The following is a 72089-nucleotide window of genomic DNA, read 5'->3' as shown; positions in this document are numbered from 1 at the left end:
TAGTGAGAAAGGTGGGACGTGTCGGCTCACCATTAGGTCGTTCTCTCCTTCGTCGTTGCTGTGGAAAGAGGGTAGAATGGGGTTGGGTTCAGCGTGATTTCCGGCATCCTCCTGTGTGGGGGATTTGACCTGGGCAACAGGTTCCTGCGTCATCCGGTTGGATTTCTCTCCCATTAGCCACTTTGCATGTTTCTTTCTCACTACTGGTCCTGGTCTGTTCTGCTGTTGGAGGAAGGGAACTGGGCATTTCGCTGCTCGATGACCTTGCTGTCCACATCGGAAACACTTAAATACCAGGCCTACAGGTGGCCTGGGTCTTTCAGCCATCACAGTAGCTGATTTTCATGGGGGTGAATAGCCATCCGGGTTGTTCTGACCTCGACTCGGCTTCAGGGAGGAGAGGCTTCTTATAGCGGGTGAGCTGAACATCTAATTTCACCACTACCTGGTACCATTCATGCAGCTGGTCAGGCACAGCTCGGTAGATACATGCCTTAGAAAGGTGGTCATCTAACCCTTCTCTAAAAAGATGAATTATGGATTGCTCAGGCCATGTCTCTATCCGACCTGCCACCTTTAGAAACTCCTGTACATACTCTAGGTCAGGCTGGCCAGCTTGCTTTATCTTATGGATTTGTTCTTCCACTTTGAGAGCAATGGATGGGTCCTCAAATCTTTCCCTCAGCCCCAGGATGAAAAGCTGGGGGTCCTCCAATTCAGGGGCCTGCTCGTTATATAAATTGTTCAACCATTTGGATGCTTCTCCCTCTAGGCTGGACGCAATCACATCGATGATAGCAACTTGGTCTGGATAGAGGTGAGCCCAGCGATTCAAGTGAGAGCGTACTTGGTTGAGGAAGAAAATCAGTTTCTCTGGGTCCCCATCGATGGTTGCTCTGAAGGGTGGGCTCATCATTGGTTCCTGGGGGCCCCATTGCTGCTGGCCCCACCCTGGTTGTTGGTTAAATGGTTGCTGGGGTCCCCACTGCTGTTGTTGTGTCTCCAGTTGCTGCTGGCCCCACTCTGGGTGTTGATTTAATGGTTGCCAGGGCACCCACTGCTGCTGGCCCCACTGGTCCTGCTGTATGTTCAGGGGTTGCACGTTCGGGTCCTGCTGCTGCCACCCTTGCTGTTGTCCTCCCACCACCCCCAGCTGTTGCAAGGCTTCTATTAGCTGGGGCAAGCTCAGACGTTGTTGGCCTTTCACTTGTGGTGGTTTCCCAACCTCCCATTGCTGCAGAGGCCCCAGGCTGGGGTCCTCTGTCTCTATGGGTCTGGAGGGCTTGGCAGGGGACTCCTGGGGCTGGCAGGCAGTCTGGTCTGCAGACAGTATTTTTCACTCACCCAAATTCTCACCGGTAGATGGTCTGGCAGCTCTCCACCATTCTGCTTTTTGGGGCTCCGGCAGTACAGTCTCAAGGCATGGGTAGTCTCCACTGGAATGGTTCCAGCCTGATGACCAGCTGACCTCTGCTAACTGCTCGGATTCTGCCCCCAGATGGGAGTTCTGCAAAAATTCATCTTCTCACAGCATGATATCTGTTAATTCCTGCTCTGAATTGTCAGCAGCTGCCAAGTCTCCATCTCCCAGCCAATTCTCTGTTTCCATGATAAAGATTCTCCTCTGAATCTTTGCCAACTTCTCTCAAGGCCATATAAAATGGCAGGTTGTTTGAAAGAATGTAGATTCTGGCATGATGTTGTGGTTCCGATAAATGAGACACTTCAAACAAAATGCAGGCATTGTTTATCTAAAAAGTCTTAATAATGAAACGAAAGATCGGCACTCATGGAGGGATGCCAGAATCTGAAATCTCCTCCCCCCAAACCCATTGTAACACACACAATCCCCACCCTTATCTACACATCATAAATCACATTATCCAATTAGTTTTACAAATGAAGTTTCACTTCCCATTCTGTATGTGGGCTTTTTTTTATCTTCTCAAAATATCCGGCTGACGTTTCCCCCCAAAGCGAAGCAATTAAAGTAACAGGCTGTCTCTTATAATGTCAGTGCAAAAATATGTCAATGTTTGCAGCATTGACAGTTACTATGTAATCATTGTTTTGTTATTTTGTAATCATTCTTTTTAGCCAATTGCCTGAGCAGATTCTTTATGTATATTGGAAAAGTAAAAGTCTCATGTTAAACATACAGGAGATTGCTTTCATGAAAAGAGCACAGTAAGGGGAGGGGGAAAAAGAGTTACGGATGGAGCCTGGGTTGCTGTGTATGAGTCATCATCTTGGAATTGTTTTTCTGTGCTACCTTACTCCTGATACAGAGACCTGATCTTTTTTTTCTGAAAAGGTATAAAAGGTGGAAGACATCTTTCCTGGTTGTTGCCTTCATTTTTCTACCAGCCACGAAGAGGGATGAGGTAACCCCTCTCTGTTTTGATCAAAATAAAGTTGTAATTCTTTGCTGAAACCTCAGCTCAGGAGTTTCTTTTGGCTCTTTTAAATTCCTGAGTAGCACTGGGACAATTGTGAGGCTAAGTGGAAAACCGTACAACTGCTTCTGACGTGAGATATGTACCAGGTACTTCATTGTACAGATAAACAAAACAACTGATAAGGGAATACCAAAGAGGTGAGAAATGAAGGGGCTGAGTGCTTAGCAACTTTGGATGACAATAAGGGCTTAACTAATTTTAAACATTTAGGTGTGATGACAGATTATAGGTGGACTGTTAGCATGTGACTGACCTGGGCCTATCATCTAGCCCTGGTAAGGATGGACAAGTGGCTGGTGATAGGAATGTATATAATATGCTGAGATCTGTAACCGTTGTGGTCTCTCCCTCTTGCTTGTATGCTTGGAGATCCACCAGCTTTTGCAAAAGCTCTAATAAAACACTTTGTTATTTCCAACAATTTGAGTGTGAGCCTTGTTTCTCACACTGCCACTAACCAGCACCATAAGCAAGCTCTCTGGTACAGTTAATTCACACAAAACTGCAGACGTCATGTTTAATTCTCTTCCAGACTCTGCTACAAGGGGACAAAAGTAAGCCTGTTAAATCTACATTTCCGTAAATACATCATTGAAGAAAAAAAACACCACCACCCAGCAAACCTTTGTGGGAAGTCAGCCCCCCAGAGAAGGAAATATTAGAAGGGCAGAAAAATATATTTCCTCAAAGGATCTTAAAGAGGCAGAAAACCATGCCCAGTTTTCTTAATAGCCCCAGGTCTCCCTCCCCCAAGCAGAAACCAGCTCTATAGAAACTACATATCCCACCCAAACTCGAAGAGTCATCAGCCCCAGGGAAGCAGGATATGACCTTTGGGACATAATAGGATTAACCCATCACCATCAGAATACCAGAAAGGCACACTCAAACTCAGGTCAAAGTTCATGCCACAGGAACAACTCCAAACAAAAGGCTCCAGAGGGTATAAAAACCCACTCCCTACATGTGCTCACTCTCTTTTCTGCCAGAGCCATCTTCCTGTCTGGCTCTCCTCTTCAATAAACTGCAACCTTCTTCCTAAAGCAGTCACCATGTTTATTCCCAGCTTGGACTGAACCACGATGAAGACTTTTCTTCCAACACCTTTAAACATGAACCAAGGTGGAACAATCCAACGCGACCTTTGGTCACTGGCTGGGAATTTGGGATGCAAAACAATGGGAGAGCATCGGATTAGGGCAGCTTTTCCATCCCTTAATATTTCTTATTGCAGAAATACTAACACAAACTCATATTTTTGTAGCATTTTGGCTAGCACTGTTAAAATGTATTGCCTGCATTTTTGGTTTCCTCTTTGGACCAGCATACCTTTTTTGTAAAAAGTCCAAGTTTTTTTTTGCCTTGGTTGCCAACTAATCAAACCCTGGGAAAATTGCACAGGATTTCTCGTTGCCACCACTGAATCAGTGCCCAATGCTCAGATCAATCCTTTATCACCACTGACTAGCATACATATTTACATCTATAGACCAAGATAGTGTATTGAGAAAGACTATTTTCTTTCCAGACGCGTTTCCAATAATAAAAAAAACCCTTGCACTGATTGATCAGCAGACAGCAACAAATCAAGAACCGATGCGTAAGGGCTTCCGGTTTGCGTTCACGGCACTGGCGGACGTGCACGGAGAGCTCTCCTCCCCACCGCCCAGTTTTCCTCCATTGGAAGAACCTGAAAAGGGTTGAAAGTCACCCTGGAGGGGCGATGACCATAAGGAGGCTCTCCAACTGATTGCGGAGGGGCGGTAGCCCCTCCGTTTGATCCAGAGCACCTCCTCTGGACCGACAAAGAAAAGATTGGCCATCAACATGGTCGATCATCAAGCCGTACCAGCCAAAAGCCAAAAGCACTAACAAGCATGAAGAAAGCAATGCGGAGGAACTGGGTGAGACCCTACCTTTCTTATTCCCCCAACTACTTTCCTGTGGGAACGTTTTGAAAATTTCTTCCCCTTTGGAATAGCGGCGTCTGCCTACTTGGGATTTAAAGCTTTGAAAAGAAAAGAAAAATATAACTAAATTAAACAACTAGAAAATTGGACTTGCACCTTTTGGATATTTGGGGTCCCAAAAAGTTCCTATTTCTAAGGGGACCTATTACGCTATCTAGTTGTTAAGCTGGGAAAAAAAGAGGAAAAATTACTGGATAAAAGCTTAACTGGAGCTTGGAAAAGGATTTTATATGCTACTAAGGACATCTTGTGGCAAAGCCTGGAACAGCAAGGAAATTTACCTTTTACTGTGAGACCTGGCTACAGCCTAGCTGACCTTGGCATTATGTAAAAAAAGATAAGAATTTGAAATAGCTGGTGGAGAAAACAACTCCCAGGAATAGTGGAGGTGGACATTCACTGACTTCTATTAAAATAGCCTCCACTAAAGAACTATCTGTAAACACCTTAGAAATGGAGGAATACTATCCACAACTTAACTATAAACTTATACTTGAAACAATCCTTGAAATTACTGAGCAGTTGAAATCCAGACTGAAAGACAAAGGTGCCAGCCTAAATTTACAAAATGAAGCCCTGATTTCAACTGACGAATCTACAATCTAAAAAGCAACAGAAGAGAAAGAAATTAATATCAAGACAGAGGACTTTAAAGAACAACAAGTACAATCAACTGAGAACCTTGATAGCCAAACCTTGATCTCAACTATAGAACCTGCAAACCAAAAAACAACACAAACTGAAGAAAACAACACTAAGATGGAGGGTTCTAAAGACTTACAACTACAACATACTGAAAACTTAGACAACCATACAACAACTTCAACTCTGGACATGACCTCTCACCCAAGCCAGATGAAACTGGAAGAAGAAGAAGACCAGACTGAACTGATGACAAATATACTGATCCAAACACGGAGACTTGAACTATCAGAGCAACAATTTAATGATTATAAAGGGGCCAGTTCCTTTGAAAAATTGACAACTGGATGGTCTCCCTTGATTCAAATAACATGTGTACGAATGAAGGGAGATCCATTTGAGGATTTAAAGGCACTGCTATGGAAGCCTGTTTGGCACAAAAAAAGCCAGAGTTAGACTTTAAAAAAATGTTTTTTTCTTTTTTCTTTTCTTTTTTTAATATATAATGGAAGAGCCTAAAATTGTACTTAATGGGTCAAGGGGAGACTTTAAAAGATATTATTTGATTTAATACTTAGGATTTAGACTTACAAGGGAAATTAAAATTAGCTATTAGAATATAGTTTTGACTTATAATATGGAAGTTGGATTGAGACAATAAAGGACACTATTAGTAAGTGATGAGGTACTAGGATGACAAATAGAATATATCTGTGAAATATATTTGTGAACTAAAATAAGAATGTATTTAACTAAGCAATATGTGTGAAGGGATTTTATCAGTGCTTTTTTTGTAAAAGAAAAAGGTGCTGGAACTCACACATGTCATACAACCCGCCTTGCCTACCCTACAAGGTTCCATCCAAAAAAGGTGCCGGAACTCCGTTCTGAGCGTTTTATGACAAAAAAGCCCTGGATTTTATTATGCTTAAGCTTGATGTTAGTAATATTGATATTAGTAGTGATACTTTGCAATCATATATATATCTTAGTTTATGTGCAAGCAGCTTTGTAGGTACTTTATATTGGGAAATTAGTTATATAAAAGCAAATGTTCCATGCTTTAGGTACAGGTGATTGCTTACATGAAAAGAACATGGTAAGGGGAGGGGGAAAAGGAGTTATGGTGGAGCCTGGGTTGTTGTGTATGATTCATCACCTAGGAATTATTTTTCTGTACCTTTTGGTTCCTAGTACCAAGACCAGATCTCTTTGTTCTGGAAAGGTATAAAAGGTGGAAGACATCTTTCCTGGTTGTTGCCTTTGTCTCTCTACCAGCCACGAAGAGAGATGTGGCCACCCAACTCTACTTTTGTTAGATATTTAGTGCCAGCCATGGCAGTTCCCCAAAAGGGTCATCAGATGGAGGCAAAGAGGCTTCTTTGCTTCCACTGATGAGCCAAGGGTCTCAGACCCCTACAGCCCCATTGGCGAGAGAGTTTTATGGTTAGGGAGGGGCCCAGACCCCCATAAATACCTCTGCTCAAGGGGGCTGCTCTTTGCTTCTAGTCTCTCTTCAGTTTAGTTCTTGTTCTGTTCCAGTTATGCTATGCTAGTTTGCTTTCTTTTCTTTTGTTCTCTCTCACATGCAGGCATGAATGCCTTCATGCCAAGTAATTCTTTCTCTTTAATCTATCATTGAATAAAGCTAATATGATTGCATCTCTGCGTGATGCCTTTTACTTGGAAGCACCTTAACGATCCATCGACCTCGTGAGATCATCTTACAAGTTGGTAGCAGAGGATGGTTTAAGGGAACGCTTCCAAGCCAGCCAGCGGCTATACTACAAGATGTCTGGAAGATCCAGCACAAACCCATTTAAAATGAATGGCAGGAAATCTCCGATTGTGACCAGAAGTCTTCAATCAAAGACGGCATCCCTGCCTACAGCCAAGCCTTCAGCCCCTGAAGCAAACTCCGCTGCAGGTGAGAGCACAGATGACCTCCATTCCCTCAGAGGATCCAGCAGAGCTTCGCATGTCTCCCCACCCCTGAACGCCACAAAGGAAAGCATGGAAGGCTTGCAGACTGCCCAAGACTGCTCAGATGCTGCAGAAACGGACCTGGCTGAAGCCAAACGCCGTGTGAGCAAGATGACTGCACAGGAACGTGAAGAGCTGCTTCTAAAGCTCCTTACAACGCAAAAGAGGGGGACCCCAGCCCAGGAAGCTGCGCAGGAAGCCTCTGAACACCTGGTGAGTCTTTCCCTAGCGACCACGAGGCCTTCAAATATGGCGCCCGCCACCCTTAGTGACCCCGGGACCCCAGGGCTTTTGGCGCGAAGCCCCCCGCCCAACTGTGAGCTACAGCTTCCTGGGGCAAGCGGAAACAAGATGGCTGCCCCCAGAGCGCCCACATGGTCTGGCACAGGAAACAAGATGGCAGCCCCCAGTAACCCCACATGGTCTAATAAAGACAGGCCTCAATTAAGCCTGGAGGCCCAGCAATCCCTGGCATCCAGCCGAAATAGCATGCAATCCCTGGCATCCAGCCAAAGTAGCATGCAAATTCCTGGGTCCTCCCCACCACAAAGCTTAAAGTCCTATGATAGCTTTAAGGCCTGTCCAGCCGAGGCTGATACAACAGCACTTGAGACAGCCATCCAGGTCCTGGCTGCAACCCTAGAGGCCAAAAGGACAGCAACTCTAGCATCGGGGGTGACCAGCCCCCCTCCAAGGCCTCCTACCCTCTCCCCAGGGCCTAACTGCCGGGAGGGGTCCAGCGTGGAGCCTCCCAACAATCAACCCCCGCGGCCTCCCACCTTCTCTTCAGGTCTTCAGGACCAGCGATGGGCTTCTCAAGGCAATTCAGGCAATCCATATGCCATCCAGCCTCCATCCTGCCGGGAGGCATCTTGCAATCCTCAGGAGGAATCATTGCAGCATAAAACAAAGACTCAAATGCAGGCCGGCAAATCTGGGCTCCGCCCCCCCAATGCCTCATGGGAAGAGAAGAATCCCGAGCATGCCCAGATGGATTTAACAAATAATCAAGGAAAAATTCCCTCCTCGACCACTAGAGGGATCCCTTTCCCTTTTATCTCAATGGACAGCTCTGAAATGTATGCTAACGGAACTGAAAAGGATTTTTCCCCAGCATCTAATCTTCCAAGCAACTTTAAAAAACTGCAACTTGGGGGGGAGAACTACAACAGTTGGAGTAGAGATGTACAGGTATATCTCTTAAAGAATGGAACTCTAGAAATTGTGCAGAAACCTCCTCCTCTACCATGGGGACCCCGAGAAGAGTGGAGACACAGGCAGGCCTATTCTACTCTGCTGAGTTCACTGGACAACAACTTGTTCTCCAGCATTCCAGAAGGACTCAGAGCTGGTGAAGTTTGGCAGTTATTATACAATTTATTCAACAGCGACACCATTGGTTCGATCACCAGACACACAACTGAGTTTTACACAACCAGACTGAGGTTTGGTGCCAGCATGCCTGAACATCTTGCAAAATTAAAGGCACTCAGGGCAGAACTGATGTCCAGAGACCACACAGTGACTGATGCAAACATGGTCGCAGTCATCCTGGCTTCCCTGGACAGGAGTTGGAGCAATTTCATTGTTTCACTGGAAGGGGCCAGGAGGGAAGACATAAATCTGTCCCACCTCACAGGGAGACTCATCGAGGAAGATAGAAGGAGAAGAGATGCAGGAGAATACGCCAGAGTCACCACTCAGCAAGCCAGAAGGGGGCGCCACAACTCAGAGCAAATTAATGCACTACTTAAGTGTTTCATCTGTGGCTCTGAGGAGCACCTCAAGAAAGACTGCCCCCATCAACAACAAGCCCCTAAACGTGGTCCCAATCAAGTAAGGGGCAAGGGGCAAGGAAGGGGGCGTGGCAGGGGCAAAGGAAATACCAAGGGAAATTTTCTGCATACTTGTTCCCTCACCCCCACAACAAAGGCTGATAGCTCCACTGACCTATGGTTACTGGACTCTGGAGCTTCATCTCACATTACTAATATGAGTCAAGGTTTTAAAAGGTTAAAGAAAATTAACTCATCTGTCAAAGTGGCCAATGGTGATAAAGCTTTAGTTGTTGGGGAGGGCATTGTTTCTGTACCTGGACTTGGAAAAGTTGAAGGGGTGTTACACGCTCCCTCCATTGCCAACAACCTATTAAGCATTATCAAATTATGTGACGATGACGAGGTGGAAGTTTTATTTCGCAAGGGGGGAGGTCATGTCACCCGGAACCAGAGGGTCATTGGAAATATTGCCATCATAAATGGTTTGCCATATTTCTCCCCTGAGAGCCCACCCACCTCAGAAGGGGCCCCACAGCCAGCCCCAAGGCTGTTTAAAGAGCGCAAGGCTGAAGCAGTTGCACCCAAGCCCCCACAGCCTGCCCCAAGGCTTTCCAAAGGCAGTGTGGGCAAGAAGCCTGAATCTCAGCAGGCACCTACAGCACCACTCAAAGCAACTAGAGCCAAGAGGGTCTCAGTGGGGAAGCTGCTCCACGATAAGTGTGCCCATCTCTTACACAGAAGATTAGGTCATGCGAGATTCCCTGTAGTTAAAAAGATGGGAGAATTTGCTGAGGGAGTCCAGCTCAAGGATTGTGACATGTTCCTGGACTGTGCCATTTGCAAGAAGACAAAAAGGAAGGCTGCCCCCATTGCAAAAATGTCACTGCGCAAGGCCCAGTACCCGTACCAACTAGTACATGTTGATTTGGTTGGGCCTTTTACACCATCCCTAGGAAAGAAACAGTATTTTCTCACTGCCGTTGATGATTTTTCGCGATACGGCCACGTGTATACCCTCACAGAAAAATCCGAAGCCTTTGACGCCATAAAGTCACTGTACAACTTTGTAGAGACCCAGTACAAGACCAAGATCGCACAACTGCAGAGCGATCGCGGGGCTGAGTTCATGTCCTGAAAGTTCCAGGACTGGGTAAGGCATAAGGGCATCCGCCATTTTCTTATTGCACCATTCACCCCCTCTCAGAATGGCGTAGCTGAGAAAAGAAATGGAATCCTGCAAACCATGATGCGTAGTCTGATTGCAGATGCTGGAGTCGCAGAATCATACTGGGGGGAAGCAGTGCACTACGCTAATTACACCTTAAACCGCACCTGGAGCAGTGTTGTGAACCAGACCCCATATTTCCTGGTTCACGGTAGGAAACCAAATCTGGGACATTTGCGTGTGTTTGGTTCCTATGCATGGGTGCACATCCCCAAGCAGCTGCGGAAGAAGGGGAGATCTGTCTCCCAGAGACTAAGGTTCTTGGGCTATGCTCCTGGCTCCAAGGCCTATCGTTTCCTGGGAGAAGGGGGCAGGCCTGTGACTTCCCAATCTGCCTCTTTCGAAGAGGACTCCAATTGGACCCAGATCCACTCGAATGATCTGAGCCCATATGCCAACCGACCCAGCAAGGACACACTGACCACGACATCACCTGAGACGACCACATACCCTGCCACCAACGAAAGTGAGGAACAAGACGAAGATGCGTCCAGTCCCATGGAGGAAGACACGCCGTCTTCACCCCCCAGCGACGCCTCAGAGACCCACGGAAGAAAAGGGCAGTGAGTGGCAGAAGGTAAGGAGGTCAAAGCGGTCCAACAAAGGAATCCCGCCAAAGAGAATTGACATTGGCCACATCGCGTCTGTCAACAGCGTTGTGGTCACCCCAAAATCCTTCTCTGACATCCAGGAGCTGCCCATCGAAGAACAGGAGAAATGGCAGCTCGCGATGGAGAAGGAGATGCAGAGCTTAAAGAAACTCAAGGTCTTCACCCCCCAGCAACCACCAAAGGAAAGAAAAGTCATTGGCACAAGGTGGGTTTACAAGGCCAAACCACTTGCCAATGGCCTCTACCTGTATAAGGCCCGTTTGGTAGCCCAGGGCTTCGCTCAGCGCTACATGGAGGACTACGCCGAGACCTACTCTCCAACCGTCCGGGCAGAGAGCGTCAAGGCTGCCCTCGTGACTGCAGCCGCTCTGGGAGAGGAAGTCTTCCAATTCGACATCCAGACAGCTTACCTCCACGCCAACTTGGACCGGCAGATCTACGTGAGGGCTCCTCCTGGCTACCAGCAAAAAGGGGGAAATACATGGTTGCTCCACAAAGGGTTATATGGCCTCAAGCAGTCAGGGAAATTATGGTATGACTGTCTTAGAAAGAGTTTAGAACGAGTTGGTTTCACTGCATCCCATGCAGATGAATGTGTCTTCACACGCAACTCCAAGGGTACCACAGAACGGGTGTTAGTTTATGTGGATGACCTATTATATGTAGGGCCTGACAAGGAAGGGTGTGATGAATTTGCCAAGGCCCTGGAAGAAAAGTTTACTCTGAAGTCTTTGGGGCGGGTTGACAAGTACTTGGGTGTGCATATTTTGGCCACTAAGGGGGGGTTCGCTCTATCTCAAAAAGAAAAGTTAGAGGAGTTATTGGCCAAATGCAAAATGGCAGAATCTAATCCTACGCATAGCCCAATGCAAAGCGACTTTTACAACCACACTCATAAGGACGGTCCTGAATTCACAGATAACACGCTTTACAGATCTGTGATTGGCTCCTTGCTATACATCAGCAATTGGAGCAGACCTGACATAGCTTTAGCTGTGAATCTATTGTCCAGGCACGTGGAACACCCAAAGGAATTCCACTGGACTGCTGTTAAAAGGGTACTTAGATACCTTAGGGGCACGGCTGATGCTCTCCTTATGCTAGAACCAGAGAAGGGGAAGACGGCCCAGCTCTCAGCTTACTCAGACGCAGACTGGGCTGGCGACACCAAAAGTAGACGGAGCACCTCTGGTTTCCTCATATTGCTAAATGGCTGTCCAATACATTGGCATGTTAGGCAGCAAAAATTTATTTCTTGCTCCACGGCCGAGGCTGAATATGCCAGCCTGTCAGACATGGCCAATGATTTGATTTGGTTCAATGCTCTGATAACAAGCATCTGGGCATCTCCTCCTCTGCCCATCCAAATTCTAGAGGATAACACAGCCGCAATTGCAATCTCGGGCGCTTATGCAGTAGGATCTAGGTCTCGCCACATAGACATACGCTATAAAAATGTCAGGCAGCTTGCCAAAGAGGGTTTTATACATGTTGAGCACTGTCACACAACTGACCAGATAGCTGATCTGTTCACCAAACCTGTTCCCATTGACCGGCACAACCTTCTGTGTAAGCGTTTGTGTTTGGCCTTCTGAATGTTTTTATGCATGTCTATGACACCTGCTCGCCCCCTCACACACATTCACTGGTCCCTGTCATTGGCTGGCAAGAAGGGGAATTGTTAGATGTTTAGTGCCAGCCATGGCAATTCCCCAAAAGGGTCATCAGATGGAGGCAAAGAGGCTTCTTTGCTTCCACTGATGAGCCAAGGGTCTCAGACCCCTACAGCCCCATTGGCGAGAGAGTTTTATGGTTAGGGAGGGGCCCAGACCCCCCATAAATACCTCTGCTCAAGGGGGCTGCTCTTTGCTTCTAGTCTCTCTTCAGTTTAGTTCTTGTTCTGTTCCAGTTATGCAATGCTAGCTTGCTTTCTTTTCTTTTGTTCTCTCTCACATGCAGGCATGAATGCCTTCATGCCAAGTAATTCTTTCTCTTTAATCTATCATTGAATAAAGCTAATATGATTGCATCTCTGCGTGATGCCTTTTACTTGGAAGCACCTTAACGATCCATCGACCTCATGAGATCATCTTACAACTTTGATCAAAATAAAAGTTGTTTGCTTGTTGAAACCTCAGCTCAGGAGTTTCTTTTGCTCTTTTAAATTCCTGAGTAATGCTGGGGAAATTGTGAGGCAAAGACTTAGCCTCATCTCTCTTCGTGGCTGGTAGAGAGATGAAGGCAACAACCAGGAAAGATGTCTTCCACCTTTTATACCTTTCCAGAACAAAGAGATCTGGTCTTGGTACTAGGAACCAAAAGGTACACAAAAATAATTCCTAGATGATGACTCATACACAACAACCCAGGTTCCACCATAACTCCTTTTCCCTCTCCCCTCACCATCCTCATTTCATGTAACCAATCACCTGTACCTAAAGCATGAAACATTTGCTTGTATATAAGTAATTTCCCAATATAAAGTGTTATGTATTAGGCTTTTAGGAACAACTAAAGCACTTGTATAAGAGTCACCACCAGGAGGTGTTGAACTGTAACTGTTTTGGCGAGAAGCAGTTTCGGCAGGAAACAGAGGTTCAATCCGATTGGTTGGTTGTTTACCTGGCCAGGTATATAAGGAGTGCAGGTAGCCCCTATTCCCCAGTACAGTCACTTCCACCAAATAAAGAGCTGTTATGTTGTACTCATCGGTCTGGCGTCTTTCCTGCTCTCCAGAACTCACTACACAACAGTGGCGACGAAGGTGGGATGCTGCTTCGCATTAAAGAGCTGAATTCACAAGGGGACGGCTTCGCGTGCTGGAGGAAAGAAGCATCTTTCCCCCCCCTTCTATGGCCAGCTAGTCACCACGCTAGCGGCCTCACATACTCAGAACCCACCATCTGAGTCGGCGGAGCAGGATCCGAGAACAAGAGGAAGATGCCAAAGATCAGCCAGCCCAGAGAATTCGACATCCGCCATCCCAGATGATGGCCATCACACCTGGGGCAAGTCGAGAACTATCTCCGGGTGAACCAAATCGCCGAGGACGGCCTAAAAGCAGCAACCTTGCTTTGCATAAGCGGGCCTGCCACATTCGACTTGGCCGAAAGCCTATTCGCACCGATGCCGATCGAAACCGTCTCATACAGAGACCTGATGCAAAAGCTGAATGGGCATTTCAAGCCCCGAATGTCCGAGCTGGCCTGGCGGTTCCGGTTTGACCAGAGGGTACAACAGCCGGGCGAATCTGCGTCGGAGTTTATCACGGCCTTGTGACAGGCCGCCCGGCTCTGCAAGTTCTCCAACCTGGACGAGAGACTTTGGGACAGGCTGGTGTGTGGCCTAAGAGATAAGCGACTGCAACAGAGGCTTTTCGCAAGGCCCGATATAACTCTCCAAGATGCTCAAGATGAGATCTTGGCCGACGAGGCAGCCGGAGGCATGGTGCAAGCGGTACAGACTCCTCTGCCCAGCAGCCCAGAGGAAGCAATACATTACGAAGGCGCTACGTATGGCCAGCACACAGACGAGGAAGAAACCAACATCGACCAGATCCAGCGAAAAACGGAACAACGGGATCGACGGCGCAAGCACAGGGAGAACCAGAAGGCAGCTCCATCCCTCAAATGCGGAGGCTGCGGAGGCAACCACCTGCGGGTGAACTGCAAGTTCCAGTTGGCCATGTGTCGGGCCTATGGAAAATTGAGCCACATCGCAGCGGTCTGCCGTAGCCGTTTCCGAGAGGGCCTACCCAAGCGACAGTTGGAGAACTCGTTGGGGAAAGGTACTGGGGCCCGGAGCTCGACAAGCGTGGGATTTTTCGAAAGCCGGAGGGCCATGTGCCGAACCGGGGCCCGCCGGTCGCTTAAACCCAAACTAAAATTGGAAGTCCATTTACAAGGCATTCCTTGTAAAATGGAGCTAGACTCCAGCTCTGCAGTCTCGATTATTTCCGACAAGACATTTAAACTTGTTTGCGGCCAGAGCAAGCAGTGGGTTAAATTGAGGCCCTCCAGTATCATGTTAACCGATTTACAAAATGCCCCAGTAAAAGTTAAGGGGGAGGCCACCCTTTCCGTGCAGTTTAAGAGGTTTCAGGGGCACTTGGATGTTATCGTAGTCGAAGGCCGTAGGACCAGTTTAGTCGGGTTGGACTGGTTTGAGGCATTCGGCATCGTAATATCTGGCATCCACAGATTGCAGGGAAACAACATTGAATCTGTCTGCAAAGAGTTTGCAGATGTATTCGATAGTAAGCTGGGAAGGTACACAGGGCCCCCCATTTCATTTAAATTAAACCCCAGTGTCTTACCCATTAGAATCAAACCCAGGAGAGTCCCCTTCGCACTCAAGCACAAAATTGAAAAAGAGCTAGACAAACTAGTAGAACAGGGGGTCCTGCAGCCGACAGATGGGGGAGAGTGGGAGACCCTGATAGTCACCCCCCTCAAAGCTAACGGGGAGATCCGTATCTGCGCCGATTATAAATGCACCCTAAATAAGGCCCTAAACCAGCATGCTTCCCTCCAAGGCGGTGCCATCTTTGCTGAACTAGACCTCGCGCAGGCATACCAGCAGCTGCCAGTTACCATGGAGACAGGAGCAGCACAAACAATTGTAACTCATAAGGGAGCCTTCAGAGTTAACCGCCTGCAGTTTGGGGTAAGTGTAGCGCCAGGAATTTTTCAGGAGGTAATGGAGCGAAAACTTAAGGGCATCCAAGGTGTATGCCCTTATTTTGACGATGTCCTCATTGCTGGAGAAACAGAGGAAGTGTTAGCAGACAGACTTAGGGCAGTTTTAAAGAGGCTTCACTCTGCAGGTCTCAAACTAAAAAGAGACAAATGCAGCATAGGGGTTACATCCACAGAATTTTTGGGGTTCAGGATCGATGCCAGTGGGATTCATCCCGCAGAATCCAAAGTGAAGGCAATTAAGATGGCCCTCACTCCCAAGAACAAGGCGGAACTGCAAGCCTTTCTGGGATTATTAAATTTTTACCACTCCTTCCTACCCCACAAAGCAGCCATAGCTGAACCCCTGCATAGACTCCTAGATAAAAAAGCTGCATGGAAATGGACCAATGTCCATGACAAAAGCTTCCAGGACCTAAAGGCTCTACTGTCCAACAAGTCCACAGTCACCCATTTCATTGAAACCAAGCCTATCTGCATTGCTTGCGATGCTTCACCATATGGAGTGGGAGCAGTGCTAAACCATCTGGAGGGAAATGGTACACAGGTTCCCATAGCTTACTACTCTAGAACCTTGTCAGGGGCAGAAAGGAACTATGCACAGATAGACAAGGAAGCCCTGGCAATAGTGGCTGGGGTCAAAAAATTCCACAACTATCTGTATGGTAGGGAGTTCACAGTGTTTACGGATCATAAGCCTCTATTAGGCTTATTCACCACTGACAAACAAACCCCACAAATACTCTCCCCTAAGATGCTCAGATGGTCCATATTCCTATCAGCTTACAATTTTAAACTGATTCATAAGCCAGGGAAAGAAATGGGCCATGCAGATGGGTTAAGTAGGCTACCCCTAGCAAACATAGAACCAGATCCGCCGCCCGCTGCACAGATATTGGCAATCCAAGAACTACCAGAATGCCCTCTCCATGCAAGGGATGTTGCAGCTTAGACAGCCTCAGACAAAATCCTGAGCAGAGTTCAGTCTTGGGTATTCACAGGGTGGCAGGATAAAAGTCCAGGCCCAGAATTCCAAGCGTATTTTGTAAGGAGGCATGAATTGTCTGCACATAAAGGATGCCTGTTGTGGGGTAGTAGGGTTATTATACCATCAACACTGAGAGAGAGAGTTCTGCAGTCTCTACATGAAGGGCACCCTGGCATAGTTCGCATGAAGGCTTTAGCAAGGAGCTACATTTGGTGGCCAGGGTTAGATAAGGTAGTGGAAGAGCAAGTACAGGGATGCTACACTTGCCAAAGGTCCAGACCTGAGATGCTCCAAGCGCCTTTCCACAAATGGGAGGCAACACATACACCGTGGTCCAGGGTCCATATAGACTACACTGGTCCATTTCAAGGACAGCTTTTCCTAATAGTGGTAGACAGCCACTCAAAATGGCTGGAGGTAGTGCCAGTCCCAAATATGACCATGGCAAGAACAATCCAAGTGCTCAGGAGACTTTGCCACACATGGTCTGCCTGACATTGTCGTATCAGATAATGGGGCTCAATTTACCGCTGCTGAGTTTCAGGCCTTCATGAGAGCAAACTTGATTAGACACGCCACATCCGCGCCCTTCCACCCGTTGACTAATGGACGAGCAAAAAGGATGGTGAGAACAACCAAAGACGCACTCAGGTGCATTATCGTCGTTGATTGGCACCACAGGTTGGCGGAATTCCTATTATCACAACACACCACACCATGCACAGCCACGGGGAAGAGTCCTGCGGAGCTCCGTTGGGGCAGACGCCTCATCACCAAACTGGACAGGCTTCACCCTGACAGAGTGGCTTCTGAGGCCGCGCAACCCCAAACCCCAAGAGAACTATACGCGGGTGACTTGGTCTGGGCCAGGAACTACAGTCCGGGACACTTGTGGATTTCGGTGGTGGTGGTTGACAAAACTGGGCCCTTATCTTACGTAGTAGGGGTGGAGGGGGGTCGTCAGGTCAGATGGCACATAGACCAAATAAGGAAAAGAGTTCCAGAACGGTCACCAAGCAACTACGGGGTGAATTACCCCTCATTGAGTTTTCAGGCTGGCACACAAGCTAGCTCACATCCCCCCTACCAGCACCACCAACAAACAACCGCGTCCGAGCCTGAGGAGGACCATGTTGACACAGAGCTGCATCGGGAGAACCCCGATCAACCAGGACAGCGACCCTCCCAGGACCGTGGGGCTAACCCTGCCACAGGGTCTGACTATGGGGTGGATCTACCAGGAACGGTCAGCCAGAGCTTACCTGCTGACTCGCCAGTTCAGGAGAACTTGGACTCTCAGGATACACCGAGTAAGGTGCCAGCCCACAAGGGGGAAGAAACCCTAAGACGTTCATCTCGGCCCCATAGGCCACCCGCGTACCACACTGACTATGTGCGCAAATAAGGGAAGCTGGGTGGCTAGGTCCATTGGGAAGTTTGGTTGTCATGAATGTAATAGTTGTATATGTGTATTCTTTCATCCTTAAGGGGGAAGGGGTGTTATGTATTAGGCTTTTAGGAACAACTAAAGCACTTGTATAAGAATCACCACCAGGAGGCGTTGAACTGTAACTGTTTTGGCTGGAAGCAGTTTCGGCGGGAAACAGAGGTTCTATCCGATTGGTTGGTTGTGTACCTGGCCAGGTACTGGCCAGGTATATAAGGCGTGCAGGTAGCCCCTATTCCCCAGTACAGTCACTTCCACCAAATAAAGAGCTGTTATGTTGTACTCATCGGCCTGGTGTCTTTCCTGCTCTCCAGAACCCACTACACGACATAAAGCACCTACAAAGCTGCTTGCACATAAATAAAGATGATTACAAAGTATCACTACTAACATCAATATTACTAACGTCAACCTTAAGCATAATAAAATCCCTTCATGGGAAACCTTACATGTGTATTTTAGATATAACTATTATGCAATGAAATAGGGGAAATTTGGGTTACCTGAAAGTTAAATACTATGGATCTTAAAGGCTAAATTGGAGCACTGTAATTGAAAATTGGTAAAATCTTAAAAACAGGACATGATAACTATAAGTAAAAATATATTGATAAATATTTTAACTGTGTTATAACTAGAAATGTATTAACTTGATTGTGAAAGGAATAAAATATTATTCAGAAATTTCTAATGAGTCTAAAGGACATTAGAAGAAGCCACCTGAAAATCCTAAGTAATAACGATTGTCTCTCTATCTCATCTAAAAGTTGACAAGTACAAATGTGACAAGCTGAAAACGCTAGCTAACCTAAACCGCAAGCAAAGGAAATACAGAAATAACTATAGGAGCTGAGCTTTGTTAACAGAAAATTAGATGGTGATAGATAGGATGTGTACAAAGGGGCTTCCTGGAACATGGGAGGGACAGTGGTTTTAGGCGGTCCGGATAGTTTATCGGATGATTAGGGAAGGGGTGTTGAGTGCGATAGGGAGGGGGGAATCAGCGTCGGGAGCAGGATATAAAAATGTGTCAAACAGCTGTTTAAGGTGTGACTGAACTCCTGTGATAACTCCTGTCAGCTCACCAAGCCTTTGCAAACGCTTCTTTTTAAATAAAAACTTTGTTACTGGAATTCCAAGTGAGTTTGTTTTGGGATATTGAGCCACGTCCCAAACAATTGTGACATAGTAATTATGGGAAACAGGGAATTTTTAGTTGATGTAACCTGAGATAGGTACAAATGATTTTATTACTGGACTATTGATTACCCAATCACCACGTTGCTTTCTAAACATTTTGATATTTTGATGTAAAATTGGAAAAATTAATAAAACTTGTTTTTAAAAAAAAGAACCGACGCGTAAGGATTCAAGCGTGGTGATGGGGCATCCATCCAAGCATGCGCAGAGTGCGCGCCCAATAGGCCCAGCCTGTGGCGGCGGGAGGTGCTGAAGAAGGGGCGTAGCTCACGGACGATCACGTCGGCCAGTGAGATCCAAAGTGCGTCCGTGAAGTGCGTGTGGTGCGTTGTTTCGTGAGAAGTGGGAGAAGGTCGTTTTCTGGCTCATTCGTGCGGAATAGAGAAGAGGCTCTACTTGGGAATAAAAAGGCCGGGGGTGCGTTGTTGCCGGTAGCGAGTGATCCGAGGGCAGTGATTTTGGGCAAGATCCCATGGGAAGAGGAGGAAGGCCTGCTACAGAACAGGACGTGAGGCGAGCTTGAGGTTGAGAGAAGGGGGAGAGGTCTTTGCGCGCGCAAGTTAGAGCAAGTGAGGTTCAAGGGGCTGCTGGGATAACAGCGGCAACAGGCACAACAATCAGAAGCACGCGCTGCTGAGTTCCAAACTCCTCGTGCGCATTACCTTTTTGCAACATGTCATGGGGATCCAGGTCGCGTGCGAGAAAGTGTTTAGAGAAGAGAAGTTAGCCCATGTGGTGAAACCAGGGCTTGAATGCTGAGGAGGTACAGTGGCTTGTACAAATAAAGATTGTAGGAGGGAATGCCACTTTTTAAAAGCTGTCCAATTGCACTATAGAGAACAGTCTGATTTGCAGGGGCCTCTTTCATCTCGAATAGTTTATATATGATAAAGTACTTAAAACAATTTTCCACTTGCCATTTGGAAAAATAAAACTTTAAGGTTAGTGTCTTCTGTGTGAGTAACAAGGTTCAAACTGGTGATATCCCACAAAATATGTCAACCTACTGTTTTTACCCTGTTGCAGACAGATGTTAAGTGTTTATATGTTTGGCTTAAAAAATCTGTTTTGGTTTCCATGCTAATCGCATGGATTAGCCACTGCTGTTCTTTTTTCAAACTTCCTGAATTTTTTTCTCCTTACATGACAGGTGTTTCAAGATGACACAGTTCCTGCCCCCAAATTTGTTGGCACTATTTGCACCCCGTGATCCTATACCCTATCTGCCTCCTTTGGAAAAATTACCCCATGAGAAACATCATAATCAGCCTTATAGTGGTATTGCTCCCTACATCCATGAGTTTGAGGTAGGTCTAGTAGTATTGGTCTTAACTATCTTTTGCTTGTTAGTGGGATATTGGCTAATGCTTGTAGAATCAGAACGACTGTTGTAGCAATTACTTTCTCAACAATTTTGTCTTAATATTCAGAGTTATTACAAAACAGTTTTCTCTTTCAGGACCCACGTGATGCTCCCCCACCTACTCGTGCAGAGACACGGGAGGAACGGATGGAACGGAAGGTATGTATAGCACAAAGTTAAATGTGAAGTATACCGGTATCAGCATTTGCTCTCTTCCAAGGTCCTAAAATAGAAAGAATTAAGTAGAAGGATGTTGAAGAGGTGGCCCTTGTAACATTCAAACAGTTGTTCTTCGTGGAGATATACTGAAAAACAAGATAAGCATTCCTTATGTTTTTTGGTCCCTTTCATTGCAGAGGCGAGAGAAGATTGAACGCCGACAGCAAGAGGTTGAAAGTGAATTGAAGATGTGTAAGTGAGACACAGTAGAAAGCTGTAAAGCAGGGGTGTCAAACTTGCAATGTGACGTGTTGCAACACATCACGACTTTTTTGCCATTGCCAGCAATGGGGTGGGTGCGGTTTCATTATGATGCATCCGGCCCATGGGCCGGCAGTTTGACACCCCTGCTGTAAAGGAATGGATTCTTTTTATCATTAACTTAAAATTAATAGCAACCCCATTAATTAAAAATGAGGCCTGGCACTTGTAAAAAAAAGAAGGGAAGTAGAAGTATATTTTTTCTCATTTCTTCTGTAATCTGATTCATTATCTTTTCTTTTAGGGGATCCACATAATGATCCCAATGCTCAAGGAGATGCCTTCAAGACACTTTTTGTGGCCAGAGTTGTAAGTTATTTACTTTTCCTTCTATCAGTGGTTAGATTAAAATGCATGTAAACAATTTGCTAGCCCCATGCAGCTCTTGATTGTGCTTTTGGTGACCTGTTGTGCTCCAGACATCACTATACCCAGTACCTTGCAGTCTAGTTCAGTGGTCCCCAACCCCTGGTCCGTGCACCAGTACTGGGCCACGGCATGCCAGCAACCGGTCCACACAAACAAGCAAAGCCCCATGCAGGCAGCACACAAAACCACACTCTGTCTGGTCCGCGGGAAAACCTCTCTCCACAGAACCGGTCCCTGGTGCCCAAAAGGTTGGGGACCTCTGGTCTAGTTGATCACCTGCTGGGAAATGGGGAAAGGATGGTTGTTTTTTCACTATATAAAAACCAGTGCAGCTGGGATTGCTCAAGGACAGGATAGGTGTAATTTTACTAAAGAAAAGTCCAGTTGCGATGACTCAACTTCCAGACAACTCTACCTGGATGACCGAGAATTTTCATTGACATACTTCCCCAATTCCATCCCCAGATTTTCTTTCCAAGAAAGAATTTGGTGGTGGTGATTGGGGAAGCATAATTTCTGAGAAGAGGGGCTTCCTTCATTCCACTTGGTAAAGAATGTACATGCTGAGGTTTGCTCTACATCCAGTTTATTGTTTATAAGAGCTTTTGAGGTGCCAGATGAATCAGCTAGCTTCTTTAATAGTCATAGAGAGATGTGTTATTGGTTTTCCATTAGTTTTAACTCTGTTCTTCCTACTTACGTTCCAGAATTATGATACAACAGAGTCCAAGCTGAGGAGAGAGTTTGAAGTCTATGGACCCATCAAAAGAGTGAGTGATTAGTTTAGATCAATGGTTCTCAACCTGTGGTCCCGGACCCCTGGGGGGGCTGCAGTGTCAGAGGGGGTCTGCAAAGGCTTGGAGAAATGTTATGATTTAAATCTTAAGTTAAATTTTGATCCGTGGCCACAAAAGGTATTTAAAAGGTGTCTGTGGTGAAGAAAAGGTTGAGAACCACTGGTTTAGATGATTCCTCCAGAAAACACATATTTTCACAATGGAAAGGGAGGTGCCCTGTTTTCTGAGCACCTTTTTGTATTCTTCATAGTCTAGGTTGAGATCATATTCCTGTTTACTATTTAACATTCCTGCTTTTGCTCTCTAAGGGAAGGAATTAGTGTTTTCCCATGATAGATTTTTTTTCATGTAAAAATATACTTAAGAAATTTCAGAAGGGATGTAAAATAAGATGATACAGTGTGGTTTTGGGGTCCTTATCTCAAAAATCTAAAATTTGCAAAGGCAATACCAGCTGAAGTTTCATAGTTGCAATCATAGTGACTGATTAGACAATATAAATAAAAGGGAAGAAAGACATTCATATAAGGAATCTTCCTGTGGAAATGCTTACCCAGACAATAATAGAAGAGCGTAAAAAGAGGATGCTGATATTTTTTTTTCATTTGACTGGTAATCTATTAATTGATGGGATTCTTCAAAGTGGTATTTTTTAGAACTCAAATGGAGATTGTCAGGGATGTGAAAACTGCAGGTTAGGTGGGTGGGGTTTCAATATTTGTGCATGGCTAAAAGGCAAAATGAGGCAAGGCATATATTAAACATTCCTTAAAATGTAACAAATACAACTTTCTAAAAAGACATTTAAAGTACTCAATTTGCCTCCTTAATGCCATCTTCAGACCCTTAAAAACAAAACATTTTGTAGCACTTTGCTATTACATAACCCTGCAAAATTATCGAAATGTAAATGTATAAACAAAACATACCCCTTATTTATTTATTTATTTATTTATTTTAATTCCATTTATATCCCGCCCTTCTCCGAAGACTCAGGGCGGCTTACAAGCTTAGCAGTAGCCTTCATTCTATGTATATGCCTGCTTATTAGGGCTTTCACACACACCCCCAAGCGGCATTATTACAAAGTCAGCTTATTGCCCCCAACAATCTGGGTCCTCATTTTACCTACCTCGGAAGGATGGAAGGCTGAGTCAACCTTGAGCCTGGTGGGATGCGAACCTGCACTAATTGCAGGCAGCTGGTGTTACTTAAGGAGGCATTAGCCCACTGCTAATGTTGGAGTATAATTTTTAGTGAGTTGTGTGAAGCCCAATATAACCCACAGACTGCTGTTGTATGGGCTTCCCTGAGGCTGTATGCCTGTTTAATTATTCCTTTTTAGATCTACATGGTATACAATAAGCACTCCAGCAAGCCACGTGGCTACGCCTTCATTGAATACGAACATGAACGTGACATGCACTGTAAGTCCTTTTATGTGATGACTTTAACCTTTTATGTATTTTAAAAAATAAATTTAATCTAAATTAACTTTTTATTATAAAAAGCATGTGTTTTATAAACATCCTCTAACTATTTTAAGCCCTTAAGTTGTTGAGGGCTTGGGTTTCCCCCCAACAGGTAAGTACAGAGTGGGGGAGCATAATTTGGTTTGGTGAACACCCAAGTTCCATTAATACAGCTCAGATAGTTTTTCAAGGGATCTTTATCAGATTAACAGTGTAGTCTAAAAGGAAGGAAGTTTTTATCTGTTTCTCTTAGTAGACTTTGTAATTCTTGGAAGGTACTGTATTGGGTCTCTCAGTTTATTCTAGGTAAGATGTTTCTCTTGGGAGCATCCTTTTCATTCCTTATCTAGTTTTGGAAAATCTAATTAATGTAGTTGGGGTGCCCCAAATTTAATCTGTGTGCTAAAGTAACAGGCAACAGTTCCTGTCCTTATCCCTTAAATTCCTGTGTTTGGGATGGATCCCTATAAGCTAAGGGTAGGCAGCTATTCATGCCAGCATCTTTTGGGGAAGGCTAGAGTTGCTGCTTGCATTATGGGGCCCAGGAAAAGTTTTATTTATTTATTTTATTTTAATTCCATTTATATCCCGCCCTTCTCCGAAGACTCAGGGCGGCTTACAAGCTTAGCAGTAGCCTTCATTCTATGTATATGCCTGCTTATTAGGGCTTTCACACCCCCCCCAAGCAGCATTATTACAAAGTCAGCTTAATTGCCCCCAACAATCTGGGTCCTCATTTTACCTACCTCGGAAGGATGGAAGGCTGAGTCAACCTTGAGCCTGGTGGGATGCGAACCTGCACTAATTGCAGGCAGCTGGTGTTACTTAAGGAGGCATTAGCCCACTGCTCCACCAAGGCTCAGTTGCCCCTGAACTGTTGCCCATTCTTTTATGTTAAATTTTTAAAGAGGGAGAATGAATACTATGAAGTTCTTCTGAAGCAAGTGTTACTTTGAGGGTGAAGGTTCGTTCTCCGAGCTTGTGTGTTTCAGAACATTTTGTTAACAGGCTAGGTAACATCTTCAGCGGCATTTAGGGGATGACTGTGTCAGTTCTCTTCTGTTTATAAGGGCTTCAGGTGTGGGTGTGTCAAGTGAGGGTCTTGTGATGGGTCAGGTGTGAGTCATCAGACAGGCTTGTGATGGGAATGTTACTTCAGGTCAGGGACTTGTGATGGGGAGATTATATCAGGTCAGGGTCATTGGAAGGTGAACTGGGGGGTTGGTAGTAGGTTGGTGCTGTCTTCTGTTGGCTGTGCAATTGATTTGCATTCTGAGGGGTTCATAGGCTGGTTGTAGATCAATGTATCTTGATGGAATTGCTTGTGGAGTGCCAGGCTTCGATGAACTCACAAGCGTGGCAGGTGGTAGTGTAGCCGATGATTTTAGTGTTGCTCCAATTGAACTGGTACTGTTTGGTGTCGGTGTGGGTAGCGATTTAAGGATTTGGGATCGTGTCGTTTGACTGCTAGCCGGTGTTCGTGGATCCTGGTTTTTAATTGACATGTTTGTCCCAGGTAGAATTGGTTGCAATTGTTACAGTTAATTTTGTAGGTAACATTGTTTCTTTCATCCTTCTGTGTCTTGACTTTGGTTCTGGATAATTCCTGGTGTAGTGTGGCTGTGGGTTTGTGGGCTATCGTTATTCCTAGGGGTTGGAGAATTCTGGCTGTCATTTCCGACACACCTTTTGTGTATGGTAGGGTTAGGTTTTGCATGGCGGTGTGGTGTGGTTTGGGTGCTGTGTGTTGGAATACAAAGTTTTTTTAATATAAACAGAAGAGCACTGACACAGACATCCCCTAAATGCCGCTGAAGATGTTACCTAGCTTGGTAACAAAACATTCGGAAACCAACCCACAAGCTTGGAGAATGAACCTTCACCCTCATCCTATACCCAAGCTACAGATATTTGCCACTATTGCAAAGTGTTACTTTGACCTGAAGTTGTGTTTTGAAAAGATGATGATGTTGAGAGGCTGTTATGAGCGGGGTGTATTAATTCTATGTTCTTATTGTCACTGCAGCCACCTTTCTGATGGCTATTGCCACTGCTGGCTTGCAGCTGATCCTTATGCTTCCCCTTTACAACATCTCATTGTATGGTTGGTATAATTGGTAAGAATCTCAGTACCCAACACACTTCTATACACAAGCCAGGTCAAAGGGAGATGCTAGATAATATGGCTTAGTTGGGGATGGAGGGAATGAAGGAAGGAATCTATTTCTCTTTTTATTTCTATGCAGGTAGTCCTCAACTTATGACCACAATTGAGCCCAAAATTTCTTTTGCTAAGAGAGACAGTTAAGTGAGTTTTGCCCCATTTTATAACCTTCCTTGCCACAGTTGTTAAGTGAATCACTGCAGTTGTTAGTAATGGTTGTTAAGTGAATCTGGCTTCCCCGTTGACTGTCAGAAGGTCACAAAAGGTGATCACGTGACCCTGGGACATTGCAACCATCATAAATATTAGTTGCCAAGCATCTGAATTTTGATCATGTGACCATGGGGATGCTGCAACAGTCATAAGTGTGAAAAACAGTCATAAGTCACTTTGCTGTTATAACTTTAAACAGTCACTGAATGAACTGTTGTTAAGTCAAGGACTACCTGTACAACTCTCTTGCTGTGTAGGAGAAAAAGAAATAGGTTCCTCATGCTCTAATGTTAGTTCTGCATTTTTCAGCCTAAATTAAATGGAGAGGGAGGGAACAACAGGCCAGCCATTTCTGGAATAGCTCAAATATCCTGAGCGAATCCTCCCTCCTTAAATCACACAGGTACTATTTTGTAATCTATGGACTTAAACAAGCAAACTGGAGAGAGAAATAGGCAGAATATGTTTCAAAGGAATCAAAATATTTCTGTAGCATATGAAACTGGTAGAAAACAGTTATATTTCATATTGCCTAATCCAAAATAAATGTTTCCTCTTAATCACATATTCTAATTTGTGATTTGTACATTATATACAGTAAGGGATATCTTGCTTGAGTGAACATGTTCCTGGAATCTGTTCTTGAATTTAAACGTTAAAGTTGTACTTAGATAATGGAAACTTTCTTTCCAGTTTCTAGATTATTTGAGTTAGAAATAGGATTGGAAAAGAACTGATGTGGTTCCCATCTTGAAAAAAGGGGAAAAAAACAGACCCTGGAAACTACAGACCAATCAACCTAACTTCAATTCTTGGGAAGATACTGGAAAAGATAATAAAAAATCAGTTCTGCGAACATCTAGAAACAAATAGTTATAACTAGAATCCAGCACGGGTTTGTTAAAAACAGATCTTGCCAAACCAATCTTATTTCATTCTTTGACAAAGTGACTAAATTAGTAGACCAGTGAAATGCTGTAGACCAGGGGTGTCAAACTCGCCACGTGACGTGTCGTGACATCTCGGAACTTTTTTCCCCTTGCTGGAGCTGAGGTGGGCACAGCTTCTGCGTGATGCATCCAGCCCATGGGCCGGCAGTTTGACACCCCTGCTGTAGACATAGTATACTTAGATTTCAGTACGACAAAGTAGACCACAGCCTACTTCTTGGTAAGCTAGAAAGATGTGGGATAGACCGCATCACCACCTGATGGATTTGTAACTGGCTGACAAACCATACTCAATGAGTAGTCCTTAATGGTACTACATCTACATGGAGGGAAGTAAGCAGTGGGGTACCAAAAGGTTCCAATACATTCATAAATGACTTAGATGAGGTAATAGAAGGGGAACTGATTAAATTTACAGATGACACCAAGCTGGCAGGAATAGCCAACATCCCAGAAGACGAGCTCAGGATCCAAAAAGATCTTGACAGACTTGAACAATTGGCCCTATCCAACAAAATGAAATTTAATGTGGAGAAAAGCAAGGTTTTACACCTACCATGTTTCCCTGAAAATAAGACCCAGTGTTATAATTTTTTTGCCTCCAAAAGAGGTGCCAGGTCTTATTTTGGGGGGGGATGTCTTACCCACTTACCTTAGGACCGCCGCAGCCAGGCCTCCCACGGCCCGACACCTGCCTTGCTGGCCCACTTCTGCTGCTGCTTGTTGCCGCTCACGCGTGTTGCCCCCCAGCCTCTGTTTTGCCAGCAGAGGCCTTCAGGGAAGGTCTCTGCAGCTGAGAAACGAGCTCCAGAAAGGCCTCTGACGGTGAAACGGGGGGGGGCACCGTGCACATCAGTCTGGGGCAGAGTGCATATTTTTGCATTTGTCCTGAAGTTTTGCTTGATAGGAAGCAACACTGAGGATATTTGACCTCTACTTTTAGCTAGTAAATTAATGGGCATTTGTACTAGTAGCCTAACTTGGGACACAAAGCTAAGTAGGTAGATTTTTTTCTAACTATCCCTGGTATGGCTTGCCAAGGTCATAATGAAACTTGAAGTGGGGCATGATTGGGATGTCTGTCTCAACAGAGATTCGAACTCACTGTTCCCCTGAAATAAGGGTTTCTTCATGAAAGCAGGCAACTATACCACTGTTGCTGGGTTCCTGAATACTGGTAGGGCATTTCAGACACATCACACATTTGTTTTTTTTTGTATCTTTTTTTTCTCTCTGGCTTCTTTAGTGTAGCTCTTTCAGTTCATTGAGAGCTTTCCATTCTGCCTGAAAGAGGCTATACCTAGGAATGTTAAGAAAGCTGATGGCTAACATTCAGGACTTCTTTATGGGGGTGCAATGGCTTAAAGATGCTGGAGTTGTCATCCAGAGATGGTTGGCACTCTGGTGGTTCAAGCCCATGGCACCGCATGGCAGAGTGAGTTCCTGTCATTTGCCCCAGTTCCTGCCCACCTAGCAGTTTGAAAGCATATAAAAATGCAAGTAGGGAAATAGGTACTGTTAGAATATGTTGTTAAAAAAAATGGTTTGTTTAACAGAGTATTATTAATACACAGTGGAAGTTGTACTGGGACTTTTAGGCAAACAGTAATGCACTAACACGAGTTTTATAACTTATTTTTACTCAGACAACAAAAAGAAACACAGTAAGAAATAGTCCAAGTATCAATCCAGTATCATGCACATAAAAGTCAGTCCATAAAAAACATAGTATCAAAATACAAAAGCTGCTTACCAATATCAAAAACAATATACACTGTAGCAAGCAGTTGATTCTTGAGAGAATAAATATCAAGTTAGCAAACAAGAGAACAAGAGGTATCCAAACACTAACATCAAACACATATACAAGAGCAACTACGTGTAACATCTAACTCTCTTTTATGTGGAATAATTACAGCCACACCCTTAGACCGTTTAACTCCTTAAAGGTGCTTTTACTCCATTATATAATATTGTCACCCAAATCAAGTTTAATTTCTAACAATCTCCCCTTTTGGGTGGCATATTATACATATATTTTTACAATCTCAAATTACACATATCACAAACAGATTTATGCTTTATAGCACCCTGAGCTTTAGTAAACTGGTCAGCAATATTATCTTCAGTTGCACAATATTCCAGTTTAATCAAATTATCTTTAACACATTGTCTGACATTTAGATACCGTAGATCCGTATGTTTTGATCTAGTTTTCACTGCAGCATTAGTTGCTAATTTTATAGCTGCTTGATTGTCTTCATACACTTTTATTGGTTCATTACAATTTAAACCCATATCAAACAATAATTGTTTCCATACCAATAGCTCAGTACATAATAAAGATAAACAAGAAAATTCGGATTCAGTTGTTGATAAGCTTATATGCTTCTGTCTGTTAGACCTCCATCCTACTAAAGCGTTTCCCAATAATACAACCAATCCTGAAGTGGATTTCCTGGTTACAGTATCAGATGCAAAACTAGCATCTGCAAATGCTTTTAGTTCCAATTCCTTTGTTGGCTCTAGATATAGAGAATAATGTATGGTGTGCTTCAAATATCTTAAAACTCTTTTCGCACCTTGCCAACATCTGGTTGTAGGATTCTCACAATATCTAGCTAAATGATTAACTGTAAATGCTATATCAGGTCTTGACCAGTTACATAAATACATCAAGCTGCCTATTAATGATTGATATATCTTTTTATCAAAGACATTGCTGTTATCTGCTGAACTCTCAAAACCTTGAACCATAGGTGTTTTTACTGGTTTACAGTTTTCCATATTATAACGTTTCAGCAAACCATTAATTTTCTTAGCTTGAGACAATTTAAATCCTTTACTAGTCCTGACAATATCCAGCCCTAGATAATGACTAATAGCTCCTAGATCTTTTACTCTAAATTTTCTTTTTAACCCTGAAATTATTCTTTCAGTTTCTGTTTCATCTTTTGCTATAATAGCAATATCATCAGTGAATAATAATAACAATGATAATTCACTATTTTGCTGTTTTATAAATAAACAAGGATCTGCAATACTAGCTTTAAATCCCAAACTATTTAACTCTTTTACTAAACATCTATTCCACTCGTAACCTGACTGTTTTAAACCATACAAACTCTTATTCAGTTTCCAACAGTACCCTACCTTACTTTCTATTCCTGATGGAACTTTCATATATATATCATGGTTTAATGTTGCATGCAAATAAGCAGTTTCAATATCTACATGTGTTATACTATAATTCTTATTTGCTGCCCAAACTAAAGCAGCCCTAAGAGTGGAAGCTCTTAACGTTGGGGAAAATACTTCATCATAATCACTATTATTCTGTGCAAATCCTTGAGCAACTAATCTTGCTTTATGTATTACCTCTCCTGTAACACTTTCTTTCAGTTTAAAAACCCATTTACATCCAATTAACTTTTCTGTTTTAGGTATTTTAACCTCTTGATAAACATTAAGATCTTGCAAAGACTTTATTTCTTTATCCATAGCTACTTTCCAATTCTTTCTTTCATTCTCAGGATACATTTTTATTTCTTCAACATTAGAAGGTTCAATGTCTATTTGACAAATTAAACCTGCCTCGAAACGATCAGGCTGTCGTCTTTCCCTGTTAGACCTTCTGAGAATTATTGGACTTATAGGTACATTTACATTATTATCTTCTTCCTCTCCTGTCTCCACTATCAGTGGTTCTTGTTTGATCTCTCTAGTAGGTTCCTCCTCTTCTTTATCACTTTCATTTGAGGAGTTAGTTAAATCTTGTTGAGGAATATATACAATATCTTCTACCCTTTCCCAGCCTGACTGTTCTTGAAAAACAGCGCTAGAACTACAATAAATGTTTTTAGTACCTTTCTCCCAGAACCGATAAGACTTATGGTTTAACTCATAGCCAACAAAAAATAATTGTTTAGCTCTATGTTCTCCTTTATTTCTTATTGAACTTGGAATATGTACCCAAGCAGGTGTCCCAAATGTGTGAATATAACTAAGATTTGGTTTTCTCTTATACCATAAGGTATAAGGAATTTTACCTGTAGCTGAACTAACCACATTGTTTAAAATATGATTAGCACATTTTGCTGCTTCTCCCCATAAGCTATCAGGTAAACCAGAATCTTCAATCATAGATCTAATCATAGCTTGCAATGTTTGGCCCCTCCGTTCAACAAATGCATTATGCTGAGGTCTATAAGGAGCTGTACGTCTATGCTCTATTCCCTCTGAAACTAACAGCTCATTGAACTGTTTATTAACAAACTCAGTTCCATTGTCTGTTATTATGGTTTTTACATTTAACTGAGTTTTCCTTTGTACAAACTTGAGCCAATTAGATATTGTTTGTATAGTTTCAGTTTTTGACGTAAGGAGATAACAGAACCCATATCTGCTATAATGGTCTAGAATATTTAATATGTAGCAAGCACCCCCTAAACTGGGTTTCATAGGACCTATCAAATCCATAAATACCAGTTCTAATGGAGTTGTGGTTTTAAATCCATCTAACCTATTAGCTGGTGCTGCCCTGCTCTTTTCTCTACCACATACGTTACACTGCAGATATTTCTTACAAGCCTTTAACTTAAACCCATTAGACAAAGCTACAGTTCTTTTTAGTGTATTAAAATTCACATGACCCAATCTTCTATGTAATAAATGAATACATTCATCATGTGGTTTTTGATTCGTACAAGTAGTAGCCATTATAATAGGATCATTGCTAATTACAAACAAACCGTCTTTCATATTAGCTATTAAGTTCACTTCATTCTTTTGAATAAGACATTCCTCCCCTTGGAAAGTAACTTTAAAACCTGCTTCCAATAATGCCTTAACTGATAATAGATTATAATCACATCTGGGAACATATAGCATTTCCAAATTTTGTTTTAAAAATGAACAGTAAACCTTACCCTCTCCAGAGACCTTGACTCTCCAGCCATTAGCCATAGAAATATATTTTTTACTAGACCTTATATTCTCAAAATCCCTTTTTATTTTTGAAATACAGTGTGTAGCTCCACTATCTGCCACCCACCAATTGTGGTTATTAGTAGTTCTATTAGCTACAGCTACATTAATCAGCTTTTTATTCTTTCTATGGCTTTCCTTTCTCTGACAATTACTATTCTGACAAAACTTAGCAATATGTCCCTTTAACCCACAATTAAAGCATTTCCTTAAAATATAAGCAGATTCAGTCTTCTTTATTTCTTGTTGCAATGGCTCTCTCAACTGTTTTCTCTCCATACGACATCTTGATTCTTCCAACAACCTTCCAGTTATTGAAGAAACAGTTAGGTTTTCTTTGGACAAAACCTCCAAGGACGATACAAAGGCATCGTAGCTCTCATCCAATGATGATAAAATGATGTAAACCTGGTGAAGCTCTGAGAAAATAAGTTCTTTTTCTTGCAGTTCCAACAAAGTTGCTTTTATAAAGTTAAGGTGAGCTAACATATCGCCATTCTTTTCCAGTCTAGCTCTAAATAGCTTTCTGGTAAAATTTATATGAGCACCAACACTGTCCCGAACAAAAATCTTTTTCAACTTAGCCCAACATTTAGCAGCAGACTCTTCTCCACGCACATGGACTAGCTGTTGGTCTCCTAATGTTAGCCCAATAATAGATAAAGCCTTATCATTGTCTTTATTGAAGTCTACAATCTTCTTGTTATCTTCTTCATTAGTTGGATCCCAGGCAGTTACATCAGGAGGATTATGGACTATTTTCCAAAGACCTTGATTTTGTAATAGCAAACTACATTGTGTAGACCAGGATACGTAGTTTGACCCATTAAGCCGGGTAATGCAGAATGGATTGAATAGTCCTTGTGCCATTGTCTGAATTTGAAAACTCAGTTAGGAAATATAAATACAATACTGTGCCTGTCCTCAGCACCACACTGGATCTGGGCCCATAACCATTGTTAGAATATGTTGTTAAAAAAAATGGTTTGTTTAACAGAGTATTATTAATACACAGTGGAAGTTGTACTGGGACTTTTAGGCAAACAGTAATGCACTAACACGAGTTTTATAACTTATTTTTACTCAGACAACAAAAAGAAACACAGTAAGAAATAGTCCAAGTATCAATCCAGTATCATGCACATAAAAGTCAGTCCATAAAAAACATAGTATCAAAATACAAAAGCTGCTTACCAATATCAAAAACAATATACACTGTAGCAAGCAGTTGATTCTTGAGAGAATAAATATCAAGCTAGCAAACAAGAGAACAAGAGGTATCCAAACACTAACATCAAACACATATACAAGAGCAACTACGTGTAACATCTAACTCTCTTTTATGTGGAATAATTACAGCCACACCCTTAGACCGTTTAACTCCTTAAAGGTGCTTTTACTCCATTATATAATATTGTCACCCAAATCAAGTTTAATTTCTAACAGGTACCACTTAGGTGGGAAAAGCTAGCAGTGTTCCATATGGAAGTGGGAGCCGGTGCTGGACCTGCCCAGATGTGAGGCGAGGCTGGCAGAAGAAAGCCCAGATGACCGGACATCCCCCAAATGCTGCTAGCCAGCTGGTGCAAAGCTAGTTCTTCCCCCGTGGTGTACTGTGGATATTGTGCATGTGTGAAGAATGAACTAGCAACCTTAGACTGCCAGAACTACTCTGGTAAAGAGGGGGTGTGTGTGGTGGTGGAGAGACTTCTTTGGCCTCCCTGAATTTGTAGTTGTAAGAATATCTTTTGTATGTGTGTGTGTGTGTGTGTAATTCAAAGAAGGTTAAAATACAAAACACCAAAAACAAGACATTAAAAAGAAAGAGTGTCTTAGAAAACACACAGACATACATATAGTATCTGCCCTAGTTTAATGTTGATTAACATAATACAACAGTGTTAGTTTCCCACCCATTGCAAAACAGTCCAAGAGTTTTAAACTGCTAAACTACTACATCTGTTTACAAATTGTTAGCCTGTCATCTATATGCTATATCAGGGGTGTCAAACTGCCAGCCCGCGGGCCGGATGCATTACGTGGAAGCCGCGCCCACCCCATTGCCGGCAATGGAGAAAAAGCTCTGATACGTCACGCGATGTCACGTGACATCGCAAGTTTGACATGTCTGTACTATATTAATAACAAAATAGTTAACAGGAAAAACAATAATAAAAATATATAAGTATAAAAGTAGTAAAATTATTGATAAAAAAGACAAGATTGAAATTCCAAAACCCTCTGTTAACATACTGTTGTTGTAATGAACTCATAGAAAATTACCACTTCAATGCCAGTTCATCCCAAAAATTAACCCTAATTGGTCCCAGATCAAATATTCATGTTTGTTTCTTAATGCCATCTCTTATCAGTTACTGATTGATTAAATAAAATTTACTGCCAGAGAATCACACTCTTGGCTCTGACATTTTCTGCAGTCTGTTGTTTCTGAGTCTATATTTGTCAATTTAAAAACACATTTCTTTTGTGGATCTAAAGCAGGGGTGTCAAACTGCCGGCCCGTGGGCCGGATGCATCATAGCAAAACCGTGCCCCACCCCATTGCCGGCAATGGCAAAAAAGTTGTGATGCGTCACGACATGTGACGTTGCGAGTTTGACACCCCTGATCTAAAGTAGGGTCGGTTTCTTCAGAATATTTTCCATGGTCTTTATGAGTTCATCAAACCTTTTAGAAAAAAAATCAGAGATTGCATGTTACTAAACAGTCTCTTCCCCCGTCCCCCAGTGTTAGCCGCCTCCTCTCTTATTGCTCAGTGGAGTAGATAAGCAGAACAGGCAACAAACAAAAGGAACTATTTTGATCCAAAACCATTTTTCAAGTTAATAAAATACAGATTCTTTGTGGTGAATATTCAATAAGATATAGTCCAAATATAAACACTTTCACCATCCAAAGACACATGCTGTGTTTCCATATGAGAAAGTAGAAGCTGGTGTAAACAACCAAATAAAGAGAAAACAGAAAAAGCAAATAGAGTCCAGCTGGGGATTGAAATAAGTCAGCATTCAGCCAGCCAATTAACATTTGAAGATAAAGAACAAAAATAAAAGTTCAAAAAGTGAAGTTAAAAGTCTTACAAAAATGTACTGCTGGTAGGAAGAGATGTAAAAAGACCATTGACTTTCTGGCTGCTCCCACAAGGAGCTGCAGTCTTCCAAGATTCCCCCTCCCAGCTGTCTGAAAGTCTTCTTGGGTCATTCCTAAGTGCCCCCATTCAAATCCAGGGGGCAGGGCCGCCAAAGAACCAGCTCTGGTAGCAAACAGCAGATCGTGGGTAAGAGAAGAAAAAAAAGGTCTCACCTTTCAGCAGCCGTCTTGGGGAGGAGTCCGAAGATATCTTCTGTTAGATATAGGTAATCATTGGAATTGGGATTTTAAAATGGAGAAATTAAATGAGACCATTATCAGTTTATCTTTTCCAAGTCAGTACTGTATCAAGAAAAAAGCCTTTCCCAACCTTAAGTCTTCTGAATATATAAGATTACAGTTCTTATTATTCCCAGAATATTCTCTTTGTGAATGATTGTAGTCCCTATTGGTGGGAACTACTTGGGAAGACTAATCTAGACTGTCCAAAGCAAGGACAAGACAAAATGGTGAACTCTATAAAGACTGACAATCATTCTTCATATTAGTCTTGTATCAAGACACTATTGAGTTGTTGAGATAATTAAACAATCCAATCTTTTCCCATGAAAATTAGTTGCTGGCCCGTAAATCCAGGGGAATAATGATAAATTTCATCCTTGAGTTTCAAATTGGCCAACAAAATAGCTATCTGATTTTAATACTGAGCTGTAAGCCATATAGTGTGATCGATTTATATCGGTCCCTTGACGGACTATCTAAAAACTAAGTCCTCTTGGAACCTTTCAGTTCTATAACTTTCCCTATTCAGACCAGACAACGGGCTGTGCTAATTCTGAAAAATATGTGAACAGTAATGTAACAATCTACCTAAAAAGACCATGTACTTGCATATTTATTTGTTTTCATAAAATATGCCTTCCAATAAAATACATGAAAGTAGTAGAACCAGTGGAAATCAAATGCCTTTTCCCTTGTTATTTCTCCCTCTTGATACTTGCATGCAAGCATGTGGAAATTGGAAGAAATAAGTTTTTCTCTTTTGAGGAGGGGATTTCTGTGTTAAAAATGAATGTTTCCTCTCATCGTTTGAAAGTCAGGTGGCTGACCTCTCAGATAAGATTTGAGGCTCCAATTTCGTATTCAGAAGCTTTGAATTGTAAATTTACTGGTATTAGTAGAATGTATGTATATCAGAGAATAGTTCCTGATTAGTTGCCCCCCATCATTCCACATGGTGATGTTCATATCCCATCAGAAATCTTCGGTCTTCTGAAAAAATCAAGAGGTTTTTATGATAGGCCCATTCCGCTTTATGTAAAATGTCCTAGAAGGTAAGATTCAGTACAGAGGGAGGTTTCAGGTAAGCATGCTGCAATTCTTTTTTCCTCTGACTGACCTCTTCATTAGAAAACACCGAGCTTCATCTCCTTTCTACGATAAACTGGAGGTGGATTAGTGACTCTAGTCTACTGGCTACCTTACCTGGAGAGGAGCCATGAGATTGGAAGAGATGATGGTGTGTCATCGTGTCCAACATCAAACTTGACTGATTCTCGGCCTGATGAATGGCTTCAAAGACCAGAGTGACATCTTTGCTATGAGACACAGTTTGGTAATGACAATTCAGTCAAGTCACATGTTTCAAAATTTCCATTTTTTAATGGAGAAGGGAGGATGGTGTCTATGTGGCAACCGAAAATGAGTAGGAATAATGGCTGCAGCCATGCTCATTTGTAGAGTTGACAGTTGGCAGACAGTTGAAAAATGCATCCCTCATCAAAGCTTGCCTGAGTAAACCAGACAAGGTGAAAATGTTTTCAGTGGTAAGATGTTACAGTATTAATTTTCTTAAAGGCTTTTGCTCAAATCTATTTTTCAATATTTTTTTGAAGTAATACTTTTTCTGACTGCAAGTCTATACACTAGAATCCATTTCTATGAGAATTAGCACCCCCCTAAGAGGAAATGATGAAGCACATTTCTGCATTATTTCTATGTACAAACATAGAGAAATTCTGTCATATTTTTATGTCCCTATGAGTTTATTTCCCTCCAGTATGTGTATAACCTTGCAAAGCTTATTACTTTTAAAAAATTGTGGGTTTTTAAACCCAACCACAAATATTTCCCTTGCAATTTTGTACAAACACTTCTTTTTCTAGTCCCAGATGTTTTAATTAAGTCATTACATTTTAATTTCCTAAAAGTATCCCCCATCAAAATAAAGAATTATTGTGGCCATTTCTCAAGGCTATGAGCAGTTTGGTAGCCAAACATTATTGGTACATTTTCTTAGTTATCTGAAGTTGAAAACTTTTTTTTCCCTTAAAAAATATTTCTGAAATGCCTGGATTGGAGATTTAATTTTATCTAGTACTTAATTGTGTGGGCTTTTGTCACACTTAAGATTCATTGCCACATATAGCTTCAGTAGGTTTGGGACTGTAGGGCGAGACTCCCAAGGCTTGTGAGGACCCCTGAAAGGATAAAGTGCCCAAGCTCTTAATAAAAGATTTTACCTAGTTTTGGGAAATGGGGTGAGAATGGGGGAATTGGGCAGGGGCTGGCAGGGGTGTGAATCTGAGTGTCCAACTTCTGCTGCTGAGACAGGTAAGGCAGGGAAGGTCGGCTCAGCAGCTAAAATGCAAAACCCAAAATACTGCCCCAGCCGGGGGCGCCCAGGCAGGGGGAAGCTGCGCCTCAGGCCCCAACGCTAGCAACCCGATGCAGTGAGTTTGAGGAGTTAGAAGTTGCAATGGTTTTGTAAGTAGTTTCTCCAGGTAAATGTTTTTATTTCCTTATTACATATTAGCTGTGCTGGCCCTACCTTTCCTTTTAGCAAGTTCCTTCAGAATATTTCCCTTCCCTAAAAATTACCCTAGAGATTTGCAACTGGGTGACAGTGACAAAGGTGGTATAGAAGGATAAAGTGGGTTGGATTTCTTAAGGGAGGGGACCAGCCAGTTCTGCTGAGGGTTCTTACTCCATTTTTCGTGCATATTATCTTTTCTTTCTAGTCAAACCTTCCACTACCTCCGTAACATAGAAGAAAATTCCATTTCCTTTTTCAGTTCTCCTTTTCTTTAACCTGTTTTTTTAGTTGTTTAACCCCAGGAGCTCTCACTTTGAGCGAGGGATTTGGCCCAGCTTTTTTGGGACCGGCTGGTTAGGGATACTATTGAAGGAACAGTAGATTCTGGGCCACTCTAAAGTGAGCTGGAAGGACTGGATGAAGGAATGGTTTTTACCCAGACTTTTTCCCTCTGGGCAAGTGATGAATGTAATGTGACTGCTTTAACTCCTCAATAATGGGTGAGGGGGTTGCATTATGGGATGGAACTGGGCATGCTTCACAACCTGGAGGTTTTATACCTGTTGTGGCCAGGTTACTCCTGAAATGTGCTTGCTTTTTCCATTATTCTGCAGTAATGTAGATTTTGTTCTGGGCAAGCACTATACTCAGATTTTCTCCTAGAAAACTTGAAGCAAGATTTCTTGAAGCAGGTGTGGAGCAATCCCTTACCCAAGGAATCATTGGAGCCATAGGAGCTGCCTCTCTGAATCCTTTCCATATGATTAGTCTTTGGGGGAGGGTGGGCTTGTTTATGTACACTGTAGATAATGGCAATTCCATTTGCCCTTCCCTTTCCCCTGGATATTCCTCCTAATCTGTTGCAGCGGCATACAAGCATGCGGATGGGAAAAAAATTGATGGCAGGCGAGTGCTAGTGGATGTAGAGAGAGGACGGACGGTGAAGGGATGGCGCCCACGTAGACTGGGTAAGCATGTGGAAAAGCATCAAACATAGCTGCTTTAATAATTGGTTCCAAATCCAATCTTTTAAAAAGTTCTGAATAATGTACTGGAGTACTGTGTGCAGTTCAGCCTGTTATGTTAAGTTGTGCATATCAGCAGCTTCAATGCAATTATATGATGCATTCTAAATAGGCTTTTGTTAAGCTACAGTGAGGGGAAAAATTATTTGATCCCCTGCTAATTTTTTACGTTTTCCCACTGACAAATGATCAGCCTATAATTTTAATGGTAGGTTTATTTTAACAGTGAGAGAATAACAACAACAAAAACCAGAAAAACGCATTTCAAAAAAGTTATAAATTGATTTGCATTTTAATGAGTGAAAGAAGTATTTGATCCCCTATCAGTCAGCAAGATTTCTGGCTCCCAGGTGTCTTTTATACAGGTAAGGAGCTGAGATTAGGAGCACTCTCTTAAAGGGAGTGCTCCTAATCTCAGCTTATTACCTGTATAAAAGACACCTGTCCACAGAAGCAATCAGATTCCAAACTCTCCACCTTGGCCAAGACCAAAGAGCTGTCCAAGGATGTTGGGGACAAGATTGCAGACCTACACAAGTCTGGAATGGGCTACAAGACCATCGCCAAGCAGCTTGGTGAGAAGGTGACAACAGTTGGTGCCATTATTCGCAAATGGAAGAAACACAAAATAACTGTCAATCTCCCTCCCTTCATGCAAGATCTCACCTCATGGAATTTCAATGACCATGAGAACAGTGAGGAATCAGCCCAGAACTACACGGGAGGATCTTGTCACTGATCTCAAAGCAGCTGGGACCATAGTCCCCAAGAAAACAATTAGTAACACACTACACCGTGAAGGACTGAAATCCTGGAGCACCCGCAAGGTCCCCCTGCTCAAGAAAGCACATGTACGGGCCCGTCTGAAGTTTGCCAATGAACATCTGAATGATTCAGAGGAGAACTGGGTGAAAGTGTTGTGGTCAGATGAGACCAAAATCGAGCTCTTTGGCATCAACTCAAGTCACCGTGTTTGGAGGAGGAGGAATGCTGCCTATGACCCCAAGAACACCATCCCCACCGTCAAACATGGAGGTGGAAACAATGCTTTTGGGGTGTTTTTCTGCTGGGGATAGGACAACTTCACCGCATCAAAGGGACGATGGGACAGGGCCATGTACCATCAAATCTTGGGTGAGAACCTCCTTTTCTCAGCCAGAGCATTGAAAATGGGCCGTGGATGGGTATTTTCCGCATGACAATGACCCAAAACACATGGCCAAGGCTACAAAGGAGTGGCTCAAGAAGAAGCACACTAAGGCCCTGGAGTGGCCTAGCCAGTCTCCAGACCTTAATCCCATAGAAAATCTGTGGAGGGAGCTGAAGTTTCGAGCTGCCAAGCGTCAGCCTCAAAACCTTAATGACTTGGAGTGGATCTGCAAAGAGGAGTGGAACAAAATCCCTCTTGAGATGTTTGCAAACCTGGTGGCCAACTACAAGAAACGTCTGACCTCTGATTGCCAACAAGGGTTTTGCCAGGTCATGTTTTGCAAAGGGGTCAAATACTTCTTTCACTCATTAAAATGCAAATCAATTTATAACTTTTTTGAAATGCGGTTTTCTGGATTTTTTTGTTATTCTTTCACTGTTAAAATAAACCTACCATTAAAATTATAGACTGATCATTTCTTTGTCAGTGGGCACACATACAAAATCAGCAGAGGATCAAATAATTCTTTCCCTCACTTTAATTAAAGGTACTTTGAATTCATACAACATTAAGCCATAATTTGAACTATGCTTTGTTGAATAAGTTGTACTACTCTGGGTTTTACTTACCCCAAGGCATGATTGGGCTGGAACTTCATACTAAACAAAACCAAACTTCATTATGGTTTAGCATTGAATGTGAACCATTGTTAACAAAATACTATTTTCAGTCCTCTTGATTCTTTGTTAAACAGGATTCCCTTCTTCCCCTGTTTTGCAAGATGAATTATTTCTATTGTATATATAATTCAGATACTTTGAGCAGGTTGGATTTGAACTTCTGATGAGCTGTTTTCACAACATGCCTAAAGTAAATTAAACTGAGTAAGAATTCTATCAAATTCCAAAGAGGCCATCTTCCAAAGAGAGAATACAACTCACTTTCTTTTCATTTTTAGGTGGCGGTCTCGGTGGTACTCGACGGGGAGGTGCTGATGTAAATATAAGACATTCAGGTCGGGATGACACTTCTCGGTATGATGAACGGTAAGCCAAAATGTATAGGGATAAAGTAGGATGGTGTTTTCTGCCAACATTTCTTATCTTAGATTATTAAACATGTTTCCTTCTGGATGCAAGTAAAAACAGCCAGTTTGGTCTAGTGATTAAGGCACCAAGCTACAAGCTAGGAAACTGTACTCTAGTCCCGCCTTAGGCATGAAAGCTGGCTGGATGACTTTGGGCCAATCATTCACTCTCAACACAATCCACCTCACAGGGTTGTTGTTTTGGGGAAAATGGGAGGAGGAAAGAGTATTTGAGTTATTTATAAAAAAATAAAGGCAAGTTAAAAAAATTAACTTCACTCTTTCAAAATTTTTACATAATTTCAGCTGCATGTCTGATGGTCCAGAAAGCTGATAGTGAGAGAATCTTCTCATATTTATACTTTGAAGATTCTTAATTGTAGCAGAATGTCTTTTATTTGGTTAAAAATACATAAATGTTCAGATTGGATAGATAGTATTTGTTAAGGTTCTTAGAAGGACAGTATCTTTGTGATTTCATTTGAAACTTCCTGATCAGACATGGGCATTTTACACACACACACACACACACACACACACGGCCATATCTGTCCCTTTGGCTGTCCCTGTCTTACCAACATGAGGTAAAGCGGAAATTAGAAATCAAATGTAAATAAGCCATGCACGCAATACAACTGCATTGGTTTTATTTTGAAGGCGAATGGTATTATTTTTAAATTTATATATGTGCATGCATGTGTCCTTATGAACCTTCACAGTAATGTGTTGGAGAACGTGTCTACAAGAGATGTTGAGTTCTCAAAAATGTCAGTTCACAATAAAAAAGATCGATATAGAATGTAGAGTTTTTAACAAGACATGGACTTCTGAGTATTTATTTATATTTACTGAAGTCAAAGGTAAAAGCCGTGTACTTAAAATTGTGGAGTACAAATTGCTGTGTTTAAGGATTACAGTTTGAATTGCCACTATGTGATTAAACACGCAGAGAAATACAAGAATTTGACTGATGCAGCCCCCCTCACAAAGCCCAACCGTACCTCACCATGGTGGTGGTGGGTGAACAGTACAAGCCTATTATACTGGCCAAAACTGCTCTGGCCTTGAGAAAGACCTGGCAACCTACTCCAGTTTTCCCCGCCAAAAAACTTTATGGATTGACTCAAATATGTGGAAAATATGGTATCAAACACTGAGTCCCCCTGGCTGGGAGGTACCAATAAAGCTACAGGGGTAGAGCAGAGAGACTATCATAGTAGCAGGAACATCCATGATGTATCTGCTGATCAGATATTCAAATCAGGAACATGGAACATCAGTGGCTTAAATTTAGGAAAGCTGAACATTGTAAAGAACAAAGTGAACAGGCTCAACATTGATATACTAGGCATCAGTGAAGTCCATTGGACTGGCTGTGGCTTCTTCAACTCTGATGGTCATATCGTATACTACTATGGCAAAGATACCATCAGAAGAGGAGTGGGCTTAATGCTGCATAAAATAGTGGGTAGAACCATAGAAAGTTTTCAAGCACTTCTAGAGAGAAGTTTCCTGAAGATGGGCTCCAGCTTGGAAGACAAAACCTCTGGGCCCAGTGACTGACCCAGATTGGATCCTGCAACATTATCCTGGGACATGTATATTCGCCTACATTCGTGAGTTTTCAAATACTCAGTGATAGGAAAATGGCAGTAAGTATCAACAGCGTTCCGTGCGCCTTTGGTGTCTAGTCATGCCGGCCACATGACCACGGAGACGTCCTCGGACAAGTGCTGGCTCTTCGGCTTTGTAACGGAGATGAGCACCGGCCCCTAGAGTCGGAAACGACTAACACATGTGCAGGGGAACCTTTACCTTTACCTTTACCTTATCAACGGAAAGCCTTGCAACATGACAGTTCTGCAAGTTTACATTCCCACTGTGGGCTCAACAGTAGAGAACTTCAAAGAATTCTACACTGAAATTCAGGGGACTCTGAAACCAACACCAAAGAAAGACATTATCTGTATTATTAGAGGTTTCAATGCAAAAGTAGGAGAAATGGAAAAAAAAACAGGGATCACAGGGAAGTTTGGCCTTGGTGAACAAAATGAGGCAGGAGAACATCTGATTCAGCTATGCCACAAACAGCAGCTAAGCATAATGAACACATGGTTTGAACAACCCAAGCAGCGACTATACACTTGGATTTCACCAAATGGAGAATATTGAAACCAAATTGACTACATATTATGCTAAAAGAAATGGAAAAGTTCCATCCTCACTGTGACAATGTTCCCTGGTGCAGATTGTGGATCAGACCATGAACTGTTAGCTGCCAAGGTAAAGTTCAGGTGCTGCAGTGTCAAATGACCACCCATGATTCAGAAATTCGATGTTGAGAAGATTGCCCCAGCATGTGCAGTTGAAGTTAAGAACAGATTTGAACTGCTCAACATCACACAAAGACAACCAGATGAGCTATGGGAGGAAATAAAAACAACTGTCACTGAAGTAGCCCAAGAACATAACAGGTGAAACTCGAACAATTAGAATATCGTGCAAAAGTTCATTTATTTCAGTAATGCAACTTAAAAGGGGAAACTAATATATGAGATAGACTCATTACATGCAAAGCAAGATAGTTAAAGCCGTGATTTGTCATAATTGTGATGATTATGGCGTACAGCTCATGAAAACCCCAAATCCACAATCTCAGAAAATTAGAATATTACATGCAATCAATAAAACAAGGAGTGTACATACAACAATATCGGACCTCTGAAAAGTATAAGCGTGCATATGTACTCAGTACTTGGTTTGGGCCCCTTTTGCAGCAATTACTGCCTCAATGCGGTGTGGCATGGAAGCTGTCAGCCTGTGGCACTGCTGAGGTGTTATGGAAGACCAGGATGCTTCAATAGTGGCCTTCAGCTCTTCTGCATTGTTCGGTCTCATGTCTCTCAACTTTCTCTTGGCAATGCCCCATAGATTATGGGGTTCAGGTCAGGTGAGTTTGCTGGCCAATCAAGCATAGTAATCCCACGGTCATTGAACCAGGTTTTGGCGCTTTTGGCAGTGTGGGCAGATGCCATTTCCTGCTGGAAAATGAAGTCAGCATCCCCATAAAGCTCGTCTGCGGAAGGAAGCATGAAGTGCTCCAAAATCTCCTGGTAGACGGCTGCATTGACCCTGGACTTAATAAAGCACAGTGGACCAACACCAGCAGATGACATGGCTCCCCAAATCAACACAGACTGTGGAAACTTCACACTGGACTTCAAGCATCTTGCAGTGTGTGCCTCTCCATTCTTCCTCCAGACTCTGGGTCCTTGGTTTCCAAATGAGATGCAAAAGTTGCTCTCATCAGAAAAGAGGACTTTGGACCACTGAGCAACAGACCAGGTCTGTTTTTCTTTAGCCCAGGTAAGACGCTTCTGATGTTGTTTGTTGTTCAGGAGCGGCTTGACAAGAGGAATACGACATTTGAAGCCCATGTCCAGGATCCGTCTGTGTGTGGTGGCTCTTGATGCACTGACTCCAGCCTCAGTCCACTCCTTGTGAAAGTCCCCAACACTTTTGAATGGCCTTTTCCTGACAATCCTCTCCAGCCTACGGTCATCCCTGCTGCTTGTGCACCTTTTTCTTCCACGCTTTTCCCTTCCACATAACTCTATTAATGTGCTTTGATACAGCACTTTGGGAACATCCAACTTCTTTTGCAATTACCTTTTGAGGCTTTCCCTCCTTATGGAGGGTGTCAATGATGGTTTTCTGCACAACTGTCAGGTCAGCAGTCTTCCCCATGATTGTGATTCCTACTGAACCAGACTGAGAGACCATTTAAAGGCTCAGGAACCCTTTGCAGGTGTTATGGCTTAATTAGCTGATTAGAGTGGGACACTTTGAGCCTAGAATATTGCACCTTTTCACAATATTCTAATTTTCTGAGATTGTGGATTTGAGGTTTTCATAAGCTGTAAGCCATAATCATCACAATTATGACAAATCACGCCTTGAACTGCTTTGCATGTAATGAGTCTATCTCATATATAAGTTTCCCCTTTTAAGTTGCATTACTGAAATAAATGAACTTTTGCATGATATTCTAATTTTTTGAGTTTCACCTGTATTACATTCAAGAAACCAATGAAATTGGCCAGATGGATATCAGAAGCTACAATAGAGACTGCAGAAGAGAGAAGGAAAGCAAAAGCCATTGGTGACAGGGAAGAAATGCAAAGACTAAATGCAAAGTTCCAAAGAGAGGCAAGAAAAGATAAAAGAAAAGTACTGGGCTGATGAGAAATGTAAGAAACTGGAGGAAGCAGCCATGAGATTAGAGAGTTTCACTAATGGCAAGAAGGCCCGAAACCCCTTTATGGCAAGAAAGGCTATGGACAGAGGACGTGATGGGCAGGAATTGCATGACCAACAAACAATCAGAGAAAGATGGCAGGAATATGCAGAACTTTACACAAACAAAAAACAAGGCCAAGCTGTAAGAGGAGAAACTCACCTACCTGAAATGGAACCAGATATCCTGGAGGAGGAAGTAGTGTGGGCACTCAACCATTTGGCTAACCACAAAGCTCCAGGAGTTGATGGAATTCCTGCAGAGTTGCTGAGACCACTGCCAACAAAAGCACTGACAGTGCTTTGCCAAAGTGTATGGAAGTCTGGTCAGTGGCCAAAAGAATGAAAAAGGTCAATATTTATCCCAATACAAAAGAAAGGTGATATGAAAGACTGTTCCAACTACCGAGCCATAGCCTTGATACCACATGTGAGTAAAATTCTTTTGGAGATAATCCACCAACGTTTGAATCCAACCTCCAGCAGAGAACTGCCTGATGTACAAGCAGGATTTCGGAAAGGAAAAGGAACGCATGATCATATTGCCAATCTACGTTGGATGATGGAAAAAGCAAAGGAATACCCAAAAGACCTCTCTACATGTGCTTCATTGACTACACGAAAGCCTTCAACTGTGCTGACCATGACTAGCTCTGGAATTGCCTAAAAGAACTGGGAATATCACCACACCACATCCACTTCATTCAGTCATATGGAGACAAAATGATTCAGAATTGGAAAAGGCACTCAGCAAGGTTGTCACCTATACCACAGGTCAGCAACCCGTGGCTCTGGAGCCCCAGGCGGCTCCTCCTGCGGCTCCCAGTCGTCCTTCACCATTTACAGAGACAGAGACAGAGAGAGGCACTTGCGCTTCCCTTTCTCTCTCTCTCTCTCTCTCTCTGTGTGTGTGTGTGTGTGTGTGTGTGTGTGTGTGTGTGTGTGTGTGTAAAAGAGAGTGGCCTCAACACTGTTTTCCAAGAAGCTGACAAGCTTATTGGGTGGGGCTCCTGCCTTTGCTGCATCTCCACAGGAAGCAGCAGAAAGCAGGGCAGGAGAGCCAGCCCAATAAGGATGTGTGTCAGCTTGTCCGAGAACAGCATGAAGCCAGCTTGCCAGGTGAGCAGAAGATCGGAGAGAGGGAGAGAGAGGGAGGGAGGGAGGGAGAGAGAGAGAGAGAACTCATGCACAGTAGCCTCTATTTCTTTTTAATTAAACTCTTCAATCAAGCTCCCCACCTTGTGTGCGCACGCATGTGCGCACAAGTTTTGCGGCTCCCAGTGTTTTTTTCCTCTGGGAAACGGGTCCAAGTGGCTCCCGACCCCTGACCTATACTATTCAACTTGTACACAGAAATAGTTATGAGAAATACACATTTGGAGGAATCTACCATTGGGGTTAAAATCGGGGGTAGGAATATCAACAACCTCCGATATGCAGATGATGCAACATTGCTCACAGAAAGCAAGGAGGATCTGGAGTGGTTAATCCTGAGAGTCAAAGATGAAAGTAAAAAATTTGGACTTAACATCAAGAAAACAAAGATAATCACAACTGCAGAGAACACACTGGTCAGAATGCAGATCAACAATGAGACCATTGAGAAACAGTAAAGGAACTCATCTTCCTGGGCTCTAAAATTGACCAACATGGTGACTGGAGCCTTGAGATCAGTAGGTGTATAGCACTTGGAAGAACTGCAATGTCTGGGATGAATAACATCTGGAAGAGTAAAGACATCAGCCTTGCAACCAAATGTAGATTAGTTAACTCATTAATTTTTCCAAATACTACTTAGGGCTACGAAACCTGGACTCTGAAAATGGCAGATAGGAGAAGGGTGGATGCCTTTGAAATGTGGTGCTAGAGGATAACCTTGGCGGCTCTGAAGGAGGCTGTGCGAGACAGAGGGGCATGGAGAGTGTTGATCCATAGAGTGCCTAAGGGTCGGACATGACTGAATGGCTGATAACAACAGATGCAGAGTGAGGATGGGCATCTGATGCTTTGCTAGCTAAGCTGCAAAACCAAGAGGTACTTCACACATCCAGGGATGGAGCAATCAAGACCAGTTATGTGATATCCCACAAAATCACAAAAAAACAGTAAGCCATTTTCTGATTGGGAGTTTATGAAAGTGTTTGATGGACTCTGCAGCGCTAATATGTCCCAAGAAAAAACAGGCATTTGAGAGAGTGCCCCTCTCCAGACTAAACTGTACAGGACATCACCAGAAATCTGGAGCTACAGCTGCAAAACAAAGCAGAGAATTTTGACTTTTTCTCCTTGGCTTTGGATGACAGCTGCAATGTCCATGACACAGCTAGTTACTCATCTTGGTACATGGGATAATGAAGGACTTTAAGATTATGGAGGAGCTAGCAGCAATGCAGTCAATGAAAGAGACAACAACAGGGAGTGATTTGTTCACAGTGGTAAATGCATGCTTGGACAAGCTGGCAAGTGTTACAACGGATGGTTGTCCAAATCTGATGGGGAAAGATGTCAGATTTTTGAAGTGGATGCAGGATAAAGTGACTGAAATGAACCCTGAACAGAAATTGGTATTTTTACATTGTATTTATACATCAGGAGGTGCTGAGTAAGTCAGTGCTAAAAATTAACCATGTTATTGATGTTAATTAAAATGGTTAACTTCATCAGGGTAAGAGCATTGAATCATAACACTTTTGGAGGAGCATGAGACTGATCATAGTAACAGGCTACCACACAGCTGTCAGCTGGCTCGGCCTGGGCAAAGTGCTTAGGGTATGGGACCTGACTGCAGAGATTCAAAAGTTCTGTGAGAAGAAAGGGAATGACATCCCAGAGCTCTTGGATGCAGACTGAATCGCAGATTTTGGATTTGCTATTGATGTGACTGCACCAATGAATAAACTTGTCAAGACCCACTTCAACTCCACATCTTAAGTAAGCAGAACTCTTGGAAACAATTTCTTCCAATAGGAACTTTTATTAAGAGTAGTTGGTAGGCATAATAGACAGGATCTGAGATTTCCCGCGCAGCGCAGTAGATTATAGTATCCCCAAGCAAGACCCCACCCCATAGATCGGCTGCCTGATGTGGGATGGCCAATCCCCAAGTGTTAAGTCCATTGTGGGAAACGGGGAGATAACATCGGCCCATCTCCAGCTCACGCAGCGAGGGTCGGCGGCTTCTTCACACCTTCCTCTGAGAGCGTAGACATAAACCAGGCACTGAGGTTACATTCCTTATTTCCTCCTTTGTTCTAACTGACAGTTTAAAAGAGAGTTCAGAGAGAGAGAACGCAGGAAACAAGTTGTTACATTTCAGCGGGCGGGTCGAGGATACAAACCCAATAAACAAAGTAAAGGATTACATTGTAGCAAATAGAGGAAGTGAAAGTAATAACCCTGCAGGCACATCCTCCTTCCCCCTTGGGAGTATGGCAGACCCCAGGGAAAGGTGGGATTTGTTTTTAGATCAGAGAGGATAGAAATGAAATGAAATGAAATAGGAATGGGTTCTGACATCCTGCCCCCCTTAAAAATAGGAGAGATCCACCTGTAGAGAAAACAAAACAGGTATAGAGGTCAGTCTGGTTTGTTGGGATATTCTGTGTGAAACCTCTTTAGTAGTTTAGGTGCTCTGACGTGACGTTTGAGGACCCACTCGTTTTGTGAGGAGGGAAGGTGTTTCCAGGCTACTAGGTATTGAGTTGCCCCATGATACTTCCTAGAATCTAAGATTTCTTTTATCTCAAAGTGTTGTTCTCCTTCAACCATGATTGGAGGTGGTGGTGGGGGAGTTTTGGCCGTAAGGGTGACTGTTGTTCTCTCTTCAAGCTGCAGTGAAAAATTGGGTGTATTTGCCTGAGGTTTTTGGGTAGTTCTAATTCTACTGTTACTGGGTTTATGATTCTTTTAATTGGAAAAGGTCCAATATATTTTGGACCAAGTTTTTTACAGGGCTGTAGGGATTTTAGGTATTTTGTAGACAAATATACCATTTCTCCTACAATGGCTTAGGGTCTACTCTCTTTTTATCCGCTTGTGCTTTGTATGCTTGTCTAGCTTTGTCTAGGGCTTTCCTAACCACTGGCCAGGTTTTTTGTAATTGTGCTATCCATTCTTTCAGCGATGGGATTGCTGGTTCGTTTGGGGTTAGTTCTGGCATAGGGTTGAAACTTTGACCAGTGGCTGCTTGAAAGGGAGTGTAGCCTGTGTTAGAGTGGACTGCGTTATTGTAAGCAACTTCTGCAAAAGGGAGTAGGTCTGTCCAGTTCGTTTGCTGGAAATTAATAAAGCATCTTAAGTATTGCTCAAGTACTGAGTTCGAACGTTCCGTCTATCCATTGCATTGAGGATGATGACTAGATGACAGTCCCTGAGTGGTTCCTAAGAGAGATAAAAGTTCTTTCCACAATTCTGATGTAAATTGCACTCCCCTATCTGATATGATGTGTTGGGATGCCCCATGCAGTCTGTAGATGTGCTGCACAAATAGTTTTGCTAAGGTTTTTGCAGTGGGGATCTTTTGGCAAGGGATAAAATGCACTTGTTTTGAGAACAGGTCCTTAACCACCCAGATGACAGTGTTTCCATTGCTTTCTGGTAATTCCACTATAAAATCCATGGATATTTCCTTCCATGGGGCTGAGGGATTCGCCACTGGTTGTAGCAGTCCGGGTGATTTCCCTTGCAACCTCTTGGCAGCTGAGCAAGTTGGGCAGCTGGCCCCGTAGCTTTCTATGTCCTTTTTCATGGATGGCAACCAAAATTGCCTTTTAATTAAATGTAAAGTTTTTATAAATCCAAAATGCCCTGCTGATTTTGCATCATGGCACAGCTGCATGAAAATGACCCTCTGGGTGGCTGGTATATATAACTTCAGGCATAATAGACAGGATCTGAGATTTCCCGCGCAACGCAGTAGATTATAGTATCCCCAAGCAAGACCCCACCCCATAGATCGACCACCCGATGTGGGATGGCCAATCCCCAAGTGTTAAGTCTGTTGTGGGAAACGGGGAGATAACATCGGCCCATCTCCAGCTCACGCAGCGAGGGTCGGTGGCTTCTTCACACCTTCCTCTGAGAGCGTAGACATAAACCAGGCACTGAGGTTACATTCCTTATTTCCTTCTTTGTTCTAACTGACAGTTTAAAAGAGAGTTTAGAGAGAGAGATAACGCAGGAAACAAGTTGTTACATTTCAGCGGGCGGGTCGAGGATACAGACCCAATAAAGTAAAGGATTACATTGTAGCGAATAGAGGAAGTGAAAGTAATAACCCTGCATGCACATCCCTCCTCCCCCTTGGGAGTATGGCAGAACCCAGGGAAAGGTGGGATTTGTTTTTAGATCAGAGAGGATAGAAATGAAATGAAATAGGAATGGGTTCTGACAGAACTAAATACCAAACTGCAATGCAAGGACCTTTTTGTACATGAAATGTACAAGTTTGGTGAAGGCTTTCATGAGAAAGTTGCACTTACTTTGAAGCCAAATGGAGGACAACATTCTCACCCACTTGCCAACACTAAAAGAAGTCACACCATCAGCTGATCACCTCCTCAGGTACTCATCCATGTTAGGTGCACTACATGGTGAGTTTTCAAGGCAATTTTAAAACTTCAAAACAGTTGAGAATGAAATGCACATTTTTTCCTTTTACCTGCAGTGTGGATAACACACCCAGCGATGTTCAGCTCGAATTCATTAACCTGCAGTCTGATACACTACTGGCAGAGCACTTTAAGTCAGTATCACTGCTTGATTTTTACTCTTCTCTCAAAGAGAACTTTCCATACATGAGGAGGCATGCTCAGAAGATGTTAGTACTCTTCTGATCTACCTACATATGTGAATATTCTCAGTGATGATGTTCAACAAATCCATATACTGATCCTTTCACTGATGATCACCTGTCAGCTGTCCTTCGCATATCAACCTCAGACATTCAACCAGACTTAAGTGCACTTGTTCAAACCCAAGATAGACTGGATTTTTCTCACTGAACAAGAAAAAAGAACTGTAAAACATCAAATGCACTTAATTGCTTTTTGTATAAAGTTAATTAATTGCTGGTCTTTAACATACTGCAAAACATACACATTTTCCTTATTGTTTTTATGAAGGTTAAAAGTATGTTAAAAATAAATAGTGATATGATTGGCATTTTTATTATTTTTACTGCTATATTTGACCTACTCCACATTTTCATAGCAGCATTGTAACATGTTCTTACCAGTAGCAGCTAATCAAAACCATTTAATTTACAGCTTTTTATAAAGTGATAACATTAATATTGAGCACAATTAAGTTTAGTCTGTTGGTTTGGACATCCACAACAGTCCCAGTTTCTCATGTGGCCCCTTGGGAAAATTAACTGCACACTCCTGCTCTTGATCATAATGGAAGCTACTGCTTTTTCTTGATGAAAAATCTATATTGTATTGCTGATACTGTGTGCTCAGACTGCTAGTTTTTTCATTCTACTTGTCTGATGCTTGCTTTACCTTGGCGCTCTCAGGGATAGGGAACGTGAACGTGATCGCCGAGACCGGGACAAGGAGCGGGAACGGCGTCGTAGTCGATCCCGAGAACGCAGGAGACGAACACGGAGCCGAGAGAAAGAGGAGCGGAAACGCAGCAGGGAACGCAGCAAGGATAAAGACCGGGAACGCAAGCGTCGGAGTCGTTCTAGAGACCGCAAGCGGGATCGGGACCGGGACAGAGAAAAGAAGGAGGAGTTGCCAGAAGTGGGAGAGGCCCACCCTGATGAGGTTACCCTTGGCGAGATAGATGTAGATGGGATACAGGTGAAGCCTGAAGGGGGTGAGAAAGGTAGAGAGAGGGACCGGGATAGGGAGAAGGAGAAGGAGAGGGACCGTCGGCGTAGTCATCGTGACAGAGACAGGGATCGTGACAGAGAGCGTCGCCGTGATAGGGATCGAGATAGGGATCGTGAGCACAAGCATGACAGGGCTGAGCGGGGTGCAGAAAAACGGGAGGAGAGGGGGCAAGACAATGGGATGGGAGAAGCATTGGAGGAAACCAGTCAGGATATGTTCCTGGACCAAGAATCCATACAATCAGCTGATGGCTACTTATCTACTGAAAATGGATACATAATGGAGCCCCCACTGGAGTGATGAATGGAGACACTTCCTTGTCCCTTGTCTAGCCAGGTGAGGCTCTACTTCCCAGGCTGCTAGCCAGTGAGGCTGTCAACCAGTTGAGGTAACTGATTTTAACTGGTTTTGTTTAGAAGGGTAAGTGTTTGAGGTCTGTTTATCCCATCCCATCCGTTCTTAATATGTAACTTTCCACCAATCTCTTGTGTATTTGGATATTTTTGTTTAAACAAGAATAAAGTGTTAAAAAGGTTTTCTTCATGTGAAATGTATATGAGATTGGAATGATTGAAGATGTGCTTTTCTGATTCTAGACTGCTAGTAAGTGAGAGATCTGTTAGAGGTATCAAGTTACAGTGACAGAAAAAAGTATTTGATCCCCTGCTCATTTTGTACGTTTGCCCACTGACAAAAAATGATCAGTCTATAATTTTAATGGTAGGGTTTTTTTAACAGTGAGAGAGAGAATAACAACAAAAAAATCCAGAAAACTACATTTCAAAAAAGTTATAAATTGATTTGCATTTTAATGAGTGAAAGAAGTATTTGACCCCTTCGTAAATCATGACTTGGCAAAAACCTTGTTGGCAATCACAGAGATCAGATGTTTCTTGTAGTTGGCCACCAGGTTTGAACACATCTCCGGAGGAATTTTGTCCCACTCCTCTTTACAGAAGGTTTTCTCGTGATCTTTTTACTCCCTACTAGCAGCAACACACAACTGAACTTTTTCATTACCTTTTTATCCTTTTCTACTTGCTGCTTCTTCTTCCAGCCTCTCTCTTCCCTTTCCCCCATAGTACCACAAGCAAAAACCTGACTCACTATCAGTATGTTTTCAGCAGCAGTTTGGCATGTACAGTGAGGGAAAAAAGTATTTGATCCCCTGCTGATTTTGTACGTTTGCCCACTGACAAAGAAATGATCAGTCTATTAATGGTAGGTTTATTTTAACAGTGAGAGACAGAATAACAACAAAAACCAGAAAAACGCATTTCAAAAAAGTTATAAATTGATTTGCATTTTAATGAGTGAAAGAAGTATTTGATCCCCTATCAATCAGCAAGATTTCTGGCTCCCAGGTGTCTTTTATACAGGTAAGGAGCTGAGATTAGGAGCACTCTCTTAAAGGGAGTGCTCCTAATCTCAACTTATTACCTGTATAAAAGACACCTGTCCACAGAAGCAATCAATCAGATTCCAAACTCTCCACCTTGGCCAAGACCAAAGAGCTGTCCAAGGATGTCAGGGACAAGATTGTAGACCTACACAAGTCTGGAATGGGAAGCAGCTTGGTGAGAAGGTGACAACAGTTGGTGCGATTATTCACAAATGGGAGAAACACAAAATAACTGTCAATCTCCCTCCATCTGGGGCTCCATGCAAGATCTCACCTCGTGGAGTTTCAATGATCATGAGAACGGTGAGGAATCGGCCAGAACTACACGGGAGGATCTTGTCAATGATCTCAAGGCAGCAGCTGGGACCTTTGTACATATGTACAAAGATAAATCTGTTAAATGCTGGAAATGTAATCAAATACCAGACTCGTATTATCACATGTGGTGGACATGTCCCAAAGCAAAAAAGTATTGGAATAAAATACACCTATGGTTGGAAGCAATGATAAATCAACATATAGATTTAAAATGAGAGATATTCCTATTGGGCATGTTACCAGAAAACTATAATAAAGGTAATACATATTTAGTTTTACATATTAACAGCAGCTAGGATAGTATATGCACAATATTGGAAAAATGAAGAGACCCCTACAGAGGAGAATATAATTAAAAAAATAGTGAAGTGCGCAGAATGGATAGGTTAACGTTAAAAATTAAAGAAAAAGAAACTGAATAATATATAACATGAGATCTGTTTTACCAATGGTTAGCTGACAGAAACAGAAAGTTGGAAATATGAGAAAATGTGGATTATACTGTATGAGGAAGAACTATAGCAGATTAGTAAACATTTTGATTGTTATTCAATGTCAATGTGAAAAATACTATTTTTAACAACATGATTGCTATTTCCTAGTACTTGATTGTATTTTGATAAATTACTATGAATGTGATGATTATTATATTCTAATATTTTTATACCTAGACAACACACACTTCAATACAGAAATGGAATCTTTGATGATAATAATATAACAACAACAACAATAATAATAATAGGCAGCTGGGACCATAGTCCCCAAGAAAACAATTAGTAACACACTACACCGTGAAGGACTGAAATCCTGGAGCACCCGCAAGGTCCCCCTGCTCAAGAAAGCACATGTACGGGCCCGTCTGAAGTTTGCCAATGAACATCTGAATGATTCAGAGGAGAACTGGGTGAAAGTGTTGTGGTCAGATGAGACCAAAATCGAGCTCTTTGGCATCAACTCAAGTCACCGTGTTTGGAGGAGGAGGAATGCTGCCTATGACCCCAAGAACACCATCCCCACCGTCAAATATGGAGGTGGAAACAATGCTTTTGGGGTGTTTTTCTGCTGGGGATAGGACAACTTCACCGCATCAAAGGGACGATGTACAGGGCCATGTACCGTCATGAGTCCTCCGGGAATAGGGCGGTATATAAATTTGATAAAATAAATAAAAATAAATCTTGGGTGAAAACCTCCTTTCCTCAGCCAGGGCATTGAAAATGGGCCGTGGATGGGTATTCCAGCATGACAATGACCCAAAACACATGGCCAAGGCTACAAAGGAGTGGCTCAGGAAGAAGCACACTAAGGCCCTGGAGTGGCCTAGCCAATCTCCAGACCTTAATCCCATAGAAAATCTGTGGAGGGTACTGAAGGTTTGAGCTGCCAAACGTCAGCCTCGAAACCTTAATGACTTGGAGTGGATCTGCAAAGAGGAGTGGAACAAAATCCCTCTTGAGATGTGTGCAAACCTGGTGGCCAACTACAAGAAACGTCTGACCTCTGATTGCCAACAAGGGTTTTGCCAAGTCATGTTTTGCAAAGGGGTCAAATACTTCTTTCACTCATTAAAATGCAAATCAATTTATAACTTTTTTGAAATGTGTTTTTCTGGATTTTTTGTTGTTATTCTGTTACTGTTAAAATAAACCTACCATTAAAATTATAGACTGATCATTTGTCAGTGGGCAAACGTACAAAACTAGCAGGGGATCAAATAATTTTCCCCTCATTGTACTACAGAAAACCACAAGCAAAATCTGTTTTTATTGAAGGCAAGAGTATAATTATGCTTAACTGAGGTTATGCTTCCAAACCCTCAGCTTCTTTGCTCCCACTTACATAACACCCAGTACTGAAAGAGCATCCATGGCTAATTTCACTAAATAGTCACACCAATGTGATTTAATTGAAGAGCAGCCTCTTGCAAGCAAATATGGGCAAAGGAAAGAAATACATCAACTGGATGAATCATACCTGAAGGGAAAAATTTGAGAACAGAATAGCAGCATGGTGTGCAGAGAGAAATGCACAGAGAAGCAGATGGGAACAAGCTGTGTTGGTTTGCACCTGAACTGTTTTCTCATAAAGGTTAGATTTTTAAACTGAAAAGAGAGAGAATGAAATAAAGTACTTGCTTACCCAGTCGGCAGGTTAATCTGGTGTTTTGGTAGCAGGCGCTGCCGTAAAGGAGCTTCAAATATAACCGAAGGCCTTTAGACTTCTGAATGAAAATAAACATTCGTACAGGAGACCATTTTATAACAGAATGTTGCTCAAAATTGTCCCAAGTCCAAAAATGAAATGAGTTTAATTGGCTACTGTGCCTACGAAATAAAAGACTTGCCTGCTTTGATGTCACGGTGACGGCAGGCACGATAGCTATATTTTGCTTATGTAAAGATTCATCCAGCGATTGGTTTGTTCAAATGATAGAGTTCGTTTTATGTTTGCGGAAAAAAATGACATCTGCTTATGCACTGTCAACTTTAAGCCAAATTCTGGAGGAAACGTAGGTTTAGCGTCTCTGCGCATGGAACTTTGTGGACAATGGAAGAGTCTCCTACTTGACCTAAGCAGCACCTGGGAACCACGGGCCTTGGCACACGTGTCCAGGCAGACACACCATTAGCTCAGGGGCAGGGCTACGTGCCAGGCTTCAAAATCCTACATGCACTTCCCATCCTTCTGCTTTGACGTGCAAGGCTGCGGTGGGGTTTTTGGATGTGAAAATGGCAGCGTTGGTGGAGCCTCGGGCTGGAGAGAGGTAAGCATGGAGTTTGGGAATGGAGGTTCATGGCGAATATGCCTGGTGGACTGGAGAGGGGTGCTTGGGCAGTCTTTGGAGCAAAGGAGGGGATGCGGTCCTGACTGGAATCTAGCACCCCTGACTGAGAGGGGGCTGACAGAGAGGACAGAGTTCCCGCGCCTAATCTGCAGACCTTGGGTATCTTGAGGGATGGTGACATAGAGTCCCCCTTAGTGAAAAGCAGCGCTCCAGAATGGTGAAGCTGGAGGCCGTGGCTGGGTTACAGTTTTCCTCCACTCATCTTGAGTTCGGTCCCAAATGTTCTGCAGGACTCTCGATTCTCTGTTCCGTTTTTGTAGATGTGGTTCGGGCGGTCAAATTGCTGCAACACAGTGGGGAGGTGCCCCCCTCCCAGAAATTGCAAGCCCTTCAGAGGGTGCTACAGAGCAAATTCTGCTGTGCCATATGAGAGGTGAGACTGAGAAGTTTGTCCTATTTAAGCTGCCCCTCCTTGCTTCTCCTGTCTTCCATATCTGTTTTTTAACCTTTTCCCCCACTTCAGAGATGAACTCCTATAGAAAAATGTTTGAGAGTAGTGGGGCTGGAGTTAGAGTGCCAGTTCTGCAGAATATTTAATACAAGTACTGACTGGGTTTCTGCCCTATGCTTAGACTGGGCTAAAAGGTGGTTGGGAAATTTTGTGGGAACCTAGCCATCTTATCACATATGAACCAGATCCATGTTAAGGGCATCATGTATTTGATTTGTCTGGGTGTAGATTGCTACATTACAAAGCACATAGTTGTGCTGAAGGTCTTCCCCTCATTTCCCAGTACCCAGTGAAAATGCTTCATCACCTCCCAACATGTAATGTCTAATAATTGCACAGTGTAATGCAAATCATAAGATTCTTCTTTCAATCCACCCCCTACCACCATTTCAGTCTTTTTGCTGTTCTGCATCAGATCGTCTCCCAAGATTTCAGTTAACCTCTTCCATTTCTCTGTTATTTCTGAGTTTCTGATTTCTTTAGCCTCCTGTTTCCTAGCTTGAATTCTGCAAAGTCTTGCCACTGTAAAACCTCTGTGTCCTCTCTTGTATCTCTGGACAGGTTTATGAGCAGCTGTATGACACTGGATATTTCAGGAAGTCCTGAAATTCAGGCACATGCCACTGCCAAGGTAATTCAACAAGCCTGTTATGGTGCTACCACTAAGAGCGCCACAGAAGTCAGGATCTGTGTCTTGCCCTCTGTGAATCCAGGAAAAAAACACAGCTGCTTTAAAGTTGTTACTGACAGATGCCATAAGCACATTCATGTGCTTTCCAAATCACATTTTCTCCTTCAAAGCTGCATCTTCGTACCCTATTACAGGGGTGTCAAACTGCCGGCATTATGCGCCCACCCCAGCTCCGGCAATGCAAAAAAAGTCATGATACATTGCGACATGTTACATGACGCAGCATGTTTTGACACACCTTTTATTTGCATTCCCTTATTCTCCAGAATGATAAACATCCCAATGCCCTCTAGCTATCCTATCCATTAGCCTCCTTTTAAGGATTCATGATCTACCAGGGTTGTGTAATGAATTGGATTCAAAGGTAGAAAAGTATTTTGGGACATATGGGGCCAATCAGTAATATGTGTCTGCCTTCCACAACTGCAGCAGAACTGGAGAAAAGATGTATTTGGTTTCAGACAGGTGTTGCATGACTACCCCTAGCTGGGGGGGGGCGCTGATGCCATAACTTGGCAGCTCCTTCCAAAAGAAACTACACTTGGCATTAATATTTGTATGTAAGATACCTGCTTATGACCATTTATTTGCTAAGGAAAATATTCTGCTGATTTTTGTTTTGAGGACTTAATTATTTTGAGCTGTATATAAATAAAAGGGTTGTGTTTTTTCCAGCCTATTGATTTTAAAAGAAAAGGGGTTGTCCTTCACACGCAAACAGGGATGGTCGTAGGCTGGAACAGAACAGTTTGCCTCCTTCAGACTCCCACCCCTTACTATTATGGAGCAGCTATGTGCTGAGAATGCCCAGCTCTCCCAACAGCTGGCTTTGTTGGCAGCTCAAGTAACTCAGTTACAAGCACACATCCCTGCTGCTCCACCACCACCCAGGAGAAAATGCCAAGTTGTGATGCCGGACAAATTTGATGGCAACTTGGGACAATGCCATCTGTATATCAGTGTGAGAGCGGCTGATTTCCCCACTGACCGGGACAAAGTGGTGTTTATGATAAGCCTTTTCTCTGGTGCTGCAGCTCGTTGGGGCACACCCCTGCTAGCCCAACCTAGTCCATTGTTGGACAACTTTGTGGGGTTTTGTAATCATATGTGTCTGATGTATGAGGACCCCATAAAGACACAGACTGCTACCTGACGCCTGAAAGCTCTGAGGCAGGGCCGACACCCCCTACAGGGCTATATCAGCAATTTTCGGCTGCTTAGCCAGGATTCAGCCTGGAATGAGGCTGCACTCGTGGACACTTTCCAGGATGGATTGTCGGAGATGTTGGATGAGCTGGCCCGTGTTGATATTCTCTCAGACCTCAATGGGCTGATCCATCTCTGTTTGCAGATCGATGCTCGGCTGCAGCAGCGAAGGAGTCCCCGTGCCACCCCAGAGACCCATGCGGCCACTGTTGTGCACGAGACCCCGGTGTTCTGTTCCAGCCTACGACCGGCCCTGTTTGAATGTCAGGGACAACCCCTTTTTATAGTCAACAGGCTGGAAAAACCCAACCAAATTTATTTACAAAGAAATCAAAAGTTCAAACAAGAGTTAAACGGGAATAACAGACCAGGACTCTAGCAGAAGATCTTCAAATGGTTGTCTTCAGCAACCAGCACCTCCCACACCTTCCCCTTTTATCAGCAGTCCCAAGGCATGGCTTCTCATTGCCTTCTCTCACCGAGTTGCCTCATTGCCTTTCTCTGTTCTACTCTGCTGGATTGCCTCCTGCTCCTAGAGTCCCTGAATAGATCCAGCTGTGAATCATCTACGTCCAATACCTCATGCTCACACGGCTTAGTCTCATGAGGAACGTGACGGGAGGGGCCAGGCTGAGAGTCCTGCAATGCATCAGAGCCTCCCTCTGACACCAAAAGCTCTCCAAACCCCTCCTCCTCCTCTTCAGAATCATCAGACTCAGCTGCTGGTATCACAGGCTGACGCTGAATCACAACACCCGGTACAGAGGGAGGAGCCAATGGAATTAGGTGCTGCCAGGCTTCGCCTATCGGTGACAGAAATAAACAGGTGACGTTTGGGGGTATGTGTGTTTTTACTGTGGGGACTGTGGGCATTTGGCCGCCTTCTGCCCCAAGAAGCAATGAAGGGCATCAGTGACCGAGTCTGCCCCGAGAAAGCCAACTATTCCTCTGTCGAGAAACGCCCCGAGCCCAATCTAAAAGGTGTGTTAGGTCGGGCGTCCCACAACACCGAGCGACGTCTTTCCGATGCTCCCTGTGGACCTCCACGGCATCTGATATTGGAGGTACGTCTGATCCTCCCCGGAATGCCGAAGGGGATTCCAGTCCATGCCTTAATTGACTCTGGGGCCACTACAAATTTTATGGACTCAGCATTTGTGGCCAAATGGGCTGTTCCCCAGTGCCCGGTGGAACCGCCCATGTTAGTGGAGACTATCGATGGTCGAGTACTCCTGTCTGGGCCAATTAAGGCCGCCATGCAACCATTATGTATGGCCATCAGTTCACATGAGGCCATCCAGTTCTATATGACCTCAGATCTGCATTTCCCTGTGGTCTTGGGACTGGCGTGGCTCCGGACGCATGACCCACAGATATATTGGTCACAGAATGTGGTCACCTTCCCAAGCTTACAGTGCATGGACCACACCCGCCAGATCTGTGGCAGCCAGGTGGAGGGTTCCCCAGGGGTATCCTTGCCCTCCGAACTGACTGATTATGCCGATGTGTTCAGCGAGACGGAAGCGGATCAATTGCCCCCGCACAGGCCCTATGACTGCCCCATTGATTTGGTCCCTGACGCACCTCTCCCAGTGGGGTGTTTATACTCCATGTCGGACCCTGAGTTGTCCACATTGCGGGACTTTCTGGACAAAAATTTGGCTCGGGGGTTTCATTCGGCCCTCGTCCTCGCCAGTGTGTGCACCTGTGCTCTTTGTCAAAAAGAAGTCCGGCGAATTGCGGATTTGCTGTGATTATAGGAAATTAAACGCCATCACAGTGCACAATCGATACCCGCTGCCCCTCATCCCCGAACTCTTGGACCAGCTCCAGGAGGCAAAGATTTTCACGAAACTGGGCTTGCGTGGAGCTTACAACCTTGTCAGAGTTCGGTCGGGTGATTATTATTATTATTATTATTATTTATTAAATTTATATGCCGCCCTTCTCAGGGCAGCTCACAACAATAAAAAATTAAAAATCATAGAATACAAAGATTAAAAAAGAATTAAACAATAAATAAAGAAATAAAGGACAATTTAAGCCGATAAAAACAAATTTAAAAACCGACTTCCTGTTTGGTAGCGTCGAGGCAAGTTGGAAAAGTCAGTGCTCGGCTTTCCAGCTTGATTTTTTCTTCGTCTAACAACCCTTAAAGGGTTGAAAGTTGCCTTGGAGAGGCAATGAAGTAGGAGGGGCCTTCAGGAGCTCGGATCGGGGCACCCGATCAGAGCGAACTATAAGACCCTCTGCAAAACGAAGATAAAAGGCTGTTTTTTATCGTCAGCCAGACGCCTCCAGCGGGAAGCAGAAATCACAAATCAGAGAAACTCCGACAGCGTGTTGAACCTGGGTGAGCAGATTGTTTCCTTTCCTTCTCTCAGAAGATTATTAATGTTGAATCCCTGATGATAAGAGCTGGAAGGCAAAGACCCTCAAGATTTATGAGCGGCAGGTAATTATTTGGGGTGGAAGAGATTCTTTGTTTAAAAATATCGGACTTGGACATTGATAAATAAGCTAAGGAGGACATCTAGTGGTGAAAAAAAAGAAGAATGGAATTTCTGTAATATTCTTTGTTGATAGAAACGTGACCTTAGGAAGAACAGCTGCAGTAAGATAAAGCTGCTTTCTTATGAGACTGAGTTTCAAAGCTACTTTTATTGAACTGGAATAGTTTAAACAGACACTGTTTTTGCCATAGACTGTAACCTTCAAAATGACTTCATCTAATATTACTAGACTTACGAAAAAAACCACCTCTGCACCCTCAGTTGGCCAATCCAGCCCTACAACACATGGATCCATTGAAGCCATGTTACAAAGGGAAAAGACCACAGTTCAAAGTGAAACACAGACTTCATTAAAATTTATTCAGGATCCTATCTTGAAAAATCAAGAGACTGTGGAAAAACATTGCTTGGAGACACAAGGGAATCATAGAATTACGCAGGCAACATTGGAGAAGTTAAATGAAGAAATGATGGCTATAAAGGGGAAACTCGAATCTCAAAATCAAATGATACTACAAAATCAACAGAAGATATATAAGATTGAAGAAAAAACAGGTGAAAATGACAAAAAGATAGAATTTTTACTACAAGAAAATGAAAAGTTGGATAATGAAATTAAAATTTTGGAAATGGCAAATGCGGAACATTATTTGAGATTCCAAAATATTCCTGAAGATAAAGCAGAAAATATAGAAGAGGTGATTATTGATATCCTGGAGGAGGCTCTTAAGACAGACAGATCCGAAATTTACCTTGAGCTGGACGGGGTTTTTCACTTCAATTCAAGTTATGCAAGAAGAAATAAATTACCAAGAGAAGTACATGTACGGTTTGCAAGGAAGTCAACAAGAGATGAAGTATTGCAGAAAGTAAGAGATGAACCAATACAATATAAAAACAAATTGTGGTCTTAAAACAGATACCTAAAAGAATTAGAGATTCACGAAGACAGTACCATTTTCTGACTACGAAACTTATAGCTAAGGGTATAAATTTCAGATGGCTGACACCAGAAGGCATTTTAATAAACTGGAACAATACAAGATACAGACTTGATTCAATTTGGAAAGCAGAAGATTTTGAAGAGGAAGAGGAACTTTGGAGGAAGAAGTAAAAAGAGGCCAAGAGGAAAGTAAGGAACAGAAACAAGTAGAGGAAGAGCAGATCCAAGGAGCAACCGCATCAACAAAAGAACAGGAAGAGGAAGATCTTCAAAAGGGGAAAGATGAAAGACCTGCTAAAGAACAAAGATCTACCAGATCGGCCAGATCAAAATATAAGTAATGGAAATGGATAAAGAAAGTGGAATTTTTTCAGTAAATATAAATATAAATGGACTGAATTCTCCAATTAAAAGAAACAAGATTTTTAGGAAATTATGGAAACTAAATTTGGATATAATTTGTTTGCAAGAAACACACATAAATGCACAACATCATAAATTGTTGGAATATCCAAAAATTGGAAAACTTTATTATGCATCAGCACAACAACAAAAAGAGAGGAGTAGCTCTATATATTAAAGAGACAATACATTTGAAAATGGTATACTCAGATGAAGAAGGAAGAATATTAATGGTGGAGATTTATCTGCATCAAAAACAAATATTATTGGTGGCAATATATGCACCGAATAACAATCAGGATAAATTTTATAAAAATTTACATAGAAAAATAGTAGAAATGGAATATCAAAATGTTTGTTTACTAGGAGACTTTAATGCAATAACAGATGGAAAAATTGACTATAAAAGTAACAAAACAAAGAAAAATGGTAGAGGAAAACGACCTAAGACATTTTTTGATATGGTGGAGGAAATTGGACTTCAAGATGTCTGGAGGGAAATAAACCCACAAAAATTACAATATACTTTTTACTCAAATAGCCAGACAACTTGGTCAAGAATTGATACGATTTGGATGACTGCGGATTTGAGAATGAATGTGCAAGACATTGAAATAGAAATAGGTATATGGGCAGACCATAACCGTTTGAAAATGACCTGGAAAGAGATACAAAAAAGACCAAGATGGACTTTAAATTGTTCTATATTAAAAGAAAAAGAATTTATAGAACTAACAAAAAAAGAGATGGAATTTTTCTTTAAAGAAAATAAAAAAGAAGATACTAAGACACAAAACTTATGGGACACTGCTAAAGCATATTTTAGAGGTATAGCAATATCGTATATGGCAAAGAAAAACAAACAGAAAACAGCAATATATATCACTAAGAGAAGAATTTGGAAGATTAGAATTAGAACTGCAAAAGAATCCCCCAAAAAAGACTTTAAAAAGAGATATGGACATGATAAAACACAAATTAAATTTGGTAGATTCGGAAAAAGTGGCAGAACAGATAAAAAGAGTGAAGCAAATTTTTTTTGAAAACGCTAATAAACCGGGAAGATGGTTAGCTTATAAACTTAAAAAACAGAAAGAAAAAAAATGATTCACAATCTGCTGGACGGGGAAGGTTATTTACAATACATAAATGAAGAAATTAAAAAGATAGTTAAAGAATTTTATAAAGACTTATATGACAGGAGGGAGATTCCAATAGAGAAAGTTGTAAAATACTTAGAAAACAGTAACCTTCCGAAGATTCCAGAGACATTTAAAAATATATTAGATGAAGGAGTTATAATGATGGAAATAACAGAAGCTATAAAAAGACAAAAAAATGGTAAATCTCCTGGTCCAGATGGACTCCTGGCAGAATTATACAAAAGTTTGCAAGAGATATTAAGCGATCCGTTGAAAGATGTTTGCAATGGACTTTTAATAGAAGTGAAAATGCCAGCAACGTGGATTGAAGCAAACATTTCTTTAATACCAAAAGACGACTCAGATCTGACTCAGATTAAGAATTACAGACCGATCTCACTACTTAATGTGGATTATAAAATTTTTACCTCAATAATGGCAGAGAGATTGAAAAGATATTTGGTTGAATTTATACATCCAGACCAAAACGGTTTTTTACCGAAGAGACAAATTAAAAGTAACTTAAGAATGATAATAGACATACTGGAATATTATGAATTACATCCAGGGAAACAAATGGCATTAGTATTTTTAGATGCTCAAAAGGCATTTGATAATCTCTCTCGGCAGTTTTTAATTTATCAATTACAAGCAATGGATTTTGGTCAGAATTTTATAAATATGGTAAAAACGATATATAGTAAACAAAGTGCCAAAGTGATTGTGAACGGAGATTGTACTGAAAGCTTTGAAATAAGGAAAGGCACAAGGCAAGGATGTCCTCTATCCCCTCTGCTATTCATTTTTACTCTGGAAGTCTTAAATCGAAATATAAGACAAGATATAGAAATTAGAGGTTTGGAGTTAAAAGGTGAAATATATAAATTACAAGCATTTGCTGATGACTTGGTATTTATTTTGGAAGATCCCTTGAAGATGATTCCAAAATTGTGGGAAAAATTGGAACAATATGGTGAAGTAGCGGGATTAAAAATTAATAAAGAAAAAACTAAAATAATAGTGAAAAATGTAACAGATAAGCAAAAAAATTGAATATCAGAGGTGGTAGAAGTACAGATAGTGAAAAAGGTAAAATATTTGGGTATATATTTATCAGCTAAATGCTCAACATTAAAAGAAGACAACTATATAAGACTGTTGAAACAAATAAAGTTAGACCTGGAAAAATGGAAGAATTTAAAACTGTCTTTACTAGGAAGGATAGCTACAATTAAAATAAATATATTGCCAAAGATTTTATTCTTGTTCTAGACAATCTCAATAAAACTTGGACTTTTTTTAAAGAGTTGGACTCCTTAGTTCTGAAGTTTATATGGCAGGGAAAAAAAGCTAGAATAAAAAAGAAAACTTTGCAAGATACTAAAGAAAATGGGGGTTTTGGTTTACCTGAATGGACTTTGTATTATCAAGCATCTGTACTGACATGGGTAAAAGAATGGATAATGCTTAGGAATAAAAGGTTGTTATATTTGGAGGGACACGATTTACAGTTGGGATGGCACGCATTTCTATGGTATGGGAAAAACAAAATTCATAGATATTTTCAAAATCACTATTAGAAATGCTTTGATAACTGTATGGGAAAAAATCAAAATGAAAATATATGTAAAAATTCCAGGGTGGTTATCAACAATTGAAGCTTTTTCACACGTAAATTTATTAGATTTTGAAAAAACGTGGACATACAAAGATATTTTAAATATTGATGGGACATTAAAATCGAAGCAAGAATTGGAACATCAGGGTATCAACATGTCATGGTGGGTACATTTACAAATACCAAACAGATATGAAAAAGACATGAAAATGTTTGAATTTTATAAAGAACAAAATGTGTTTGATAAGATATTATTAACTTCTGATGAGAAACTAATTAAAAAGTTGTATAATTTTTTGTTAACTTTAGAGATGGAAAGTGAAAAAATCAAAGGGTCAATGACAAGATGGGCGGAAAACTTTGGTTATAATATAGAATTAGAAGAGTGGCAAAAATTATGGGAGAGAAATTATAAATTGACAATGTCAACTGCATACAAAGAGAATTTGTATAAAATGTTTTATACATGGCATTTACCTCCAGCTAGATTAGCAAAAATGTTTTAAAATGTATCAAGTAAATGTTGGAAATGTAAATGTAATATAGGTACATATTATCATACTTGGTGGACATGTGATAAAGTAAAAGCTTATTGGAGGAAAATACATACTTGGCTAGAAAATATATTAGGAGAACATGTAACATTTAATCCTGAATTATTTTTATTAGGTATGTTACCAGGAAAGACTAATAAACACAATACATACTTGGTTTTACATATTATAACTGCAGCAAGAATAAGTTATGCACAATGCTGGAAAAATGAACGAGTACCATCAGAAGAACAACTAATGAAGATACTGGAATGTGCAGAAATAGACAGATTAACTATGAGATTAAAGGATAAAGAAGAAACAGAATATTATGAAAGCTGGAACTTATTTTATAAATGGTTGGAAAAGAGAACCAAAAAGTGAAATTTGTATATGTATTAATGGATTATGATCTCAGCTCACACGTTGTTTGGTAAATTAACATATGTATGTAAAGAATAAGAAAATAAAATATAAACATGAAAAAAAACCAAATTTAAAAACCATGATCAGTCCAGGGTGATGAGTGGAAGATGGCATTTGGTACTTAGTACGGACACTTTGAGTACACGGTGATGCCTTTTGACCTGACCAACGCCCCCGCAGTGTTCCAGCATTTTATGAATGACATTTTCTGGGACTTGTTAGATCAGTTTGTCGTGATCTATTTGGACAACATCCTGATCTACTCCCTGTCGCGAGAGGTACACCATCAGCATCTCCTTCAGGTCCTGCAGCGACTCCGAGAACATCGGCTGTATGCCAAATTGGAGAAGTGCCAGTTCTGCCAGGTGACCATTGATTTCCTGGGTAAACGCATTTCTCCTGATGGCATCGCCATGGAGCCGAGTAAGGTCGAGTCATTGCAGAGGTGGCAACCCCCATGTCGTGTGAAGGATGTCCTGCGACTTCTTGGGTTTGCCAACTACTATCGGGCTTTCATCCCCGGGTTTGCTACCATGACAGCTCCCCTCACTCGGCTCCTGCAGAAAAAGACTCAGTTTCAGTGGGATGCTCCAGAACAACGGGCTTTCCAGGCTTTGAAGGAAGCCTTCATGAAGGAGCCCATCTTGAACCATCCTGACCCGCAACGGCTGTTTGTTGTGGAGGCAGATGCCTCCGACATTGCCATTGGGGTGGTGTTACTCTAGGTGACGACGCCCGGTGGTGCCCTTTTTCCTTGCACATACTAGCAGAAAGTGGATCCGGTGGAGCACAACTATACCATCTGGGAGAAGGAGCTACTGGCCATCAAAGTGGCGTTCGAGGCCTGGGGGCATCATCTCGAAGGGGCGCGTCATCAAATCGAGGTCCAGACGGACCATAAGAATTTGGAAAGCCTGCAAACTGCTGGGAAATTGAACCAACGCCAGATTCAGTGGTCTCTTTTCTTTGCGAGGTTCAATTTCTGTTTAACATACATACCCAGCAGTCGCAACCAAAGAGTGGATGCTCTGTCCAGGAAGCCCGAATATTCCTGAGCAGAAGACAAGTTTCTGCCCAGGACAGTGCTCCCCATTGAGTCTTTTGCTGCGGTGCGGGAGCCGATAGATATACAGGCTCGGATTCGGGAGGCCCAGCAGCAGGATGTGTGGGTGGCTCAGTGGAAGGAGGAGGTGGGGCCAGATTCCCCATGGATGGTCACGGATGGACTCTTACACTATCGTGACCAGCTCTATGTTCTGGGAGGGCCACTCACGACTCATCCTCAGCCAGTGTCACGATAATCTGGCGGCGGGGCATTTTGGCCTGTTCAAGACCCTGAACTTGGTCTCCTGTACCTTCTGGTGGCCCTGAGTCCGACACGACGTCCAGGCCTACGTCATGTCCTGTATCCCATGTAGGCAGGCCAAGTCAGAGACAGGGGCTCTGCCCAGATTACTGCAGCCCTTGCAAACACCCAAACGACCCTGGGGGTTGTGTCCATGGACTTTCTGACGGATTTACCCCCGTCTTCTGGATTCACGACGATGTTCGTGGTGGTGGACATGCTGACCAAGATGGCGCATTTCATCCCATGCCGTGGCTTACCGTCAGCCCGCGCCACCTGTCGTATCTTCATCCAGGAGGTGTTTCGGCTGCACGGCCTCCCTGATAGTGTCGTGTCCGATAGAGGGGCCCAATTTACAGGCCGTTTCTGGCAGGGGTTGATGCAGGCGTTGGACGTCAAGATCTGCCTCTTCATGCATCATCCCCAAACTGATGGAGGAACCGAGAAGGACATCGTAATCCTTGAGCAATATCTGCACTGCTATGTAAATCAGCAGCAAAACAATTGGGCGGACTATCTGGCGATAGCTGAGTTCACATTCAACAACTCGCAGCACACCTCCACACAGATGACACTGTTCTTGGCCAATGTGGGATATCACCCATGGTTTTTCCCTTTTCCCCCGCTAGACTCACCGGTACCAGCAGCGAACAACTACATGGCAGAGTTACAGGCGATCCATCGATTGGTGTGGCGACAGAGAAGGCCAAGGCTGACTACAAAAAGTTTGCTGATCAGTCGAGGTGGGATATGCCTCCAGTATCGGTGGGGGATTGGGTCTGGCTGTCCACCAGGAATCTACCATCAACCCGGCCAGCCAAGAAGTTAGACCACTGATATTTAGGACCGTTCCCAATCGAGGCTGTCATCAATCTGGTCGCCTGTTGCTTAACTCTACCACGTTTCCTGCGGGTACATCTGGTCTTCCACTGGTCTCTGTTGGTCCCTGAGCAACCGGCGTGTCCACTCCACTGAGCAGAACCTCCCCCACCAGAACATTGTGACGGAGGCAGCGTCACCTGGGAGGATGCGACCACTGTTCATGCTCCTGCTTTGGTGTCCGCCTTCCATGAACAATTCCCATCCCAACCGCATCTGGATCGGCAGACCTGAGGGAAGGGCCCTGCGGTGTGGGATGTTGTGATTCCATGTCAGCCTGTGCTCCCAGCAGCTGAGTCTGAGGGATCTGAGGAGGAGGAGGAGGAGGGATTTGGAGAGCCTTCGGTGTTGGAGGGAGGCTTCCTCTCAGTCAGAGGAAGAGCTGGGCCCCTCCAATTGTGTTCTGTATGAGGCTCAGCTGTGTGAGGAGGAGGATTCAGACTGTGAGGCTTCACAGATGAATCTAGAGACACTCGAAGTAGAAGGCAGTTTAGCAGAGCAGACCAGAGAAAGTCTATGAGGTAACTCAGTGAAAGGAGGAGAAGGCATTGAGAAGCCATGCCTTGGGGCTGCTAATAAAAGGGGAAGGTGTGGGCGGTGCTGGTTGCTGAAGGCAACCATTCGTAGAACTCCAAAGGAAATCCTGGTCTGTTTATGTTCTTGCTGAACTTCTTGTTTAACTCTTGTTTTGCTGTTTGAACCATTTATTTGCTAAGGAAAATATTCTGTTGCTTTTTGTTTTGAGGACTTCATTATTTTGAACTGTATATAAATAAAAGGGTTGGGTTTTTTCCAGCCTATTAATTTAAAAAGAAAAGGGGTTGTCCTTGACAACGCAAACAGGGACGGTCGTAGGCTGGAACAGAACAGGTTTGGTTTAAGGCGGGTATTGGGAAAAAGTATTAGAGTTTGATAAAAGATTTGGGTAGTAGAAATAAAATGAGTGTTCCGAAATTAACCAAAACTGGTAAGAAAGCACCCTCAACCCTGTCCTCTGCCTGTGCAAGCCCGGTGTATCAGAGATCAATTGAAGCAATGCTTCAACAAGTAAAAGTTAATAACTTCCAGAAGGAGATGCAAGCAACACTATAAGCGATTCAAGAGGCAATTTCCTCCCACAAGGAAGATACAAGGAAAAATCATGAGGAGACGAAAGATAACCTTGATAAAATGAACCAAAAAATTAATAACATAGATTCTCAACTAGAAAACTCTAAACAGATGGTCACAAAAAATGAACAAATAATTCAAAAAGTAGAAGACAAGTCAGTAGAGAGCAACCAAAAGTTGGAAGAACTAAAAGGTGGAAACCAGAAGCTGATGCAGATCAACAGAGAATTGGAAGATTCAATGGCAGTTATGGAAATGGAAAAGGCATCTTACTTCCTAACATTCCAAAAGATAGAGGATGAGGAGGATCTCACGGATCTGATAACAGAGATATTGGCTGAAGCACTGAAAATAGGGAAACAGGAAATGGAAGGAGAGTTAGACCAGATATTTCGAGTCAATTCAAGCTACATGTGAAGAAATAAAGTCCCTAGAGAAGTACATGTTAGATTCATTAAAAGATCTATGAGGGATGAGATTTCTGAGAAGAGTGAGAGATGACCCTCTGCGATATAAAGAAAAAGAAATTGTATTCCTGAAGCAGATTCTAAGAGATGCACAAAGAGAATATCAATTTTAACTAGAAAATTAATTGAAAAATGAGTGAGTTTTAGATGGCTGATTCCAGAAGGGATCCTAATTAACTGGGATGCGAAAAGATACAGACTGCACACGCCACTTAAGGCATTGGAGTTTTATGACAACCATAAAGCGTTTATGGAAGGTGAAAGTCCGGAATTTCATACAGAGAAACAAAGAGACAGGAAGAAACAATAACAGAAAGAGCAGCCAAGCCAAGGGAGGAAGAAGAAACTGAAAATACAAATACAGTAGAAGGGGTAAGAGCAAAAGAACAGAGACAGATAAGAACTAGAAGATTTAAGACCTAAATATAATTGAAGGAGATAGAGAAGGAAAATGGGATTCTTTCAATGAATAAATGGATTGAACTCCCCTACAAAAAGGATTTTTTTTACATGATTACAGAGATTAAAAATGGACAATCTGTCTCCAAGAAACATGTATTAAGAGACAACACTACAAATTGTTGGAACAACTGAAAATTGGGAAACTTCATTTCACATTAGCACAACAAAAGAAAAGAGGAATAGTTTTATATATTAAAAGAAATAATCCCAAACAAATCTGTGCAGATGAAGAGGGAAGAATATTAATGGTGGAAATAATGATAAACCAAAGACAGATACTGATGGTAGCAATATATGCACCTAACAACAAACAAGAATTCTATCAAAAATTACATTAACAAATAGTGGAAATGGAATATCAAAACATTGTCTAATGGGAGACTTTAATACAATAGTAGACGGAACACTGGACTAGTAAAATAGGGAAAAAAGGAAAGAATATACTACCTAAAAATTTTTTTAAAATGGCAGAAGAAATCTGTATTCAGGACATATGGAGAGAAAAGAACCCAAAAAAACCACAATATACATTTTATTCAAACAGACACAAATCATGGTTTAGATTTGATATGATATGGATATCTCCTGAACTAAGCACAATTATCCAAGAGACTGAGATAATACCCAATATATGGGCAGATCACAACCCAATAAAAATGACTTGGAGAGGAACCAAGAAAAAATTAAGATGGTCCCTGAATAAATCCTTATTGAAAGAGAAATAATTTATACAAATAGCAACAAAGGAAATGGAATTCCTTTTTAAAATAAATAAAAAAGAAGAGACATCCCTTCAAAATGTGTGGGACACAGCTAAAGCATACTTCAGAGGGTTGGTGAAAAAGAATAAAGAAAAAAAGCAACAACAGTTAAAGGAAGAATTTATGAAATTAGAATCAGAACTACAAATAGATCCACAAAAGAAAATACTTAAAAAACAAATGGAAATAATAAAACATAAAATAAACCTAGCAGAGGCCAAAAAAATGGCACAACAAATTAAAAGGGCCAAACAATTTTTTTGAAAATGCTAATAAACTGGGGAGGTGGCTAGCATACAAATTGAAAAAAGAAAGAGAAAAAAATTGATAAATAAACTGAAAGACTCAAAAGGTGATTTCCAGTTCCAAAATGATATAATAAAAAATTATATTAAAAAATAAATTTAAAAAAAAATCAAAGACTTTTATGAGACACTTTGATACAGAGGAAACCT

The 72089-nt window shown here is 42.4% G+C and overlaps 2 protein-coding genes across 11 annotated transcripts; both read left to right on the top strand.

Moving 5' to 3' along the window:
• Positions 1-19290: 19290 nt before the first annotated feature.
• Positions 19291-55557, top strand: LOC308676557 (U1 small nuclear ribonucleoprotein 70 kDa-like). Of its 2 annotated transcripts, XM_081342418.1 has the most exons (11): positions 19291-19417; positions 20151-20307; positions 20460-20522; positions 20720-20774; positions 21088-21152; positions 21920-21982; positions 23355-23436; positions 38587-38688; positions 40854-40941; positions 51796-52453; positions 54509-55557. In XM_081342418.1, the coding sequence occupies exons 2-10, from the start codon at positions 20161-20163 to the stop codon at positions 52415-52417; spliced, it is 1287 nt and encodes a 428-aa protein (XP_081198544.1). In that variant the 5' UTR covers positions 19291-19417; positions 20151-20160; the 3' UTR covers positions 52418-52453; positions 54509-55557. The 2 variants fall into 2 exon arrangements, with proteins under 2 accessions (XP_081198544.1, XP_081198543.1); XM_081342417.1 differs by lacking the exon at positions 54509-55557 and having other exon boundaries at positions 51796-52653.
• A 196-nt stretch (positions 55558-55753) lies between these two features.
• Positions 55754-66687, top strand: LOC308676559 (uncharacterized protein). Of its 9 annotated transcripts, none has more exons than XM_081342425.1 (6): positions 55754-56604; positions 56946-57058; positions 57698-57767; positions 59738-59859; positions 61325-61488; positions 61620-66687. In XM_081342425.1, exons 1-5 carry the CDS (start codon positions 56509-56511, stop codon positions 61440-61442), a joined length of 519 nt encoding a protein of 172 aa, XP_081198551.1. In that variant the 5' UTR covers positions 55754-56508; the 3' UTR covers positions 61443-61488; positions 61620-66687. The 9 variants fall into 9 exon arrangements, 4 of the variants coding, with proteins under 4 accessions (XP_081198551.1, XP_081198552.1, XP_081198553.1 ...); XM_081342426.1 differs by having other exon boundaries at positions 61776-61788; XR_014028315.1 differs by having other exon boundaries at positions 59570-59859; positions 61325-66687.
• Positions 66688-72089: the final 5402 nt, after the last annotated feature.

Source organism: Vipera berus, assembly GCF_964194415.1.
Source record: "Vipera berus genome assembly, chromosome: W".
NCBI classification, from domain to species: Eukaryota; Metazoa; Chordata; class Lepidosauria; order Squamata; family Viperidae; genus Vipera; species Vipera berus.
Note: the sequence above shows the minus strand (reverse complement) of the source record. Positions and strands in the feature narration are given on the sequence as shown.

Excerpts from the sequence above, each read along its gene's own strand:
- LOC308676559 (XM_081342425.1), top strand. The coding sequence starts at position 56,509 with ATGCACTTCCCATCCTTCTGCTTTGACGTGCAAGGCTGCGGTGGGGTT. Across the intron at positions 57,059-57,697 it reads TCTGCTGTGCCATATGAGAG|GTTTATGAGCAGCTGTATGA; the intron begins GTGAGACTGAGA and ends ATCTCTGGACAG. Across the intron at positions 59,860-61,324 it reads TCGGTGACAGAAATAAACAG|ACGCCTCCAGCGGGAAGCAG; the intron begins GTGACGTTTGGG and ends ATCGTCAGCCAG.
- LOC308676557 (XM_081342418.1), top strand. The coding sequence starts at position 20,161 with ATGACACAGTTCCTGCCCCCAAATTTGTTGGCACTATTTGCACCCCGT. Across the intron at positions 20,775-21,087 it reads TGAAAGTGAATTGAAGATGT|GGGATCCACATAATGATCCC; the intron begins GTAAGTGAGACA and ends CTTTTCTTTTAG. Across the intron at positions 21,153-21,919 it reads CACTTTTTGTGGCCAGAGTT|AATTATGATACAACAGAGTC; the intron begins GTAAGTTATTTA and ends CTTACGTTCCAG.